General features: G+C 44.3%; 1 protein-coding gene across 1 annotated transcript; it reads right to left on the bottom strand.

Moving 5' to 3' along the window:
• Positions 1–11,741: 11,741 nt before the first annotated feature.
• Fndc1 (fibronectin type III domain containing 1) lies at positions 11,742–69,676 on the bottom strand. Its single transcript, XM_035439108.1, has 20 exons — positions 69,490–69,676; positions 53,720–53,926; positions 50,071–50,169; positions 47,795–47,912; positions 45,107–45,294; positions 44,075–44,182; positions 40,817–41,005; positions 36,817–39,270; positions 34,912–35,012; positions 32,655–32,766; positions 31,254–31,727; positions 25,749–25,817; positions 23,936–24,079; positions 21,431–21,661; positions 19,251–19,359; positions 16,659–16,738; positions 16,315–16,344; positions 15,004–15,165; positions 14,055–14,177; positions 11,742–11,857 (listed from the first exon to the last, which is right to left on the bottom strand). Exons 1-20 carry the CDS (start codon positions 69,635–69,637, stop codon positions 11,742–11,744), a joined length of 5,262 nt encoding a protein of 1,753 aa, XP_035294999.1. The 5' UTR covers positions 69,638–69,676.
• Between the last annotated feature and the right edge of the window lie 2,413 nt (positions 69,677–72,089).

The following is a 72,089-nucleotide window of genomic DNA, read 5'->3' as shown; positions in this document are numbered from 1 at the left end:
AAGGTAACTGTAGTGCTCAGAGCTCACTGCATGCTGTTTACTGTGCTAAAAGGTTGTGTAAGAAACTCTTAGGAAGGAAGAGGCACCCAGGAAGGGCACCCTCAGATGCCACTCAACAGCCCATTCTGCTTTTCCACAGAGACACCAGAAAGGTTTGTAATTTCTATCTTAAATGCATAGGTTTTATTTTGGTAAATAGGTCAAATTTTCAGAAAATTATATAGCAGGAAATTGGGGAGTTTAAATATTTAAACAGAGTGACATCTGTTCATATGTTTAGAAATCTTTGATGGCATAGGTGGCCTTTCAGGGGAAACTGATGGACATATTTGTTTGTATAGGTTATCATAGCCAGAAACTAGTACAAAGAACTCTAAATATAGATCACTCATAGCTGGGGACCACTCCCATTGTCCAAATTGACCAAACTAGTAAGGTTAGAATTTCAGACTGAATTAAGATTCTTGTTAGTCCCATATTTAAAAAAAAGTATGACCACCATTTTGTTTTGTTGAGACACTTTCTCTCTCTGTGTAACCCTGGTTGGCCTTTGACTCACTATGTAACTCCAGTTGACCTTTGTGGCAATCTTCCTGCCTCTGCTTCCCAAATGCTGGAAGGACAAGGAAGAGCCATCCAGCTGTCTCCCCTTCCCCCAGGAAGTGACTGGAATCAACAAGGTTGATTCCAGAACTTAAGTTAATGAATCCCAGATGGCTGCCAACATATTAACGAATTTCTGTTGACATATGGATGATATTCAAAATGGAGGAACAGAGGCAGTACAAACGCATTGATTGGGGTTTAATTATATCCAAACATATGAGCAAAGCTTCTGTGTGATTAATGAGCCCATAATAGTGTTAGGATGTCTGCCACCATGATGCACAAGGTGTGAGGGGGGATGAGAAATACACTTGAAAGCAAATGTATGAGTGGATTTCAGAGCCTAGAAAAAAAAAGCTATTCATCAAACAAAAATCTCTGCAATTAACGGAACACTTTCCATAGACAAAACATACTTCTAAGCACTCTGAGGGCTTCTTCTTCAGCTGACGTGATGGTCTCGCAGGGAACTGTCAAGAGTTCAACACCTGGTACTGCAGAACCCCCTGAGTTACAGATGGTTGTGAGTCGCCATGTGGATGTTAGAAATTAAACCCTAGGTCTTTAGAAAAATGTCTAGTGCTCTTAACCACTGAGCCATCTCTCCAGATCCTCTAAGGTGTATAAGAGTGGAGAAATTGAGCTAAAGACAGATAAGCAAGCAGATAAGCGTGAATTTATCTCTGCTCTTGACGGCGGAAGTGACATGAGCATCTATATCAAGCTCCTGCTGCCGTGACTGCCCTGCAACTGAGCTAAGTACAGCCTTTCTTCCCTAAGCTGCATTTCATCAAGGTATTTTATCACAATCATCACAATGAAAATAGGACAGATATTGGTGTCATGTAGCATGGACCATTGCTACAATACACCCAGTTTGGCTTTTAGGCTTTTTAGACTCATGTGGAAGAATTTGGAACATTGGTCTGGGAAAGTCACTCGATGCTACAAGCTCTTATTGTGGGAGCTTGGAAGACAGCCATGCAGCATGGGTTAAAGCTTTCTACTGCCACCTCCCCTGGCCACTTCCACCATGTCCTGTTGTCATCCTCTCAAGAATGCTCATCATGTGTGTGCCCTGTGTGAGTGAGCCTAGATTGCTCATGTGTGTTTACCCTGTGTGAGTTAGCCTAGAATGCTCATGTGTGTGCCCTGTGTGAGTGAGCTTAGAATGCTCATGTGTTTATCCTATGTGAGTTAGCCTAGAATGCTCATGTGTTTATCCTGTGTGAGTTAGCCTAGAATGCTCATGTGTGTGCCCTGTGTGAGTTAGCCTGGTTAGGCTAAGATTGTGTCTCATCTCTCCCTTGTCCATGGGCAATGGCTCGAATCTTAAACTAAGTTTCTCAAATCTTTGCTCTGCTGTTGTGATTCTGTCTTGTGCAAGTAAAGCCTGGTGCTGATCCTGACCTTTGCTGTGTGGCACTATTCCTGGGGAGATGTGAACAAGTCCACCCCAAACATAGAACTGATGACAGACCACAGTAATGATGCCACCAAAGTGCATCTTGGTTAACCAGTGAGTTTATCCAAGCAAATGCTCAGACACATAAAAATAGTAAGTTTTGCAATATGAAACTTTATCCTCTATCTGCTCATATGCTTATTGGCCATCAAAGTATCATTAGTGAAATGTCTTTTTAAAAGTATTTTAGAGCCTAGAGACATGGCTCAACTGTGAAAGGCACTGACTGCTCTTCCAGAGGACCTGGGTTCAATTCCCAGCACCAAGATGGCTGCTCACAGCTATGTGTAACTCCAGTCCCATGGGATCCAACACCTTCGTCTTCTGGCCTCAATGGTCATTGCATGAATGTGGCATGCAGATAGACAAAACACCCATACACATAAAATAATAAATCTTTAAAAATATTTTACCTACTTATTTTAACTGGATACTTGTTTTCTTATAATTAAGTTGACCAATGGTATGGAAATACATTTTTTTTTTGCCAGACATATGATTATCATGTATTTTTCTCCCAGTGCGCAGCTTGGTTGTTTTATTTTATTCTTAATGATATCTTCTATACAGAAGGATCCTGTGCACGGATACTTATAGCATTTCTATTCATAATTTAAAAGAACAAATTTCTGGAGTTTGGAACAACACATAGGACTCTCAGGCACATTGAATGTCTGATTTCTCTTCTACAACGTCCTAAAAAAAGATGAGTTATAGAGAACAGATTGGTGGTTGAAGGGCAGGAGGTGGAGGAAAGGGGTTATTTGGGGCAACAGCATTGCTCTGCTGTGAGTGGTTACATGGCCTTGTGCATTTGTTAAAACTTACAGAAGTGTGTACTAAAGTGTGCACAACACTTATGGCGCATAAGTTTCCAAACAGTACATGAAAACAAGCGATACATCTGTGCTTCAAAGGGACTCTGGCACTCAGTAAGCAATTTCTGAAATGTACTGTTACTGATATATGGACAGATATATTAATAATATTCTCATCATTTTCAAACTGTGAACAGGGCACAAACCATTTCAACTCAATTATAATTGAGCCTAGAAATAGCCTGACTATAGATAAAGCAAGGCCAAGAAAACCCTCTGGACTGACTGTCAAGGTTTTGTGCCTCTCAGACCACAATTTGTTTCCCATTAACTACAGAATTCCCAGGGGATAAGCAGCATTTTTCGGAAGGGAATCACCAAATAAATATTTCCTATATGATAAGGAAGCCTGGAAACATTCTAAGTGAGATCCAGAGAGCATCAAACAGTTGTGCCTTCCACCAGATCATACCATTTGGGGTTGTAGTGCACAGAAAATATTTTAAATCTCACATTTAGCCCTCATTTTTCCAATCTAGTATGAAAAAAGTGAAGCTTTTCCACTTCTGCTAGTTTAATTTATCGAATGTTGTGACTGCAGACTATGTACTTGCCTGGCTGTGTTTATTTTCCCTCATGCTCCCAACACACATGGCAATCCCAGTGCTTAAAGACAGGTGAACTGAATTAAAGACAGGTTGGATAAATGCTGAACCAAAGAAAGCCTGACAATTTCTAGAAGCCAGGCATCTGTGGGTCAGTGTCACCCTACAGGTGACCTGTGCTCCAGGCAAAGGCTGCTATTGTCACTGTAAACTAGAGACATTCTCACCCCCACCTGCATTCCCCAGTGATCCTCACTCCACTGATTATTCACTTGTCTGGTCTGTTTCCTTAGCTATGAATGTGAAGCCAGTGAAATGCCTACCAAAAGTTTCTACTCTTTCCAAGAAGAGTCTGAAGACACTTCAAACATTTTCCTGGCCATCTGACTTTCAGATGCTCTTGGCCATTGAGAAACATTAGCAGGAAGTAGGAGTGTGTGTGGAAGAGAAGAAAGGGAAGAGAGCAGGAGTGAGGCAGCCCAGGTGTCCACCCTGCAAGGATGCCCCTTGCTGGCATAGTTCCTTGAGCAACGTCACTGTTTCTCTAAAACTTATCTTCAAGACTCTTCTAGATTCTTCCCGCCACTCCTTCCTCTGGTCTTTTTGGCTTTAAATAATAACAGCTCACTGATGTGGTACTCACCCACACCTATACAAATGGTCTCTCTGTTAAGCCTACTTAGAATGTGTTGTGCATTTATTGTTGGGATGTGGTTTCAGTATCACCATACATTATGAAATGAGTGTTTGCCCGATGCATGAAATGCATTCATGATCTGTGTCTGTTAGCTTAATATGGTCCTAGAATATTTGCAGGAGCCTGACCAAGGTTGTGGAGATCAAGGCCAGGAAGGAACAAGGCAAAACCTGAGACTTCCATAGGACAGCGAACACCCCTGGATCAAATGGGGATGGACACTTACGTGCTTGATAGAGTCTCCCCTGCTGTCTGACCCTGTGTCTTGTAGTCATTGTGAAAATCCTGGTGGCTATTACTATTCCATAGATGAATGACTGGATGGATGGATGGATGGATGGATGGATGGATGGATGGATGGATGGATGGGTGAGTGGAAGGATGGCTGGCTGGCTGGGTGGGTAGATGCATAGGTGAAAAGATGGGTAGATGGGTAGAAGAATAGATGTATGTATAGATAGATAGATAGATAGATAGATAGATAGATAGATAGATAGATAGATAGATCGGTAATAAGCCACACAACAATTCTCTTCCTTTTCCTCTCTTTCTTTGTATCACTCTATAGAGGCGACCTGGTAGACCCATCTAGAGTGTCCCTACAGTGGCCATCTAGTCCTGGCATCATCTTATCTGGATAAGGGGAACTACCTGCTTTTACTTCTTAACAAAATAGCTCTCTCAGAAGACTAGGTGGAAGAGTAACTATCTGGCACCCCACAGGGTTCTGGGCTGTCTAAGACAAGTACCACAAAGATTAGAGGCACCCCATTTTACAAACTGAGCACCCCAGGCTCAGTACAAAGTGACTCATTGGTACTTTCAATAATTGTCTATCCTTGCCATCCTGTGCTGTCTATGAAGTTTATTCTATTCTACTCTACTCTCTACTCTACACTACTCTACTCTACTCCACTCCACTCCACTCCACTCTACTCTACTCTACTCTACTCTCTACTCTACTCTGCACTCTATCTCTACTCTACTCTACACTCTACTCTCTACTCTCTACTCTCTACCATACTCAGCTCTACCCTAACCCTATCTTATTTGTTTGCCTAATAACAGAATGTTGTAGAAAGACTGTTTTTGGTTGTCATGTCACTGTCAGGAGACATTGTCTTGGGAACATCTCAGTTACAAAGAAAGGCAGAACTTGTTGAAAACACAAGTGCAGTGGAGTGAAGGTAACCTGTCGTTTCACTGTGGATTAGGGAGTGTTTCTCAAACTTCCTTCTCTAACTCCTCTATGAAGTAGAAATATTGGAGCCATTTAGCAAAGCCTGGAATTCTCAACACATCCACAGTGAAGTCATTTTACAATGAACACAGTCCTAATAAGACAACTCACTTTATTTCACTTTCATTCACCTGATTATCCACTCTAGAGAGGCCAGGTATCACCTTCTGTTCTCTAGGCAGCCTACAGCTGCCAGTTTATACCAGTGACAACCCTTATGTAGGAGCAGCTGATTGGATCATCACACTGAGCCAGAACCTCATTCCATACCTCTGAGTGTGGATCTGAGAGACCTGGGCAGGAAGTTAAGAACAGTTGAGTTTCCTGAGGTCTGATGGACACAGAATCAGGGGAGGGCACAGTGTGACTAAGGATAAATGGAAATAGTGGTCATTCATGTCATAAACACTCAGTTGATGCTGGTCTCCAGGAGAAAACTGTGTGTGTACACACAGAGCAAGAGTAGGAGTTATCCAAGACCCAGGACAGTCCCAAGAGACATGGCAACACATTACACAGCATCTCCTGTCCCGAGACTGTGGCTCTGCTCTTGCCTGAGTCATTTACTTACCCTCTATGACAGTGGGCTCTATTTTCCCACAGCACCCCAAGCTCAGCCTAATCTGAGACTGGGGAATGATCTAGATTCTGAGTGAAATGTTTGGAAAGGTACTTTACATTATTTTAAAGAGTAAATAAAAAAAGTAAATCATCCAACCATGACACCTTACCAAAAAAGATATCTATCTGTCTGTCTGTCTGTCTGTCTGTCTGTCTGTCTGTCTGTCTGTCTATCTATGTGTATGGCTGTATGCCTGAGTGAGTTTATGTTCATCAAATATGTGCAGTATCTGCAGAGACCAGAAGAGGGAGTCAGAGCCTCTAGAACTGGAGTTACAAGTAGTTGTGAGCTGACAGATGTGGGTACAGGAATTGAACCCAGTCCTCTGAGAAATAGTTGCTTTTTTTCTTCTTCTTTTTTCTCTGCATAGCTCTGGCTGTCCAGGAACTTGCTCTGAAGACCAGCTGGCCTCAAACTCAGAGATCCTCCTGCCTCTGCCTCCCAAGTGTTGGGGTTAAAGGTGTCTGGACCACCACCCAGCAATAGTTACACCTTAAGGAGGTGGTTGGAGGCACTGTATGAGAAGTCACAGGTCTGGGAACTGGAGAGATGCTCATTGGTTAAGCACACTGGGTGCTCTTGCCAAGGCTCCCAGCACCCACATGGCAGCTCATAACTATCTGTAACTCCAGTTCCAGGGGATCCAATGCCCTCCAAAGACATGGACATATACTCAAGCAAAACACCCATTTACACAAAGTAAAATAATCACAGTGATAAAAAAAAAAAGAAGTTACAGGTCACAGACTGGCTCTTGCAGTGGAATTGTTTTGTAATTACTCATAATGACTAAGAGAGTTGTTTTCCATGCTGAGAGAGGCTAACCCACCCTAATGCCATCTCAGATTCCTTGCCCTACCACCAACTAACCCAGATATGTGGCTTGAATAGGTCAAAAGGGAAAAAACAAACGAACACTCATTTGGAAAATGCTGCAAATTATGTCTTAAGTAAATGACCATGTTAAATGCATGAAGCTGCCTAAAGGGCATAATAGTTCCCAATATCACAACACAAGCAAAGAGCTTTCCAAGCCAGAAGCATGGGAACCCAGGACCCAGCCACAAAACACAGAACTCATGGCACAGGGAGACGGTCAAAAAATAAACCTATTTTAAGACAGAAGAGCACAAATATATGGAACACTATATGCTAGTGTATGTGTGCATGTTAATATATGTGCAAGAGTGTGTATAAGTGTGTCCATGTATGGTATTGTTCCTCAAGAGGTATCCATGTTGGAATGTGTGTGTGTGTGTGTGTGTGTGTGTGTGTGTGTGTGTGTGTGTGCTGTTTGAGGGTGGTATTCTTGTTTGTGTGAGTGTGAATGCTTGTGTGTATGGCCTCTCCCTTAAGTAAATGCTTATTGATTCAGGCTATGCCCAGATTTTCATAATGGTGCTTAGGATTCTAGCTCATCTTCATGCTTGCCCTTTACCAAGCGAGCTTGAGACCTACCTTCAAAGAGACAGGGTCATACAATTCATCTGAAACTCACTAGTTCTGTGAGGCTGGCTGGCCAGTGAGGTCCCAGGTTCCATTAGCCTCTGTGTAGGATTAAAAGAGCATTCCATGACTCACAGGCTTTTTAAAAAAAATGTGTTGTTGTTGTTGTTTGGCTGTTTGTTTGTTCTGCTTTTGTTTTATGTGGGATCAAACTCAAATCCCAGAAAGCACTTTACTAAGCTCTCTCCCCAAACTAGTACACATTAGTTTTAAATTAGGGCTTTAAACCCTGAGGGCTCAAGCTCATGTCTATACAAACTTTTCCCCAAAAGACCACCAGATCATAAATTTTTTCAGACCTCACACTGTTTGAGGTCTCTGCCCCAGGCTACTGGTTGTTTGTTTACCTCTTCTGTATCATTTACAGCACTTCAGTTGTGTACAGACAACTGGATTTACAGGCTACATACAGCACAGTGGGCATCAAGCCCAGGGATCATAATCCTTGGTTGTGTTTAAAGTTTCCTCTGTGGAAAGGCAGCTCACCGTTTTACAGAGACACTCACTCACTCATGGTTAGACTCCTCTAAAATTTATTGTCCCTTCAGAGAGCCAGTTTCCTTTTCCCTGTAACCCCTTGGGTATCTGCTCTGACATCTGAATTGACAAGTGTTCTTTCTCATCACAGCCTTCTGGGGAGGTAAAGTTTTTTCTTTAGGCAAAGCATCTCATGGAAATCATTGCAATATGGTTCCATGTTTTCATATCTTCCTCTGTCTTCAATGTCACCTTGCTGTCAATGGCCTTTCTAAAGTGTCAGACCCAGAATTTGCACTTCTAAAAAATTAAAAATGACCACCAGAGATTTATTCAATGTGTTCTTTGATTTAATCAGAATGGAATGTCACTGACAGCACTGCTCAGGATGTTTCATTTTAGGTATCTACTTGACTAGATCACAGAATGCCTATAGAACCAATGACATGCTAGAGAGATTATCTGCAATGGTGTTCCCCTTGGAAGCTGGTCTGTTACACAGTGGACTAATGGAGAAAAGGCACCCTTGGTGTGGGTAGACATTGTTCAGTCAGTGGAGTCTCCAGGAAAACAGAGACAGAGGAAAGATAGCATGCATTCATTCTCCTGGAGCTGGGCATGCCCCTTCTGCAAAGAGAAATCTGGGGTCACTAGCTCTGGATGTCATTGGCCCAGCCAGGTTCTCAGGCCTTTGGTCTTGCCCTGACAGTAACACCCTTGATGTCCTTAGATCTAGATCCTTCAGCCCTAAGTGCAGGTATACTGCCAGCATTTCAGGCTCTCTAGCTTTCAGACAGTGTGTTGTGGGACTTGTCATCTTCCATAACCATGTGAGCTAATTGCCCCAGTCAAGACCTTTGATAGTATCTATCTATCTATCTATCTATCTATCTATCTATCTATCTATCTCTCTATCATCTATCTATCCATCTATCCATCTATCTATCATCTATTTATCTATCTTCTATCATCTATCACCTACCATCTATTATCTTTCTATCATATCTACTTATCTTTCTTTTTAAAAATTTCATGTGTCTTTGTGTATAAGTTCATGTGTGGCTGGTCCCATGGAGGTCAGGAGAGGATGTAAGATCCCCAGGATCTGGAGTTATAGCTGTGAACCATCATATGTGGGTGCTGGGAACAAAACTTCAGTCCTCTGCAAGAGCATCAAGTGCTCACAACTGCTGAGCCATCTCTCCAGCACCCCTGTCTGTGTCTGTCTCTCTGTCCATCTGTCTATCCATCTGTCTGTCTTATTGGTTAGATCACTCTGGAGATCGCTCTTGATTTGCTGCCTATGCACTAGCCTTCTACTGAGAGCAGAGAGAGATGCCAGATGGCAGTCTCCATACTTTCTGAAAATGGTTTTTGGGTTACTCTCAATCTAGCACCATGAAGCACATTTGGATGCTGGCCAGTGTGGAGATTAAGGCATCTTCTTTAATAATCTCCCTATTATGTGTGAGAGCCTCCCAAAATTACTTAAAGATCCCTATGTGGTTAGCAAACTCAATTTGGATAAACATATGATTTGTCTCTCTAAAGTAGGTGTGCATGACCTTTTGACATTGTAGTGTGATTTTTATCATCCACAAAGTTCACACTTGAGAAGTGTACAAAAGACCTACAGAAAATGCAAAAAAACTTTCACAATGTTATATCTAAATGCACATTTTGGGGGGTTTGGGCCCCAATCATAGCTTCTTGGCAACATGTATCCCTGAAGCTACAGGCTGTTTTGAGAAGTTCTAGCATCTTCTTTGCTGTTGCCACTGTGTAGCGGTCATGGTGGAATGTCAGGATGGTACCTGACATCACAAGCTGGTCTCAAAGTTGCAAAAAGGCAGCTGTGTCCTCATAGTTTTTACCTTCAGAACTGCCAGATACTCGAGGTTTTACCTCAGCCCAGTGCAGGGTCTGAAAGCCACCAGCCCCTGCACTCCTGCACCCATGGTTTGTGTCAGGAATGGCCCTTCAGCCCAGCAGCACTTCCTTCCAGCTCATGTTCTCTAATGCTGACACTTTGATGCAAGAAGACAAGCCCTTCACTCACAGGGCTAGCTGGGGCACATAAGAAAGACAAACATGTTTACACAATGGAAACAAAGGGTCCAAATGAACCCTCTGTGTCACAATCCAGGAAGATGCTTCCATTTCAGGAATAGATGTAGAAACTGACAGAAAGGAAGATTGAACTTTTAAAGGCATGACTTTAAAACCACAGTGAACTTAAACACATTAGATAAAGAGGCTGGTGAGAAAGAACCCAGTCAGGAAGGCACTCTCACTGTGTAGACAGGGGGACCTGAGTTCAATACCCAGCACACACACACACACACACACACACACACACACACACACACACACACACACACACACACACCAAACCAACCAACCAAAACAAACAAAAACAAAACAAAACAAAACAAAAATGGGTGTGGTGGCCCATCCTTGCAATACTAGCACTGGGAGGTGGCAGGGGTCAGAGATGGCAGATCCCTAGGGTTTCCTAGCCAGTCAACCTAGACTAATTTGTAAACCCCAGAGTGGTCAGAGCCAGCAGATCCCTAGGGCTCACTGGCTAGCCCAGCTTTCAGTGAGAAACCTTGTCTCAGCAAAAAGAGGGGGGATGATGTCTGAGCTGTCCCTGGCTACTACACACACATCCACATCCACACACAAATATGCACACAAGCCAACACACACACACACACACACACACACACACACACACACACAGAGAGAGAGAGAGAGAGAGAGGAGAGAGAGAGAGAGAGAGAGAGAGAGAGAGAGAGAGAGAGAGAGATGCTTCAGCAAAGGCAACAAAGTCATCTACTCCATGATATTCAAAGACCGGAAGAAGGCACTTTGGTTGCTGGTAACAGCATTTTTCATCAACACCTCCACCTCCATCATGGCCTGAGTCCAGCAGAAACTTCTGGAAGCATGCATATCTTTTCACAGAATCCATATTCTGCAGAGAACCTGCTCCCTGGATACCTCAGAAAGATATTAACCAACAGAACCTTTGTCCACAAAGTCTTCACACATTCATCTAAAGAACCAATATAAATTTAGCAGGTTTAATCAATATTCTTGATGAGTGTAGGTATGTATATGCATATATATATGTATATACACACACATATATCAAAATTGAGAATTTACAAATAAGATTTGATGCACTTAGCCCAATGGTAGATAAGTCTTTTGTATAAATTTCAAAGAGAATGTGTTTCCTTTGGCAATGTCAGTGATTAGATTCTACTTCATACGGATAGGTGTGAGGCTTAAACTCAGCTGACTGAAAGACAAGAAAAACAGAAAGCGTTCTGTGAAGTAAACACAGCATGCCAGTGCTGTTCCCTGGAGATCCCAGAGTGTCCAAATTTTGTGCCGGAAGAGTCTTGAAGTCACACTGGATCCGATGCTAGGTTGACGTCTCTGGAATGTGTGATTACAAATAAACAAAGCACAGAGAAATGAAGTTTCAGCAAAACTGAATTCTATTTATAGTCCAGGCCAAGAAATGTGGCCAAATTCCAACTGGAGAGGACCAAATGCCCTGTGTCTACCCTGTGGCCTCCTGATACCCTGGGGCAGCAGGCTTGGAACATTGTCTTTCTCTTGCCCACAGTCCCTAGTGCAAGTTAGTCAAGCAGGCCAGGATGGTGGAGTTGCAGCAAGTTGACCCTGTGGTCACCACTTTCCTGGGATGGAGACTCCACACTCGTACCAGCCCACATAGTAGTAGGGGGTTCCAAAACCAATGTTGCCAAAGCTGACAGGCTCCTGGCGGTATTGGCGATGGTAGCCTGGAAAGGCAATGGAAAAGAAAGGGAAAGAAGATAGGTCAAAGTCACTGACAGGAAAACATCTCATCCTACATCCTTCTTTCAGAAAGAATGCTCTGGCAAACATTTCCTGGATGTTATTTGAGAATACACTGGGTCAGTTCTATGTGTCATCTTCATAATAATAGGTCTACCCCCACCCAGCATGTTTCATGGTGCTTATTCCCGCCTTCCTCCACACAGAAGAATGTGATTTTAGCCAGTCACTAGTGAGCACTCGCTGAGGAGTGTAGCCTGATCTGGGGAAACTGTACAGCGCTCACTCCCATCTTGCCCTCTGAGTTCAGAACTTCCAGCTTCCCAGAGTTGCCCAGCTCCAAGATTTAAGCTACAGAACCTAGAGAAGTCTTGTAGATCTTTCCAGAAAAGAAAATCCACACGATGCCAACTTCTTGATGTAGATGCTCCAGTAGCCTCAAAATATTTGGGGGCACTTGATTGCTTTCACATTAATCCTTATTTACTTTACTCTTGTCAAATAATGGCTAGCTGCCACTTGACCAGTGAGCACATGGTTAACCAGTCATGGTCAGTGTCAAAACCGTAGCACACAGACACAGAAGAACATAGGTAACACAGGACTGTAACAGAAGCTAGGGCACTACAAGAGCTGAAAAGACATGGATTGTATAGATGTTGTATGTTTATTGTGATGAGCTGAGCTGGCTTACATATTTGACCCAATGGTGCTCTAGAAGATCCCACTGGAGCACTGTTAGATTAAGTAGGTTATCTCTATAATGTGGCCCCACCCAATCGGGTGAAAGTATCAACCAAAATGACTATTAAGTCCTAATAGAAAGACTAGAGAGGAAGTGGAGGGAATTGGGCCTCAGTCAGACTTGAAGAATAGCATGAAATCTTCCCTGCATCTTAGTTGGCTTGAAAATGCTCCACCCCCACCATCTACAGTCACCTGAAGCATTTCTCTATAATACATCTAAATAGTAGATAAATACAATTGGTTCTTTATTCTAGATGAAAAATTCTAAATATGCTTATTTTACTGCCTGTGTATTTTAATTATTAGGAAATGGTAACTCATTTTGTTAGTGTTTTTGTCAACTTGACACAGCTAGGGTCATCTGTTGAGGAAGGAACTTCAATTGAAAAAGTTTTTCCATCAGACTGGCCTGTGGGGCATTTTCTTTATTAATGATTGATGTGGGAGGGCCCAGCTCATTGCAGGAGGTGTTACTCCTGGGTAGGTGGTCCTAGGTGTGTAAGAAAGCAAACTGAGCAAGCCAACAAGCAGCACTCTTCCATGGCCACTGCTTCAGCACCTGCCTCCAGGTTCCTGCCCTGCTGGACTTCCTGCCTTGGCTTTCTTCAACGATAGTCTATGATCAGGATGTATAAGCCAAATAAACCCCTTCACCTCTACATTGTATCTTATCACAGCAATATAAACTAAATCATGGCATTCATGTAAAGCACACACATATTTTTCCACAAATAAGAAACTTGATAGATCAGCACATGTCATACCCTGACTGTACCACATCATCCATAGCTGAGTGTATGATGGAAAGATGCTGGACCACTTCCAGCGACTGTTGGTTTGCATGGAAGATGGGGCTCTGTGACATACCATAGCTGCTAGCTTTTGTGTTCCCACCTCGTAAAGCATCCTCAGAGGGCTGATGCCCTGGCCCTGAAGCCACTCCTGATGAGTGTTATGCTTACTCTTTGCTCAAGCTGGGTCCTCTGGAAGGACTTCAGTGTGCGCTGTTGATGTTCATCCATATTATAAGACCCAACTCATATTGCCTCTCCTGGAAACCTTGAATTCATATGATCACAAAGAACACAATTCCTTGACAATAGGACAACCAGGTGGCATAATCCGTTGTTATTTACACACCACAGTGCCTACCGTTATTTGCCTTTCACAGTTGTTTTCTCTTCTGGGGACAGAGCTTGTTTCTGAGAACAGGGATGGGGTCTTATATACTCCTCTGTATTCCCAGCTTCTCGAGGACAGCATATGGTGGAAGTACTTTAATTCCTCAATTCTTTATTTTTACCCTTTATGATCCAAAGTGCTCCCAACATTAATCTCTAAATTTTAGATCAAAGGCAGAGCTTCCATGCATTTTTCTCATAACAAATTTCCTCTCCCACCCACTCACAGCATAAAATACTAGCTTTGTCTTACCTTGAATGGTGGGGAGGGCTTCTACATAAGATTGAGGCCCTGTTCTTCCATCCAGGTGTGAATCCACAAACTGACAGTGGTCTTCCCCTCTTCCCCAGCTGTCTCCGATGCTGTAGAATGTGTCTGCATAAGGGCATATCACAGGTCAGTGACTACGGGAGAGTGTCACAGTTGGATTACAAGTTATAACAAGCTTTGGAAACTGGATTGGGAAGGTTATTTAAATTATGTGTTCCATAGTTTCCATGTCTGAAAAAATGTTGGTAATGGCACAAATGTCATTAAGTCTTGTAAGAAGCCAGCAAGATCACAAGATCTTTGGTATACAAATACCAAAATCCTAACATATGTTCAGTAGGAGAGGACTTTGGACAGTACAGGAAGCTCTACTGTGGAAGTGATAGACATTTTAATCCCAGGCTTTAAAGACAGAACAGAGAAAAACATGACAGAGATAAGAAGCCAAGCAGGCCTGTATAAAGAAACTATTTCCACACCATAGCTTCGGGCGTGAGGCGCTGTCCATGGTGCTGAAGCATAACTGCAAGGTGGAACAATATTGCGAAGATGCGAAGATGATTGTACAATCTCTCCCAGAGATTTGAAGAGAGAATAAAGTTAGTGGAAAAGATGGAAAGAGATGAGTGTAGACACACAAAGATGGAGCTGGGGCGGGGCTAACTATCTAGTGATGAGATGAAGCAGATAAATCTCCAGAGATGGGTGTGGGAAGGAAGACTTTGTTTTGACAAATTTATCCTTTCTGGCAAGAAAAATAAGTAAATTAAAAGCTGACTTTAGCTTTCATTCATAAAATGCAGTGGAAAGGTGTATATAAAGCTAGTAATTCCAAAAAAGAGTCTACAATACTGGTTTGCACCTACAGTTCCAGGCCTCAGATATGCCCCGAGGCACCCAATTTTCAAGTTACTACCCAACAGAAGCCTACCTTTGAGGTTGTCACTGAGGTAGATCTTATACCTTAGTGAGTTACAAAGAACGACTCCCACAAACTTTTTGTACCATGTCCGCTTCACATACTGCCGCCCATGGCAGTCAGTATAGCCAGGGTCATGCTTGAAAGCAAATGGGATCCAGATGGGCTCACCACCTTGAGGACACAAAGCACATGCTCTAAGATACAGTAGTTACAATAACATCTATACAAACCATCAGAAAACTGGGCATTTCACTTGGCCTTTCTTCCTCTTCGGGCTTCTCTGAGCAAATGTGCACGCATTTGTATTCCCTTTCTTTTTAAATACTAGAATAGAATTGAAGTATTGTGGGTTGGATCTAAAAACATCCCCCAAAGGCTCATGTGTTAGAGGATTGGTCTTCTTCTCATGGGCTTGGAGAGATTATTGGATCAAGAAGGTTCTAGGGTCAATCATGGGTTAACTGACTGATAGACTCATGCCTGAGTGAAGGAGGGGTCTGGGGAAGGAAACAGGTAACAGCATAGCTTGGAAGGGATCCCCCTTCTCCCTCCCACCCTCCTGCCTGCTGTGAAGAACAGCTTTGCTGCTCATGTCCTTCCTATATAATGTTGTACCTTACCTCAGGCCTAGGATTGAGGGAGCCAAGTGACTGCTCCAAAATCTCCAAAACTATAAATCAAGATAAACCCTTCTCCCTTGGTTTTCCCAGGTTTTTGTCATGGCAACAAAAAGCTAACTCCCATATTTGAAGGGCACTGTGCTTTTTACCTTAGAATATTTAAAATCTTGGTCTTTCAACAAAGGGTTCTCAAAGCTAATGAAAAATGTAAGTCTCAAGGGAAAATAACTGTATTAGCATATTTGATCCTTGGGACAGCCACAGCACTCCAAGTCCCTACACCTAGAGTCCTTCCCTTTTGGTCACTCTTTGTTCCTGTCTTAAACTTGAAACACAGGGCTTGTTCAGTTAGTTGATGTGGGGGGGCAGTAAAATACCCTTGCACACTTGCTGCATTTTACCATCTTTTCATCACATTAAAATGCTCACAAGCCATGTAAACAAAGTACCTATTGTATAGGTATTGGATAGTCTCCATCATGGTTTTCCATTGATACCAACAGCCATATTCCTACTAAAGCAATTTCAAGTCATTCTCTTCTTCCACAAAGAGAATGGAGGATGGATAAATCAAAGCTGTCACAGAAAATCATGCATATGTAAAATGCCCCACCATTTCTTCTTGTGGGTTGTCATAGTGACCATGCATATTACATTCACATCAACCAGAGCATTAGAATCCTCAAGATGAGAAACTCACCTGGTGGCCTCACAACAAGCAGAGGATTGTCTGTGGACAAAAAATAAATAAATGACTTTGTAGCATACATTGCAGTTGTGAAAATGCTGAAATGCCAACTGTAGCTAAAAGAGCCAGCCAAATTGGAATAGAGATAAATTGTTAGTTTTCTCCTAAACTAGCAGGGGTGGGGGATGGGTGGGGGTTGAGGGTTGGGGGATGCTCACTTTATAAAGAGAAACCTGAACTCACCCAAACAGAAGAGAAGACTTTTCTTGCCTTAATTTTCACTATGTCAATAGCTGTCATTCTAATAATTTATTTCACTTCTCAAAAAAGCAAAACAGAGATGAGTGAACTCATACCTGATTCCGTAACAAATGAGACTGAAGGACTGACAGGTCCATAGCCATGAGGGTTTTTGGCTTGAACTTTGAAGTAATATCTGAAATCGAAAGAAAATGTCTTTTAAAAGAGAAATTGATTTGACCTCTGAGTAATGAGACCGATGAGACAGATTCCCAAACTCCCAAGCATGCCTCTGTAGTATCTCTGGAGTCGTGTTCATCTGTTTTTACATGTACACCCCCCCACCCCCCCACACTTACTTAGTCATCCTCATTTTTTCCCCTGAACTTTTTCATTTTTGATAATCTATTGAAATGGCACAATTATAGCCAGGCAATGGTGTGGCATGCCTTTAATCCCCGAACTCAGAAGGCAGAGGCAGGCGGATCTCTGTGAGTTCCAGACCAGCCTGGTCTACAAGAGCTAGTTCCAGGACAGCCTCCAAAACCACAGAGAAACCCTGTCTTGGAAAAAAGAAAGAAAAGAAAGAAATGGCACAATTAACACAGCACAGACACACGGCTGACAGCTGCCCAGAGTGCTTTTCCTGGAGCATACAGGCTGGCACTAGGTAACTCTCCCAGTCCATCCTTTAAAAGTCTGATTAAGACTTAGATGCCAGCATAAACTCCAAGAGAGAGGAGCTGGTACAACAAAACACAGAGTAGAGCTCAAATGTTAACTTAATCAACATCTCAGCCCCCATGGTGGATTCAACCATAATGTAACTTGTGACTAGCAGGAAAGGCAGGCTGGGGGTGGCCTTTTCGGTGGCACTAACAAGACAACCATGTCTCGAGCTTCTGGACCTCTGGGAAAGAGAATCATGTTCAGGAATAGCAGGTGGGGAAAACCTGAGGAGAGAGGCTCTCCTGCGGGGCCACACTTTGTCTCAGAACAGAGCGTATTCTGGAAAACAGAGTTTGAGTGGACTAGCCCATCGAGAAGGATACGGAGTCCCCAAGCATCTTACTTTGCCAACGCTGGATATGGAAGTCTATTTCTGTATTGTTTTTCCTTTTTAGCATCTGCCGCCCCCCACAACCACCACAAAATAAACTCCATGAGGACAGCACTGCCCACTTTATGAGAGCAGCATATAGTTTACCCCCACCCCTGGTTCAAAATAAACAGGAAGAGGCACTTGAATGAAGTTTGGACCCAGAGCTATGGACCATCACCTGACAGTCAAAATGGTAGAAATCCAATATGGCAGCAAGAGCTGTGGAAAGAACATAGGACACTGACAGGGGAGGTAGGGCAGGGAGAGGTCAGGAGAGTAAGATTCAACTTTCGTTGCAAGTGGTTATGTGGCAAGCCCACAGGAAGGTGCCATCTGGAGTTTTGATATGTATGGTGGCTGTGCTGTGGACATAAGCAGCAGGGGCACATAGTGAAAAAGGATGCTGACCCCATTTCACCTGATTCTGTTGTGTTTATTTCTTCTGGTTAATTTTCATGCCTAGTCAGCATTCATTTCTCCACTCCCTGACTTATTGCTTCCTTTCATTTGCCAAATTCTGCAATTTGTAACATTGTATGGAAGCTTGGTTCCAGCGAGCCTGAGTGGCATGTTAAAATGTCACAGGAAGTGCTCCCAGCTTTGGGGAAGTCTTCTGGTAACAGGGCTCTGGCCAGATTCGGTCTGTCACCTGGCCCACAGCACATATTTGTGTGTCCAGTCATTTGTTCCCACTTTTCTCTGCTCTTCTGCCTATGGTAGAGCTTTGAGCTCTCCACTGCAAGCCTGGGTCTATACAACAGTGTGATACTGTGGCTATGTGGACAAGCTGCAGAAGACAGTTGTGAGCTATTCAGGGATCCTACAGGCCCACTGATACTGTGCAATTGGTTATAGTAGGAGTACCTGAACCACAGCCATTGAAAATGCTATAAACCAGGGGTTCCTCCTCCCCCATGCCTAGCTACTCAGATGGTCAATCTACCAGTACACCACTGGCTGGCCAAGACATGCTCAGTGGCTCACTCATGTTTATCCACCAGATTTCTTTCTGATAGTGATACCTCCCGAATCAGGTGATACAACTAAAGAATATATAGCCAAGTAATCCCGTGTGAACCAGTTTTGCCAATCTCTCACTGAGTGCCATAAACTTTGGCTTCCAGAACAGTTCTCTGTCAGCCAGCCACTGCTCAGTGATGAAGACACACTGTAACCTTTACTAATATGTGCAACACTCCTTTCTAGAATGTTCTGAACATCTGCATCACAAAGATTAAATGTCAGCTAATTAGTATGTTTGACAAAATACTGTCCCACTGGTATTACACAGCAAGGTTGTATTAAAAACTGAATCAATTCTCTTCCAATATACAGAACAATTTCCCTTCCCTTATGGAAGGTAATGTTTCTTGTTTTCCTAAACAAGGAACAAACACAATTGTTAAGTAACAACTGCAACACATGCAGTGATTTCTCTTAAGCAAAAGACATGGTACATGGTAAGCCTTCATTGGTATCCCATGAGCTAAGCCAAGAACTCAAGGAAATGGTGAGACTTTGATTAATCCTTTCTTCCCAACCAAATGATACTGTGACCAAGCTTGCAGGTCCGACTGTTTGTTTGTAAGTGACCGCTGTGTCATACCTTGTGTTTGGCTTCAAGTTCTCAATGGGCAGGTGGGTTACTGAGGAAGTCTGAGTTGACCACTTGTTCCTGATGAAGTCCTCGTAGGAGGCACTGTAGACCAAGTATCCTGGAAACAAGAAGAGGGGAGACCATGGTGAGCATCAAGGAACCTGTTCTAGTTGTTTTCCTGATGCTTCAATAAACATCATGACCAACAGCAGCTTGGGACAGGAAAGCGTTTATTTCACCTTGCACTTCCAGGTCACACTCCATCATTAAGAGAAGCCAGGGAAGAAACTCAAGCAGGAACTTAGGGCAGAAACCATAGAGGAATACTTCTTACTGGCTTGCTTCCTCCTCTGGCTTGCTCAGCTACCTATCATATACAGCACACACCCTAGGAACTGTACCACCCACAGTGGACTGGGCTCTCTCACATCAGTTGTCAATCAAGCTGTCTCTATAGGCCAATCTGATAGAGGCAAAGCCCCAGTAGAGACTCCCTCAGCATCTTTCTGGGCTGTGTCAAGTTGACAGCTGAAGCTAAGGAAGAAGAGAGAGACAGATCACAAGGAGCTATGATTGGGAGGGAGTAATGCATGCATACAGTTCTGTGAGACCCTCAAGGAGAGCAAGTTCCACTTGAGACAGGATAGTAGAATTCAGTAACTTCTGGTGAATTCAGGCAGGGACAGAAAACTAAAATGCTTTCTGATGTCTCAATGGTTCCCTTCTTCTCTACCACCCTCATTCCCTGGCCTCACTCAGATCATCAGGGCTAATTACATCTAATAATGACTTCCAGAGAAGAAAGAAGTGGGAGAAAGAAGAACAGTGCTCTGAACTTTGTGTTTGCTAAGCCAGACTCAGACAAATGTCCTGTTTTTCCTATTAGATGTGGAAGATAGATGATAGATAGATAATAGATAGATAGATAGATAGATAGAGATAGATAGATAGATGGATAGATAGATAGATAGATAGATAGATAGATAGATAGATAGATAGATAGATAGATAGATAGAGACCATATATATGACATGAAAGTAGCAGAAAGGGAGATTAAGGGGTGAAGGGTGAATATGATACATGACACACTGGAATGAAAATGTAATTCTGAAAACTGTCACTTTACAATGAATGCATAAGTAAGAACTCAAAAGATAGTCAAAACCCAACTTTCCTGGTCTCGACAAAACCCAAGTGGTCCTGTACATGAAATGAAGAGTATTGGCAGTGACTCTGAGGCATGCAGGTGTGACTAAAGGACTCATAGTGACCCTCACTCATTTGTCATAGCTCACTTATGACTTCCAGTTGCTGACCTTGACCTAGCTGTTTAGAGACAACAATTATATGAGGGATCTGAAGCCAAACAGCTTAAGATGAGATTTTTGATACACTTTGTCCTATGTGCTCACCCATTCACCAGTCACGGCAGAGGGGGGTGGTGCAGAGGAAAGAGCATTTGTCATGCAAGCACAAGGACCTGAGTTCAAATTCTCAGATATACTTAAAGAGCCCAGTGTGGGCACATGCCTTCCTATGACCCCATTGCTGTGGCGGGGAATAGAGGCCTTCCTATAACCCCACTGTTCGCAGAACACATCGATTCCCTTTCTGTAAGAATTCATTTCAACAGCCTCACTTTCCATTGTCATCTTGGCAGGGTCACAGAAACTCACAAGCATCTCATAGGCCAAGACCCTTAGGGTTGTTCCATTTGTCTCAATGCCCACATAAGGAATTGGGAAGCACACAGGCTGCCATGGGAGTGCCAGCAGGCACACAGGCTGCCATGGGAGTGCCAGCAGGCACGGAAGAAGGAAATACACAGTAACAGTTCAGTAGAAACCTTTTCAGCATCCTCTCCTCCAGAATTTCAGCTGACAAGTGGTTGCCTGGCGATTTTCACGATAATAGAAGGTTAAAGATATGATGATATTTTTACAATAAAGCAAGGTGATGTATTATTAGCTTAAGGTCATAAAAACCAATCTGGAATTATAATTCAGGACTCTGGCTTCCATCCGGTGTTCTTTAACTACTCGAAAGGCTCCTGCAGTAACCTGTGTTCCCCATGCCACTGAAAACGATGTCCACCTTCTCCACCTTACCTGTCCATCTGTGCATCCACCCACTCACTTTCCTCCCTCTAACAGACCCCTGGGAATGCTGAGCATCTGCCTAGGACACACCTGTTACCACGTCTCCAGGGATGGCTTTGTTCCAGTCCACAATGACAAATGAGTGACAGCCTTCCATGGCGACCACGGTGATGTTTCGGGGAGCATGCTGAGGAGGCAATTCATTCTTCGTCAGGTCATTTGGAATGAGTTCATCCAGGCTCTCCACTTGGAAGTGATCCAGAGCATCAGTCAGGGAACACGGGGCCGATGGGTCTTTACTGAGGTATGTCACATAAGGAGCTAGGAAGAACAGAGATGCCTGGTTGGAGCTGGTTTGATGTTGCTGTTTTTTGAAGGGTGGGGGGAGCAGAATCATAGCATGTGCTCCATGGAATCAGATCCACAATTTAGCCTGTCCCTGCCAAGACTTCAGAGACACCTGATGCTAATTCCAGAGCAACAGAGACAGCTCTGTGAATAGAGCACACACTGCACCAGAGTAAGGGCCTAAATGCAATCCGTAGCACCCATGGAGCAGGCGTGACAGCCACCTATAAACCTGATACTTGAGAGGCTAAGACAAGGGACCCCTGTGGTAAGCTGGCTAGCTAAACTATGATAATTGGCAAGCTTTGGGTTCAACAAATGACAATGCCTTAGTAAATAGTGAAGAATGAGCAAGGAAGATACCCAACACCAATCTCTGGTCTCTACACACATGCGTGCCCACACATGCACAAATATGCACACATACAAACACTGCACACTTATAAGCATAATCAAAGGGCAATCCCTGCCTCTCATTTACGGATCATGTACATATAGCTTGAATTCTGCTGGTTGCAACATGTCTCATGGCCTCACCAAAGCTGATGACTATAACCTCAAAGTGATTTAGAAAGATCCTGACTGCAATTTGATGTAATGTGAGCCACCAGCATTCTTCCATTCCTGTGCCCTCAGATTTGGGAAACTGTGAGTCAGTTAGCTAGCAAACCCTCATCACATTTCATTCCCTCAGCCATCTTAAGATCAGATAAACAGATGGCAGCCTCCAGCTTTCCCTAGGTGGCCTCCTGTCGAGCTTTAAACCTCACAGCCCTCTTGGAAGTTTGGAAGTAATGCCAAGGTCCAAGTTGCCCTCGGCAACACTGCTGCTGAGTTTCTCATTCGCACGTTTATGACATGCTGGAGCCCTTCCTATCCACATGACTTCAGGGGCTACAGGAGACTGGGAATATGCAGGTCATGGCCTGGTCCCCCATTCCAGCTGAGCCTCCCTGGAGGAGAATGGGCTCGCTATCCAGGGACAAACAGTAGGCTCTCTGCTACCAGCCCACAGCTCTTGCAACTGCATTCCATTCTGAGAGAAGTTAAGAATGCCAAGGAATTGATGTTAAGGCTTTATATACCCAAGACCCTCAAGTGTTCTCAATTGAAGCAACTAGAAATTTCTGAAGGTCTCTTGGTCTTTAGAAGTAATCTGTGGAAAGGCTAATGGTACCACTAAATGCCTCTTTCTCCTTTAGTTGTGGTGTAGCAGGGAGACTCTCCAGGCTACTGAACACCAGGCTAACACTGGCTCTAGCCCCAGGAATGCTGCCTCAGACTAATGGGTTTGCTCTTTAACTTGTATGGTGAGACGCCCAGTTACTGCCTCTTGGCTAGCAAGACTTCTTCTCTGCTCATGGCAAGACATTTGTTTTGGAAACCGAAAAGTGTGATGTTAATTTAAGCTGTAGCTTGTCTCCACTTAGTAACATATTAATCCAACTGTCTCATTAATGCAGTTCATCAAGGGCATGGGAAAAGAAGGCTTGGGAAGGGAATAGAGCATAGTTCAGCTGCATAGAATTTTCAATTGAAACTGTTTTAATCACTGAGAAAAAAAAGGGGGGGGAAATGAATTTCTAGAACCCGACTCTTTGAGGCTAATGAAGTCGGAGAAGATAACTGCAGAGAGCTTTGGTTCTGCAACATTGCCATGACTAGTGACAGCTTTTACCAAGCTGCCCTGTTCAGAATTTAGGAAACTGTGCAAGCCAAGGTCCAACCACCAAATGTCTGCAAAAGATTAACCACAGGACTGGGAAGATGGCTCAGTGGGTAAGAAGGCCTCCTTGCAAGCATGAGGACCTGTGTTTGCATCCCCCAAAGCCATGTAAAGAGCTTGGCATAGCTGGGCATTCTGTAACCCAGGTATTGGAGTCTGGAGACAGACAAATCCTGCAGCCTCCCTGGCCAGCCAGCTCTACTGAAATACCGAGCTTCTGATACACTGAGAGACAGGGGAACAAAGTAGAGAATGATGGAGGAAGACACCAGATGTCCTCTGGCCTCACACGGCGCACTTGCTGAAGTCCTCTGTTGAACACCAACAGTTCTCTGGCTAGTTCGGACTTTTGCAAATTAATGTGTATCTAACGTGGCTCACTCAATTGCTCCAAATGGAAATTTCACCCCAGAGAAGTGTTTTCTTAAAATGCACCACCTTAGCCAGACCAAGGCTCAGTTACACTGTCTTCAAAGGCAAAAACTAAAACCAACTTCTCTGATTAAGCATGTGACATTCACCGATAAATCGTTTCTTTCCAGCCAGATCAAATTCTTCCTCTGGGAAGGAGCTGACAGTGCCTTGCTCTGGGATGACTTTTGGTGTGGTAGCAGTGGTGGAGGGCATAATGGTGGTCGGTGGTCTCGTGGCCTCAAATCCATAATCTAGAAAAACAGAAAGTCTTTGTAATTGGGTGCTATCAAAAGGGGCACTGGATACTTAAGATTCAACTATAAACACACAAATACTCATACCCGCATACAGAAACACCCCACACACCATACCAGACTCACCCCCTACACAATAACCAACACACACACATACTTAATTATACTTATACACATGCATATATACATATCACACCATACGTGAACTATAACACACACACACACACACACACACACACACACACACACACACACAGATATACACACAACACATGCAAATATGCAGATGTTACATGCAGGCATCCACAACTATACCATATATCACGCACACCACACCCAGACATCCTTACACACAACACACACAGATACACTCACATACACACACATATCCCCCTCCTGCATACACACACACATGCTGAACAACTGCTATATGCAGCTGCATTATTAATAAAGAGAGAGAAAAACAAAGAAACACATATACCCACAAAAATGAAGTCTACGGAACAGAAAATGGGAGACCCTCAGAAATTTCCAGACCATGTTTGTGCCCAAAGTTAGTCCTTACTTGAATTTCTTTTCCTTTTTAAGCCATATAAGATCACACCAGGGTGAGAGAGATGTCTCAGTGGTTAAAAGCACTTATTGCTCAAGCAAGGGACCTGGATTCAGTTCCCAGCACCCACATCAGGCAGCTCACAACTGCCTATAACTCCAGCTTCAGGAGAACCAGCACCCTCTTCTGGCCTCCAGAGGCACTGCACTCATGTGGTATATATACACACGTTCAGACATGACACATACACCTAAAATTTAAAAAATGAAAAATCTTTTTTAAAAAATCTAGGTACAGACTTCTTTTTGGGAGGAGACTGGGATTAATGCCCTAAAAAGAACCAACCTTTTAATATTTAAGAGAGAAAATAAAACTGATCCCCTCCAATTGCTCAGAGATAGACTGTTTTTTCAAGGTACTGAGAAATATTTCTGGGCTTCCTAACACCTAAAGTTTCTCTTTAAGATCACTTAATTATGAATAAAAAAGCATCAAAGACAACATTATTCATTCACAGGATTATGGCTCGAGACACCTGACAGCAGCGGATAAGAGGAAGCATAGCATGAGCTTGGATGGCAAAGGTCCACACCAGGTGGGCACATCTCCAAGGTGAACTTCTCAACTGTAGAGGCAATTACAGAGGAGACAAGACAACCCCAGGGCCCTAAGGGTAAAGACCAAGAGCAGGTGCCACTTCTTAAGGGCTGCTGTAGCTGGGTCAGGGGCATTTTGCAATATTGATCTTAACCATTTGAAAAGTTTCTGTGATGAGAAATCAAAACATCTGTGTTATTTAGTTAGAAAAGGAAAGAGTGAGGAAGAACAGAGCCCAACTAAGAGGCTCCAAGCTAATTTAAACTGTGTGGTTTTGCCAATAGAGATGCTGGTAAGGGAAGTCTGGGCAGTGGCAGCACCAGGACACTTCAGCAGCAAGGGGATTGGAAGGGACTTGCTGTTTTCCTTTTGGTCAAATATGAATTTGAGAGTGACTCAGGGGAGGGGGTAGTTACCACCTGGTCCCTGAGAAAAATGCTTAAATCAAGCACTTAAAATGGAAATGGGATCTTGAGATCAGAAAACAAAATGTGTGTTTTGGGATCATCTCCATACCGCCGTCATACACGACATAGTCCTCTTCCATGGGTGCTGCTGTGTCAGTCTCCAGCCCTGAGAACTCATCTAGGGAGGAAGAGAGATGAGGACAGGTCATCACAGGCCCATGGCTCTTCCCAGTGCCATCTCAGAATCCTGGCGACTCATTTATCCTGAGTGGCTCCCAGAAATCAGCTGCTGATTCCAGTGTCTCCTCACTTTAGCACAGGGAGTATCAGCAGAGCCAGAGAACTCTCTGGACACAATGCCCCTTGAAAGGTGTGGCAGGACGACAGGAGGAAGAAGTGGTGGCTACCAGATGCTTCATGGGCTCTGGGTGTTCTCTGGGTGTGCTGTGTGAGTTATCTACACAGCACATCCTTTGGATAACGGTGTTTATCACACCCACTTCTCAGGCTCCACACTGAGGCTCTGAGAGGATATCTTGTGGCCCGAAGCTACAAGGTGGTGAACAGAGAACTTGAGCTTCTCTCTTTGCCTCAAAGACCACATACTTTATACTCCATCAAACTGCCTCTACTTTTTAGATGCTGAACTAGCCAATCCAACCGTCTCTAAACCTGTGTTGTTTGACTCAACATTTCTCAGTGAAATGAAAGGGGAACAAGTATATAAACTCCCATCTCCATGAAACTATATGCATCAATTTGGCATTTATTTTTAGCATTAGATCTAATTTACATAGCAATGTTTCATTATATAACATACAGTGCCAAGGTGAGCTCCCACAGTGAAGGGCAGGGGCAATCTGCTGTTGCCTGCTCATCTCTTCTGAACATAGCAGCAGGACACTCACAGCTACCCTCAGCTGCTCAAGACAGGCTCCAGCATCCTTGCACACCACCTAAGGGTGACAACCTGTACTGACAGTGACCCTAATAAGGCCAATTCCAGATCATCCACCCTTCAGGGACAGGATTATCATCTTGTGAAAAAAATCCCAAACATGGCTATTAATACATATCATTATTATATACTATGATCACCCAGAGCCTAGGGCAACCTCAATATGCCTGTATCTAAGATAGAATTATTTCTAAGTCAATTCAATCTTTTCCTGGGTTCACAATGCCTTAACTTTGGGTTTATCTTGCTGACACTGCTTGTTTTTCTTTCCTCTGAGTGTTTAGCTGTTTAGGAGCACAGTGTGACTTTCCTACCAATCATTTCCATTCTGTTCTCATTATGTCTCCAGGTTTCAAAAGAAATAAACAAAGATGCGCAGTTTTTCACTATCCCAGGACAGCATGAGCAGGGAGAAGCAGAGCTGTCTTTGTGGATTCCCGTGTCTATGGTCGCTCCTTCAGCGGCTGAAATAGCTGGTGCCTTGCAGGAGGTCACACATGCTAACTTAGATCACCCCTTGTGATGACCAACACAAGGCATCTGGCATAAGTGAACATCCCACCAAGTAATTTAACCCATCTCTAGAACCAAATAAAATCGATTGGTTTCTGAGTTACCACCATCTTCTCCCCAAGGAAATGTCTCTGCTGTGTGTAATGACTGCACATCCACATATGGTCAGAACTGATGACCACCTGACTGCCATGCAAGATCATCTATAGAACTCTGTAAAACTGGATGTCCTATAACCCAACCCAACCCCCCTCCCTCTGTCAAAAGTTTGATCTTCATATAAAAGCGGCTTCCAGTCATTGACATGTTGGTGTAGGCAAGGCTTTTCAATACCTCACCTGTGGTCATGTAAAAAGCAAGCAAGCAAACAAACAAACAAAAAATGAATGCATGATGTCTCCAAGGAATTAGGGCCTCAGCTCCAGAGACATTGACAGTTTTTTTTTTTTTTTAAGTTTGTTCTCCGTAGAAATTTAGAGAAAGGGAGAAAACACCAGCCGTGGGGACTTGGACACATTCTCACATGGTATGACGGGTTCACTGCAAGTGCATTTTGATTTTCTCTTGGTAATTTCTGCCAAAGGGTGAACGTGGAAGGCTGGAACTGTTTTCTATAATGATGAATGTGTTTCTCCAAAATGCAATGAGGTCACATTTCAAATTCTTGAATGTTCAGTTGGCTCAGGGCACTTCCAAATATATGCAATTGCACCCAATCTACTGCAGAAAGAGCCTGGAAAACAAAGATCACTGGCTTTTACTTCCCAGCTAGAAAACCCAGAATCCCTGTGTCTTAAGATATTTAGATGCCTAAAGACGATAACGTGGTACCCTGAAAAATCAGAGCCTACTATCTCTTGACTCTTCTGGTGTTCATTCTGAGCAGAGAAGTCAATTCTAGCTAAAAAAAATTAAAAATAAAACCCATTGCACTTGTGTGTGTGTGTGTGTGTACACACATGGATATGTATGTGTGTGCATGTGTGTATATATATTGATGTGTGTATGTCTGAATACATGTGTGTGTATGTGTGTGGATGGATGCACAATGGTGTGTGTGTGTAAAAAGAGAGGAACCAATTCAATAATATACAGGAAACAAGCATGTAATGCACATCTATGGCTTCGGGGAAGTACGGCATCCATAACAAATGAGGAAGTATCCACAAATAACAGAGTTGCTGGCATGACTGAATGGCCCAAGGTTATTCTTAGAATGTTTCTTGAGGAGGAGGCATGATTTAACCAAGCCAAGACTTGGATGTTTGAAAAGATGCTTTGAAAGCTGGAGAGCTAAAACAAAACACCAGGACTTTATAGAAGGAATGGAACGTCCAGTGGTCATCTGAAGCGGGGTGAGGAGAGGGGTTTGGAAAAGCTCCTCACTGGTATTCTTCACTACCACCAGTGCAGGTTCCAAGTCATAACCACAGCAGCAGTAAACACTCAGGTACTTGGGCTTGGGAGTACAGCAGCCAGGATGGTGTCTGGCTGATTTTAGCTGTGTAAAGAGGGAACCACAGTGTATGCACAAGGAGTGCACGTTCAAAATGGAACACTACTTAGCACGACAAAGAAGGTGGTGTGAAGGGAGCATGACCCTGAAAGGCAAAGCCAGGGCATTGGTGAGGCCCAGGTGTTCCAGTGGCTTTTGTCGGGGAGCCAAGGAACAGACCTTCTTCCTCTGGTGCTGGGGCCTGACTGGGACCACCTCTGCTCCAAGTGTCATTACAATGATTACAGCACATTCACAATTGAGATCATTACAGGTGCTCAGTCAACAAAGAAAGTGTGTGTTATGTAGTTGGTGAGCAGGCTTTCTAGAGCAATCTGACTCTGCTATTTTCAAATCTCCAGCCATCTTTGGAACTAAATTCCTCCACAAGAGGCAAGCAAGCATTGTGACTGGCTTGTGGGCATTTTTGATAACATCTTTCTAAACCAGAAACCAGTGGACAGAAAGCCTTTGGAGTCCACTGTAAGTAACTCAGGAAGTAATAACCTGTGAGTGCTAGGTCAGTGGACCAGCTTAGTAACACAGAACAAAAGCAACTCTAGGACATGAGATAGAGGGAAAAAATAAAAAGAATAACAATAAGGGAGAGGACTCGAGGGGTGATGAACATGCCTGTGGTCTTGATGACCCGATGTGTGCACAAGCCTTCTCACCCAAACTCCTCAGACGGCGATAACATGCACGGCTCTTTATATGCCAACCACACCTCAGTGAGAGGGCTTTAAACTACGATATTAAGTAACTACGATTATAATAAAAGCAGGGAAGAGAACCTTCAAGTTCTAGAAACAGCTGATATAGAATGCAGAGTTCACTGGAGGGTTTTGAAAATAAGGCACAGTCCATAAAAAATGGCAAGGAGACACGCCACTCTCGCCGAATTTAACTTTTTTTTTCATCAGACTTTGTGTTTATTTGTAGTTGATTTTAAAATGCTGCCTAGAGGTCCATTAGCCTTTGGGTTGAGCCAAAGAGTTAGAAGAGGGGTTGCAAGTGACATGAGCACTGTGCATTGTGACTGGCAAAGAAAAGCGTGAACACAAATGCTAAGAAAATCTACTGGATTTTACGTCAAATTAAAGTCTGGAATAGAACAATGTAAATGGAATAACATGCTACAGGGCTTTTAAGATGCAGACAAAGTAAAAATGCAAACCAGCAGTGATGAAAGCCAAATCCTAGGCAATCATTCCTTTGTTTACAACCCTAATTAATTACTAAGCAATTTATCTATAGTTACAGTACTACTTTCAGAAACAAACATATTGATGTATGCAGAAGGAAGAAGTTACTTTAATACTAAAATGTTAAAAGCAAATCCAGGGACCAAGTGACAGTTCAGCAGGTTAAGTCACTTGCGCTGAAGCCTGATGACCTGAGTCCCCTCTCTGGAGCACACATGGTGAAGGAGAGAACTGACTCTCACAAGTTGTCTTCTGACCTCCACATACAAACTATGGTACACGCGTACCCAACACCACCACCCCACATAAATAAGTAAGTAAGTAAAGAAATGTTTTTTAAAAAAGGAAATTCAGATTTGTACTCACCAAGGGAATGTTACAAGGGTTCTCTTCCCAGGGGCTCTCTCCCCTGGTTTGCGTTTCTTTGCTCTCCACTGTGGACTTTGAAGATGTGTCCCGTTTTCCCATTAATTTTACACCTTTCTGTGCAAACAATGCTCTGGAAGTGGATCCTCAATCTTAACACGGTGTCCATGCTCAGGTTCCTCGGGGCTCATCAAGGGCAGCAACGCTCTGTGAGAATTCCTGGCTGGCAAATGTGTCCTAGGAGGAAGGGTCTTCACTGCCTTAGACTAAAAAAAGATCCAGGCTTTAAAGCCTAAATGTGTCATTCCGACCCAAGGGAAGAGCGTGTATCTGTCCCCTCTGCGTCAGAGGAGAGCTTCATCCAGGATAATCTGAACAGAAGCCTGAGAAGAGAGCTCTTCCACCATGACCTGGACCTTCTTGGTTTCCGTTCTTCAGTGGAAAGACAGGCAGATGTCAGTAGTGACTGGAGAGCCCAGATCAGCCATGGCAAAGCAGAAATGGTGTGTTCTTCAGATGGAAACCCCATACTCTCAGGAGAAGCCTCCTCCTTTGACATGGGCATTCTCCAAAAGGAAGGCTGATCACCAGGCTTTGATGCTCGGTGAATTGCTGGCTTTCTTGACAACCTACCAATATGTCTCCCCCACCTCTCTCTCTCTCTCTCTCTCTCTCTCTCTCTCTCTCTCTCTCTCTCTCTCTCTCTCTCTCTCACACACACACACACACACACACACACACACACACACACACACACCAACTCACAGTAGAAAGCACCTAGGGAAACACAGCCCAAACCAATAATACTAAGTTTCAGTTGTTAGGTAAACAAAAGACACCTTGAACTTTTAGATGAACAACAAATGTATATATGCACACACCTACACCGTATATGCATCTCACACTGTATTTCTTAGTTACGGAACCTGACAACCTTGACTGTATCCCAAGATTCCTCTGCCTGACTGCCATTCTGCCCTGCCCAGCACTCACCCCATTTGTCAAGCTCTGAGACCCGCCTCTGACTTGCAGTGTACTAGTCAAGTAAGCTGTCTACATTAGAACAAAGCTGGTTACCTTCCTCAGGGTAGCACTCTGGGATCCCATTTGAGCCCATTATAAGGTTGCCGGCTTCATCCTGATGTTCCAGGGTCCCTGGGGGACAGGTAGGAGAGGGGGTGGTAGGTTCCGGGGTGGTGGTAGTGGTAGTTGTCCTCCGGGTAGCTCGGGTTGTAGTTGTGGGACGCCTGGTGGTGGTTGTGCGGCGGGTGGTGGTGGTGGTGGTCCGGCGGGTGGTGGTGGTCCGGCGAGTGGTAGTGGTTTGGGGTTGAAGGGTGGTGGTGGTGGTAGGCACAGTGGATGTTGTTGTGGTTGGTGGCATGGTTGTGGTAGGAAGATGAGTGGTTGTTTTGATGACCTCCAAACCCACCAAGGGCTTCCCTCCAAGACTCAAGATGGGTTTATCCTGGGCACTGGCCAGAGGTTTGCCATGTCTCCCCTGCCCAAAGAGGGGGAGGCCATCGGGACTCACCATAGGAGTTCCTCCCAGATCTGAAATAAAATCAAGCAAGAGATACACAACAAGGTGAACCGATCTAGGGACAAAAAACACAATGAGAAAGTGCCTTCTCAAGGCTTATGTATGCCTATGCATTACCAGCAAAAGGCAGAGGAGCAGCGGTGTATGTCTGAGGTGGTGATATCTGGTGCTATCCAGAGAGATAGGCTTAGGAGACTGTCCATCACACCCACTATAGAACTATATAAACTCCTAAAGCAGTGTGCACCATTACCAGAGAAAGCTGTGTCTGCTAAGAGAAGTGGTCCTTTGCTCTTTATTTCTACTCCTAGGGGAGGAAACATGTCAGGTTGGGCCAGCGGCCGCAAACATTTCCACTAAAGTCCAGAGAGTAAGTATTTTAAACTTTGCAGGCCAGATGGAGCTATTCAACTCAGCCCTTGTAGTGCAAAACACACAGCAGACAATGCATAAACAACACATACGTCATGGGGCAGATGACACATAAGTGAGTGGTCCTGTATTCCAATGAAGCTTTTGCATATAGACAAGGAAACGTGAATTTCATAAAATTTCATATTTTCTTAACCATATGTCACAAGACATTTTTCTTTGGGAGAAAGGGGAAGAATCATTTCAAAATGTAAGAACTGCTCTCACAGCCTTCCAAATCAGGCAGTCCAGGGGTTGGTCTGTGGGCTATATTTTTCTGACCTGAGCTCTAACTAGCTAAGTTCAAGAACAAACTACAGGACATTTCCAGAGGGGGAGTGGGAAGAAATAACAGTAACTAAAACCATAAGGAAAATGCTGTGTTCTGGCGCCATTTGAGGGCCTTCTTCCCACATAGCTAAGAGTGACAAGACCATGGGCAACCATTAGAAACAAGGAGTGTGGTGAAGACCACAGCTATCCCACAGCGCCCTCAGCTTTTGTTCCTACGAGTCAGTCTCACTCACCCACAATGGTGCGACCATCTCCCCCGAGTCTCACCCGGAGAGGATTGCCATGTGAGTCTTGGAGATATCTCCCTTCAGCATTGAAGACCAACCCACGATCCAGGTCCACAACCTAAACCAAGACAACACAGATGGAAAGAGGTACTGGGGACCCCCAAATGTTCACATCTCCAACTAGGTGTACAGACATGTGAGCATCCATAGACCACTATCATTTGCAAAGTTGGCAAAATCAGGTGCAATTATAACTTGTATTGTATTGCTTGCCTTGCATCACTGCTTACCTACACGATACATAAACTGTTTTGCTTCCCAAGTATGCAAAAGACATTCCAAGTACCTATTTTTAACCATGTGGTACATTGCAAACAGGAACGAACCTCAGGGTCCACCAACTCATGGAAGAGCTTAAATAAAGGCCCATCAGCAGCCAGGAGAGGAATGTGAGAGTCATGTATACACTGACCTAACTTTATGCACACCCAGGTAACAGGACTGATTATTCTGCAAAGAAACCAATGTGCTTTATATATAAGCTTGAAAATGTCAAAGACATGTGTTCTGGAAGAATATCTACCAAGATGTCCCCAAGGGGTCACTTCTGGGAAGCAGTTTGGAGTTAAGAATGTTTCCTTTTCTTGTATTTAATGATTGAATGAACAGATATCACCAGTTGCTTAAACATATGAAATGTTTTCATTGTGCTACTTATGTTTAAAATAAGGTAAAATTTTGGTTATTGAACTAAAAATATTTAATTTATAGAAATACTATAAAATATAGAATAAATACAGGAATTTCTTATTCTAAGAAATGATAAATCTTGCAAATGTATTATTTTCCCTCTAAGGAAGAATGTCATGCTCTTCACTGATAGTCCCTTAAGTGTGGTCCTGGACCAGCAGCATCCTCATCTGTTAGTGACTCTTCAGATGCACAATGACCTGGCAGGGCCACAGTGATCCCATTCTGGAAAAGCATCTGAAACCCATCTCTATGTAACCACGATGCAAGAAATGTCCTGCCCTGACAGTAAAAATGAGACGTTTATTGTAGATCCTACTTTCCAAGTCAGCTCTGATGGCCTCTCAGTCTTAGCTAGGATGGAGTGTAGTCTCAAGACCTTTTCAGTTCACAAGTATTTATAAGGCAATTCTGTTCTGATTGGCATGGCTTTCATCTTTAGTGCATCTCTGATGAAATTTTCAAAAACTCTCAGTATATTTTTTTAAACCTTTTCATTATAAAGATTGGTAATTCCACAGTGAGATTTTTTTATTCTTTCAAAGAATATTTTCAGTCCTTGAATATTGTTTTCTATTCACTGTACTCAACCCACAAAAATCCCCTAAACATTTATCTTAGCCCCAGGCAGGAGTTTAGCGTATTGGTCTAAACAAAAAGCACTATCACATATTTTCAATTTCAGTCAGACAAAGATCAGATCCAAGGGATTAACTGATAAAACTGTCTATTGGTTTAGAGATTTTTGTTTGGATTTAGTATTTCTTTTACAAAAGATTTGAGACAACTAACAATACATGGTAATATCTAATTATATACTAAGCAGAAAAAAAATACAGGGAGGAACATAGGAAAAGCCATTTTTAGACTCTAGGTAAGTGCTGCGGTGGAACCACGAATTTCTCATATCTTCCTGACAATCAAAAAAGATTGACATCCTCACACAGTGAGGTTTTCCAAGGCCAAGCCTCACTGATCAACAAAGACTTTCCAGACATTGAAAGCAATTATATTTAAGGTAGTTAAAACTAAAGATGAAAAAGAAAAAAAGAGAAAGTTTCTAATGTGAGTGGCTATCATATTTCCTGAACACGAGACATATCCTCAATTTACCAATGACTTTTCCTTTCTTAAGCTGTTAAATTCTTAGGTAGACAGGATGGGGCACCTCTACAACCCCATTGCAAGAGAGTCTATGGAGCAGGAGGAGCTCAAGTTTGAGGCCCAGCTGGAGTACACAGAAAATTTATCAGTAAGAGAGGGGAAGGAATGGGAGAGAAGGAGAAGGGAGAGGGAAGAAGAGAAGAGGGGAAGGGAAGAGAGAAAAGGAGAGGTGAGGAGAGGGGAGAGGAGGAGAGGGAAGAAGAGGAGGGGAAGAGGAAGAGAGATGAGAGGAGGGGGAGGGGAGGGAAAGGAAGGGGCAGACCGCTTGGTTTATTGGCACACAGTATCAATGGTTTTCTCTTCCCGACAGCATGGGAACACCTTGTGTGTGTAAAGAAGTTTACCTTACCCACTTTGTTCCTTGAGGACCATTGATGACTCTCTGTCCGTTCGGTTTTCCAATACCACCAGGAGGTATGTGCTCTTCTATATTTGGTCTTCCATTATAGCCTACACAGCAGGGAAAAGAAAGAAAAAGTTCCTAGTAAATTCAACCTTCCTAGACCATTGACTTCATCAAACTGTAAGTGCACACACATCACCTCCAACAAATACAAAACAAAAACAAATTCCAACCAAAAGCATCTGTGTTTTAGCTAATCAGATGTTGGCTACAGAAGGACAGTCAAGTGACAGTCTGACAATGCTGGGGACTGAGAATGTGTCTCAGAAGTACCTTAGTAGTTCTAGTTTCATTTTCAGCTGGAATAATGGAGATGATGTCTAAAGAGTTTTAAATGCCATCAAACAGGACAGCTATTTCCAGCTGACTCATGTCCCAGGGGTCAGTCGTCATGCGGTATTGTCCCAGCATGCTGCTCTCTGCAGTACAGCTTAAGAAGTACTTACTAAGTTGTTTCCAGACAACTCTAGGGGATAGGTGGCCTTTATTCTCAACTGAGAGCCTCTGTGGCCCAGCCTGACTTCAGAAGAGGTGTCATGGCTTCTGACAATGCTGCTGGTCAGAATTACTTCATGCCTTCCCTTGTATAACAAGCTTGTCCAGTTACATTGGGTTCTATTACATGCATTGGTAAACTCTACATCTATTAATATGGTTGTCACTTAAAACAGTCATAGTAGAAAAACTATACCCATATGGGAAAACACATCAAGCAAATTAACATGCTGCCAGGTATGGTGACTCTTGCCTGCAAGCTCAGCACTCAGGGAGCTAAAACAAGAGAAATGCTATAAGTTTTGAAGGCAACTTCAGCTATTCAGTAAGTGCCAGGCCAGTCTGGACTACAGAGTGAGGCACTGCCTCAAGCAAATGAATTAATGAATCAATAAATAATACCACCAGATTCTAACACATTTGCTAAAGATGTTCTAAGAAACTCCAGGTACACGTGAGAGAAGTACAAGGTTCAACTGAATGCAAATTTATCATAAATGCCTTGGACCCTGCCCTGCTGGTTCACATGGACCCTAGTTCATAGCTGTTTACATTCCATTGTCTGTTACACAATTCAGGGCATATGTTAGCCTGATGCAACTCTGTGATGGCTTTACATGTACTTTCTACATGTTGTAGATAGCATTTGGTGAAACAAATGTCTAAGCAATTCCTACATAAGACATTTGAAATTGAGCTAGGGTTTATCTGGTTGAGTTTTATATGCAAAGGATAAGGATGAAACAAGCAGAAGACAAGCCAGTACACACACACACACACACACACACACACACACACACACACACACACACAATACATACATATACACCACATACACACACATATATACACACATACATACATACACATATACATACATATACACACATATATACAAACACACACATACATATATACACACATACACACAAACACACATATACATGCATATAAGCACATGCATACACACAAACATATATACACACATATTACTGTTGGTTCCTTAAATATGTTCTGCCAAGTGAATAACTGAAAATAACACCTGGCTAATACACATTTTCACAGATGAAGGGGCAGTTTGGAGAGTGACAGGATACTGGGCTTCATGTTAGGAGCCCAACTGCCACTCAGACATCTCCGGTCAAACCCATTTAAAAGCCAAGACCGCAGTGCAAACCAATTCCCTCCCCCAATACACAACTGAACAAAGACGTGGGAGCGATGCCTGCTTGGTTATTGTGGATGCTTAGTAATACAAAATAAGCTTTAAAACAGACAAAAACCCACCTTCAACCAATAAGCACATTTTAGAAAGAAATGGAAAAGATTCGGTGACTATAGCTGAGAACAAGTTACCTTGTGCAAGCACGGGTCTCGAGGGGGGCTGGCGCGAGACCGGGGTCCGGAATCTCCGCTGCATCCGCTGGCGCAAGGAAAGCATGGGAGTTGTGGAGGAGTAGCTGGGAGGGGCGCGGGTGGTATACCTTGGCCAGGAGTGGGTGCTGGAGGCGGGACTTGCAGTGGCAGGGTTTCGAGACTGGTACTGGGGAGGTGGGTGTGAGGCTACTAAACGACTTCCTGGGGGTCGCCTTCCAGGAATGGTATTCTCTTCCTGCACAAGGCTCCCTCCTTGGGGAGCCAGCCCAGTGGCAGCCCTGTCCTTCTCAAAGTTTCTGTCTGCATACTTGTTATTCCTGTGGGGGGAGGAAGAAGGCCACTTTGAAACTGAGGTAGTCAGAGCATCTTCCTTGCCTTTTACAATTCCTTCCTTTTCTTCTTCCTCTTCCTCCTCCTCCTCAATGAAGACTGACTGCTGAGATTCAGGCAGTAGGGGACCCTTAGAAGGTGAGATCTTTTTCACTGGTGTGGCCTGGACCCCAGCCCTGCTGGAAACCTGGGCCCGGTGATAGGGGCTGCCAGGCCGGCTGGGTCTCACATGGCTGGGCTGAGGACTGCTATCACTGTTCCCTGGCTGGGAGCCGGCCTGACGATGTCTGAACGTGGAAGGACGGGCATCCTTGGCACGAACAGAGTGAGCCAGAGCCGGGACAACCGGGGCCTCTATTTCGGTGCTGTTGTCCTCATAGCTGCTCTGGGAATCCTCATCCTGACTCTGGGAAGCCGAGGGGAGCATCCCACGCGAGTTGAGTGTGTGTGAGCGGTCACGCCCTGTGTGATCAGGCATCAGCTTGGGCTGGGAAAGTGACCTGTCACTATCCTTACTCTGAGAACTAGAAATCTCTGAGCTACGGCTAGGTGCCAGTCTTCTGGGAACAGTGGATCCAGGGAAGGGCTGCGATCTCGATGCTGGAAGCCGAGCAGGGGGCAACTGGCGGCTGGTAGATCCTGGGGATGTTCGGCGAGCATCCTCATGGGTACTCTGTTGCAAGTCCTGTGCCTTGGAGGACAGAGGGGATTTGCCCCCAGGATGTACATCTGCTCCAGCAGTTTTGGGGTTTTCTGGGATGGGCTCCTTCCTGTACAAGCTGGCTCCTCTCTGGGGGCCTCTTCTTAGGGTGTCCCAGCCCCCAGAGGCTGGATGCCTGGAGGAGGAAGGTGAACGATCATTGACCACAGTGGCTGGAAGCGGCTCTTCATCCTCCCCACCTCCGTAGACATCCGGGCTAGGCCTGGTGTGGGATGTGGGCTGTGAAGGAGCCCTGGTAAGGACTTTTGAAGCTGAAGTAGACTGAGGAGACACAGAGGGATGCAGCCTTAGTCCCCGGAATCTGGGGAATCTGTTTGGATTTCTGCTGTGGGTAGCGAAGGGCTTATTCCGTGTCAAGCTGAAGTGTCCCAAGGCAGGCCGGGTCTGTTGGGTCTGAGCAGTGGCCTCAGCCTGCCTTCTGGTGTCTCCTGCATCTCGGTCACCATCTCCCCAACCATCAGAAGTGTCCTCCTCCTCAGAGCCTTCTGTCTGAGAAAAGGGGTGAGAAGAGCCAGAGGGTGACACGGCAGTCCGGGAAGGCGTGTGGGAACCAGAGGCAGGGGCATCCTGGCGGTCCTTCAGGCCCCTAGAAAGCTGGGATCTGGAGTGTGGTCGGGAGGACCCTCTGTGCAGTGGGAAATGCCCTGAGGGTTGGGCTGCGGCACTGGAATCTTCCTCACTGGTGGAGGAATGGGAATTTCGCGATGCAGATGACTCTGCTTTTGCACCTGGGAGCATGCGACTTTTGTCCCTGAGCATGTTAGAAGCCACATGGCGGCTAGGGGTCGGGGTGGGCTTAGACCCGACTGGATTATTAGGTGACTGGGAAGAAGCAGCTTTAGGATCAGGTGAGCCTTCTTGATCATGTTCATTTTGGCTCACAGAGTCATTGTCTGTGATGGGGTGGGTAGAAGAGGCCGTCACTGAAGGCTCAGCCCCTGACCGAGGATAGGGAACCAGTGAGGGGCCACCCCTATCCATCCCTTCCTTGCGGGGCAGCACTGGCAGGCCAGCCCTTGCTGGAGTCCTGCCGGGAGCTAGAACCCGATGACCAGGTCTACTTGGTATCCTCAGGGGTCGTCTCTGGTCTAGGGTCTCCGACTGTGCTGGACGAGGATCTTCAAGAGAATCCAGTTCCTCTTCACCAGTGACTTCCTGAGGATCCAGCGCTCCCATTTTAGAGTGAAGATGGGTTTTCCTGGGAGGCCCGCCATTAGCCAGGATTTTGTTCTTTAAATCAAGGAGGACATCCTTGGCATTTTTGGCTGGGGGAGTGTGTTCTGAAGAAGTGGCGGCTTTGGGAGCCGGGGATGAAGGCTGAGATTGCTCCGGTTTCCAGCTGTTTCCCCCATTCTGGTGTGCACTGGCCTCCGTGGAACTGGCTGGAACAGATTTTTAAGGGTGTCAGAGGAGGTTTAGGAGTCACCACCATCCTGTGTGGAGGAGTTCCAAATGTCTCACTGTAATTGATCACTTCTAATCTCTTACAACACTAAACATGCACATCCCAGCTAGAACATTCTTTTTGTTGTCGTTCTATTTTACTTTACACAGCAGAGTTTTAGAACCTATGTGTGGACTGAATCAGGGCATGCAACAATTTATCATTTGAAGAAATTCTGGGATGAGTGCTTAGATGTATAGTCAGCCCTCTGCATCCATGGAGCCTGCAGCCTCAGATTCGGCCAATCTTGCCTCAAAAATGTTTGTGGAAAAAAATGTGTCTGTACTGATCAGGTATAGATTCATTTTTCCCCTAAATAACGTGTGTTCACACAGCATTTCCACTAAATTGTAGTGTGAGTAAGCTAGGGGGAAATGTGTGTGCAGGTTCTGTGCAAAGACTTCCATTTCAGAAAAAGGGCTTAATGTCTGCAGAGTTGGTATCATTGGGGGTGTTGGAACCCAACCCAGAATACTGAGGGATGACTATGAGTCACTGGTTTTTGTAAGTGCAAGATCTGAAGTAGGACTTTCTTAAGCTAATCATTAGTGTGTTACCAATGTAGCATAGCTGTTCTTAATGTCAAGTGACCTACACTCAGTTACAGTGGAATGATATATGCAAGTTGCAAATGACTGGAGTGAGCACTAAGCTTGTTCACTCCAAAGCACCAAAGGGGACCCCTGCTTCCCCTCAGCACATTTTCCCTTGCTCCCTCTCTGACTTAAAGTTTCTTTCATAACAGGTGAAGTTGTATCCCTCAAATAAGGCTTAAACTTATAAGACAAAAATAGTATCTTAAACATGTCCTATGATTCATTCTGTGTTGACAGAAGAACTGAGGGAAGGGAGGTTGTATTGGAAATGAATTTATATACCAACAGGGGACCTAGAGGGGACAAACTTTTTCTCAGTGTCTCCCAGCATGAAACTGTGGGCCTTCACAGTGTACAGTGGAGAGAGCTGTACATTGTCCAGAATAAATGTCAAGAAGCAACAAAGTAATCATGGTCCACAAACAGTCCACCCCATCTCCGGATCTTTGTGAACTTGTTGCTTCTAATACTGATCAGACAAACCAGGCAACTGAAAGTCTTCTGAGAAATGCTGCACCCCAAAATAGAGGACAAAGCAAACACTTTAATCCTTCCAGCAGAAGGCTAATAATTAAAATACCAGATTAAGTTTACAAACATGTTATTTCCATCCCAATATAAGCCCCAATACTAATACTAAAGTAATCATATGACTAATATATTGATAATACTATAAATAAATTATTAGTATCAGTAGTAACATTTTAGCCTTTGGAAAGATATATTTCAAAGGGGACTACAAAATATTTTAGAAACAGCTGTGCAGACAGACAACCCTGAAAAAAAATCGACTGAACATCTCTAAACCCAAAAGCATGATTCAAAGTAACACAAAACAAAAGGCAGGAATGAAAGGAGAGAGGAAAAGCGCAAACACACAATGCTTACTTGTTGGTATAGTGACAATGAAGGCTTTGGAGTGCGGCCCCGGGCCTCTCCTGTTTGTGGCCCGGATTTTGAACAGATAGCGTTCCCCAGGCTGCAGACCGTCCACCATGGCAGAAGTAGTGTGTCCAGAGAAGGTGAGGGACTTTGCTCCAAATGGCTTGAGAGCCGGGGCATATGAAAGAATGTATTCTGAAATGATTTGGCAGACGGTTGGAAGGAAGAAAATGAAAACAGTCCTGTAACCAGCAGACAGACCGAGTGGGCAGAATGGATTAGAACACACATTGCTGAAGCTAACATCCTGGCATTGCACACCTGGTCAACAGTTGCAGCAGAAGGATGGGGTGCAAGGGAAGCTCACACTCATTAAAGCCCTAGGAAGTTGCAAGCAGGCAACTTGCTATTTTAAGAAATGAAGCACACGGTTCTTTATACACTTGATCATATATATATATATATATATATATATATATATATATATATAGTTTAGGGAGGTTCTGTCTATTTATAAACTTTCTATACTGGAGTTAACATACCCCAATGTAAGAAACCAAGGGGCCCCCAAAGTGCCAACTCCCAGAAACTGATTCTGAGTAACTGCTCACCTCAAATCTCATTTACCAAGTGGAGTGACTTTGAGTACATTAACTCAGAAAAATGCCATATTTGGCATAAACCTTCCCTCTTATAAGAATTATAAAAGTTCTTATTCACTCCATGCTGCTGAGACTATTTCATAGTATTTAAAACTGTGAGGAAAAAGTCAGTCATGGAGCTGTGTAGTCCCTAATGTTTCCATTTCTATTGGCTTGTCTATAGGCACAGAATGCCTTTGGAGTTTGAAAAACATGGATGGTCCAGCATAAGGGACTGTTTCTTTTACTACATGTGAATTTTGCTTGTATTTATTCATATTTTTAAACTTGTTCTTTATTTTGTATTTTTGAAATTTAAAATATACCCTTCCCTCCTACCCTTCCCAAGTGGCCAGCCCTGAAATCGTGTACATACATATAACATTAGATAGGCTGAGAAGTTTGTATCTATATATTTTGAAATATGTATATATATATATATATATATATATACATATATATATGCAACAATAAAGGCAACAGCATATTTCACAGTATAATTTTAATGTTCAACAAAGAATTATCCTTGCCTATTCTCTCAGTGATTTAAAATTCAAATACCTTACATGAGAATCACCTCAGAAAAATAATGCGAATCACAGGAAAATCAAGCAATTACTTGAGTGTGGGGGAATCTTGACCTTTCTGTAAGGTTTGAGCTTTAAAAAAATAAAGAAGTCTTTCAACCAGGAATATCTTTGCACTGTCTGTCAGGGGAAACACAGCATTCTTTTCTCAAGAACTAGGCATTTGTAGTGACAAAGAGTGAGATATAGGAGAGCCCCATGATACAAAACCTCATAACTGTGATTCATTAGTGGATTAAGTACATCTAGAAAAACGCTTAACCATGTCAGAATGTGTACTGTCTTACTATGCTTTATGTTTCCCAGACACAGAAAATGCCCCCCAATTAATTATGAATTTGAATCTCACAATTATACCATCATGGAAACTAAAACAGGGCTAAGAAACACAAATCTTCCATCTTTAAGAACTCAGTAGCTATCATTTTTGGCAAGATTTTGCTGGCGACAGGTGACTTCCTTCGCCATTAGTTTCGATACACACTAAGACGTGAGACAGAAAAAGCATGACTCAGGGTTACAAAAATAAATCCACTAGATGGGCAGTAACTGCTGTTGTCAAAAACTGAACATCTAATCAGCCGAAAAGGTGACTTTACTTCCTTTTGAAAGGCCTGTTCTAGCATTGCAGTCCTTATAGACAGGGGGTCGGGGCTTATGGCTTCCTAAAAATCACCACTTAAAGGGACCAGCTAAATATGTGTTCTCTCTATTTGTTCCTGTGGGGGATAGGGACAAACTAAAAGAAGAATAAAATGTCATTCTTTCTAAAAGGTGAAAAGGAGATAAGTATAGAAAAATGTCATGCTAGTTATCTTCCTCGAGCCCCATTGTCCTATAAAAAGGCACACTGCTTGTAAGCCAAGTCATCTTATGATTGAATGGGGAAAAAATGAACTGTTCAATAGTTTCCATGAGGAAATTCTCAAAGGAGACTAGTCATGGTTTTCAGTGTTTCTCTAAACCTGAACAAACTGCTCAGAGCTTTTGGGTGTATCAGAACTAAATTTGCCTCTCCCAAATCTAATGTTTGATTGTAATTGGCTCCCATAATCTCATAGGGAGTGGCACTATTAGGAGGTGGCACTATTGTGGGAGTAGGTGTGGCCTTGTTGGAAGAAGTGTGTCACTATGGTGGCAGGCTTTGAGATCTTCTATACCCAAGATACTGTCCAGTGTCTTAGTTCACTTCCTGTTGCCTGCACAAGATGTAGAGCTCTCAGCTCCATGTCTGCCTCCTTGTCCCACCATGAAGATAACGGACTGAACCTCTGAAACTGTAAGCCAGCCCCAAACAAATGTTTCCTTTATAAGAGTTGCCAAGGTCATGATATCTCTTCACAGCAACAGAAACCCTAACTAAGCCACCTAGTAATGATAAAAAAGATTCCTTTCACTAAACAAAGATTCCATCTTTCCTATTATGAGGCAAAATCCAATGTGAGTCTTTAAAATGTCTCTGGATTTCTGAAACTTTTACACTGTAATGAAAAGATGTCTGCGTTTCCTTAACAGTCCCAACAGACTACTTTAAAACTTCACTAGCTGTACATATCTCATTCTATTTTTATTCTTTTAAAACACCAATAATCTTTTTCTCTATTTTTTAAAAATCCTTTCCTTGACCCAAATAAATCAATACAGACTGAAATTTAGGGAACAAATCCACTTACTGGAAGTCATGACTTAAGGTTTTCAGCCCCATTAAAACAATTTATGATCTCATTAAAGATCTTTATGGTTTCAGTACACCCCTGGGTCTCTCAGGCATGATGGAAAACTCTAGATTTAGCACAGGGTGTAAAGGTTATGACAGCACGTACTATAGACAAAAACATCTCCAGCGTGGCTATCCTGAAATGCCTCCCTACCGGAAGATGAGAAGACTAACTGACAGGTGATGACGTACACCTGTACGAAGCCTCCAAGTCCCCCTGGTTAGCACCTCACTAGACATGTTGTTTGCCTAGTTTTCTGTCAGTCACCACAGGAGCTTTGCTCAGAAAGGCCACTCAGAGCCAGGAGGAGACACTTACCTTTAACTTTCCCCTCAGTCTCTGGCAGTGCGTCCCAGGACACAGTAACAGCTGTGGGCTTGCCGCTGACTGGCCAGACATTCAGGTTCTCAGGGGCTATGGTGGGAGCTAGAAGATGATGACAAGAAATCAAACATTTCACAAGGCTCTCATGGACCTTCTGAATGGAAGTAGGGACAGGCCCCTCCCGCTCTACTTACTGAAGAGATAGTGTGTTCACAATTGATGACACACAAGAGATGATTCTACACTAGCTTTTCGTAAAGTGACTTAATGTCACTTCCACAAACTCATGCAGTGAGTTTAGAGACATCTAGATACAGGCTTTTAGGAATTTCAATTTTCTCTTCTGGATCAATATTACAGCATTAGAAATTAAAAACCTGCAACATCCTTTTGGTACAACTTTTGTTTTTCTGACAGGGACTCATTACGTTGCCCTGGCTGGCCTGGAACTTGTTATGTAGACCAGGCTAGCCTTGGATTCACATAGAATCACCTGCTTCTACATCCCAAGTGCTAGGATAAAATCCATGCCACCATATCCAGCCTAGTATACCCTTTAAAGACGTAGTTCTAGCTGTTGTTGAACTATAGCCTTAGCTATAGAAAAGATTTTTCCCCAAACTCAAATATAACCCAGGGACATCAGTGGCCACAACAGCAACTTATATGTGCTACACACTGGAGCTTGGTAGGTTCAACATGCCAGAAGAACATTTTGGTGGAAATCAGCTATCAGAGTATAAAGCATGGACCCAACAAAACTGTTCCTTAACCTCTTTCACCTCTCTCTCTCTCTCTCTCTCTCTCTCTCTCTCTCTCTCTCTCTCTCTCAATTTAATAGTTCTAAACCCAAACTCTAAATTGAATTCTAACTATACATACAAACTCTACTAGGAAGATTTATAGTTATTGAGACTTAAAAGCTGCCGGTGCTGCCCTGTGTCACTGATGACTTCTTGAACTGTGCTAGGTCTCAGTTCAGGAGTGACCCTCGGTTGAAATGCCAAGGCCATTTCAGATACAAACCAGATTCCGGCGTTCTCTGGAAGATGGATGCACTCCACTTGCCATCTCGTTCGCCTTGTGAAATCCGGACTGCGAATTCATATACCGTGTCAGGGAGCAGACCGTCCACCAGTGCACGCCTGTTAGACACTTGCTTGTAATCCCACCTGGCCGACTCCCCCTTCTCTCGGTAGCGCACAGTGTACTGTCTACGAGACAAGAACACAACCATCATGCTGGGGCCCAGAGTCTTCGAAGCTGAGCTCTAGCCTCCTTCCTGTTTGTTTCTCCCCAGTGACTTTTGGAAGTAAGAAGGGAGGGAGATATGAGAAGAAAAATCTAAGCTTTCAACTGTCACTGACTCTTATCTGTAGACGGAGTCCCCAGAAAGATGTGTAGAACAGACCAAGAAATACAGTGTATTGTTGTCCAAGACTAAAAACATCCCAGCATTCCAAAGATCAAACAGAGAAGACAACAGGGATGGATAAAGGGAGGAGGCAGGCAGAATTTATGAGAAACTAATTTCTAGGTGATGTGTGTGCATATGCACTGAAGACTGTGACATGTGTCAATCCCAGGAACCAGAACTGACTCCAGATAGCCAGATACACACACACACACACACACACACACACACACACACACACACACACACACACACGCACACACACATGCACACATGCATATGCATGAGCACAAAAAAGCCTCATTGAGCCTCATGCTCAATTGTACATGTTCTACAGACTCGGAAGAACAGGGACATGTGGTCTTGAATAGACTTGCTGCTGTGAAATGGAACAAAGAGTTATGCTTAGAGAGGTTATGTATGATCTTAGAGATGTATGTGTGATCTTAAAGAGGTTATGTATGATCTTAGAGAGGTTATGTGTGATCTTAGAGAGGTTATGTATGATCTTAGAGATGAGTGTGTGATCTTAGAGAGATCCAGTATGATCTGCAGGGGGAGAAATACCAAATGTACTGATTCTCAAAAACCCCAGACAGCAGACATCCATGACACTCTAGGGGCAGCAAACCCTGAAGACTGGACCTCTTTTAATGGAGCTTTTCTTCTTGGCTTCTTCCCAGTAGAAAGCCTTTGAGGCACTAAGAATGTTCTATTGAGGGATCAGGAGAGATAGCTCAGTTGGTAAAGTGCTTGCCAGTCAAGTGCAAAGCCCAGAGTCTGAGTCACAAAAGCAATGTTAAAAAAGGCCAGGCACAGGGGTACATGCTTGCAATACCAGTTGTGGGGAGGCAGAGACAGGGGGAGCCCCAGGGGCTTACTGACCAGCCAGCCTAGCCTACTTGGAAAGCTTCATGCCAGTGATAGACCCTTTCTCAAGACCATAAGTAAAAATAAAAAGACAAAGGACACCTGAGGAACAACACCCAAGGTTGACCTCTGGCTTCTGCATGCATGTTACATGGGCTCACACACAAGTGTTATTGATTATATGTAGAAGGCAAGAGAAGGCACCAGCTGAAGACATGGAGCAACGATGAACAAAGTAGTCTTTCTAAGGAGTCTAGCTTCCTCTGTTTTTCAGCAAGATGTTGGGAACCACAGCCCAGAGGCAGTCATGAGCACTTCCTGTTGGGGGAGAGTACATGCATAGAGAAACACAGTGGTTCTTCTGAGTCCCTCAATAGAAACATGTGTCATTCTACTAGCAGACAGTCAAGGCCATACTGTACCTACTATGGATCACAGTGTAAACACGAAATCTGAGCATTATGTTTCTTTTATTTCAAAGTACATCCCACTTTCCTGCTGTGGATAGCCTCAAAACTCAGTACATAAACAAGGCCATAAATCTTTGGCTTCTTCGTGGTTGTATAAACTATCAAGTCTTGGAACACAGAAAAAAAACTTTTAACCATATTCAGAAGGTTTTTCTGCAGTGCCGCAAACCATAAAGCTCACATAGAGGTTATTCTAACTTGATAAAATTGTTTTTGTCTGTTGCTACTACAGATGTGTCTAAAAGACAGAGCAGTACAACATCATAAGCTAAGAGAAAAGGATATCTTTGTTACACACAACAAGCAAGACATGACACACTTCAGAGATCAGCGAATGTCTACAGAGGAGTCACGTGTTAGCATTAGACAAACATCCACCACTCTACATGAAAATCCATCCTGCCTTGACTCTTCAAGAAGACTCTTGTCACAGTGATTACTGCACAAAGGGAAACTGAGGCAGAGGAACAACAAACATAGGAAATTTCCACACATAAGACAAAATGGAGCCCGTGAAATGTGAATTCTGTCCTGTGATTTACACACCCAGGCCCTGCTTGTTATGCAGGAAATAGATTGCCACAGAGTACTTCACCATTTAACAGCAAAAGAGAGGTCATTACCCACACAGAAAAGAAAATAAAATCAGGCAGGAGAGATGGGTCAGTGGTTAAGAGCACTGGGCTCTTCCACTGGATCCGGGTTTGGCTCTCAGAACCTTCATGGTGGCTCACAACCATCTATAACCCCAGTTCTAGAATATTTGATGCCCTCTTCCACCTCTGTGGGCACCAATCATGAACACATGGTACACATACATACATACAAGCAAAACATTCAGGCAAAAAAAGTAGAAATAAATACATCTTTACAAAGCTAAAAAAGAAAATTACTGAATTCCTTCAAAGGCCAGAGAAGCTGTATTTCTTGTCCATCAAGATAAGAAAGAAGCATGTGTACCTGGATGTGACAACTCTCTTCTGTTTTTCCACAAGAGGATCCACCCAGGCTACGAGGACAGACTGGGATGACATGACCCGGACACTGATATCTTCAGGTAGATCCAGCTCACTGTCTTCTGAAATGACAGTGGGCACACAAAAAGGCTCCTCTTACCATAGGTTCTGTACTGACTTCCTCTGGCCAAGCACTGCCTAACTTTTAGTTGCTCGTGCTTCATTTAGGTAAAACGAGATGAGTAGAAAGTTAAGTGATTGATTTGTCTGTATAAAGGGGATGTGACGGTTTGAAAGAAAATGGCCACCAAAGGGAGTGGCACTATTAGGAGGTATAGCCTTGTGGCCTTGTTGGGGGAAGTGTGTCACTGTGGGGGCGGGCATTTGAGATCTCTTTTGCACAAGCTACACTCACTCGTGACACACACACACAGTCTCCTTCCTGTTGATGGAAAGATGTAGGACTCTCAGCTACTTCTCCAGTACAGTGTCACACCACACCATGATGATAATGGACCAAGGCTCTGAACTGTAAGTCACCACCCCAGTTAAATGTTTCCTTTATAAGAGTTGCTGTGGTTATGGTGTCTCTCCACAGCAATAGACACCTTAACTAAGACGGGGAGAAAAATCTCCACTCTTGCTTTTCCTAACCATTGTCTGGGAAGCAAGTAATTCACTACAAAAGCTGCCGAACCAATCACAGGGCAGGTGAGGTAAAGGGGCTTCTACACATTGGTAGAAAACTGCAGGAATTCAGCTCGTTACATGCTGTAAATTTCTCAGAAACAATAAAACATGCATGAGCGCACGCATGTGGGGGGAGGAGAAGTTCACTTTGTTATTCCTTAGAGATCATGATGTGAAGTAAAAGTTCTGCTTTAAACGGGGTTATGAATTTCATGGGAGACCACGGTGTTCGTGTTTTAGGTTAAGTGGTTGCGAGGCAGATTGAACGCTATATCAGATATAAGATAGAGGTGTGTTTGCCAATTTCTTACTGGCACTTATTTTTGTCACCAAAAATATAGTCACAATGCTCACTCTCTTAGTTTGGTCTCTAACTAAGATGCACAAGGTGCCTTCAACTATGCTTGTAACTCTCTTTTGTTTTGGTTTTCTTTATATGGGTCATTTTTTTTCAAAAGAATACAGATTTTACCTAAGTTGGGGCACTTGGAATGGACTGTTAGGAAATCTGTCCATTCTCTATGAGAGTAATCAAGGAATGACACAAATGAATCAGGATTTAGGTGGGACAACTCTATGCAACGTGTAAAAGCATAATAGTTCCATTTTACCCTGTGACCTCACTAAAGGATTGGGCTGGAGTTTCCCCTTTCCTGCTTAGTTTTTGTCAACCTGACACAACCTAGAATCACCTGAAAGAGAGAGCCTCAACTGAAGAACTGCCCTGATCCGACTGGCCTGTGGCCATGTCGATAAGAGATTATCTTGGATCCAGCTGGGATCCATCCCTAGGGAGGTGGACCTAGGCTGTGTAAGAAAGCTAGCAGTACGTGGGCCACTGGGTGGACCAGAACCAGTAGACCTCCATGGCTTCTGCTTCAGTTCCTGTGTCACTGTTTGCCCTGACTTCCCTCAACGATTGACTGTCACCGGAAGGGTAGTAGGACATTAACCCTTTCCTCTCCTAAGCTGCTTCTGGTCATGGTGTTTATCACAGCAACAGAAAGGGACCAGAACACCTTAAATTGGGGTTCATGGCCAGAAAATGTATGCGTGTGATTTGTTAATGTTATGGTGATGTAACAAATACTCATCAGTGGATGTGAGAAAAAAATATACTTCAATAAGTGCACAATGATTGGGCTATCAGGGAGCCACAATTATGTATTTTCAGACTACTCTCAATGCCATGGCTTCTACATAAAGCGAGCTACGATGGTGTGTGTGTGCCTCCATGCTGCCCCAATAAACCAGCCCTTTCTCCTCCTTTGTTTGGGGTCTCAACAGGGGCAACTAAGAGAAGGACTAGACTGTGTCTTTCCATGGAATGATGTCTCACTCCCTCTAGCACTGCAAAGCAACTGTGCTAGGAAGCTACCCATACTCCTCAGTGAAATAGGCTTTATCAAAAGAATTAGCCTGTCTCTACACATGAAAGAAACATGTTTGTTCCTTTGACAGTCTGACCTGTAGATCCCTTCATTCCCTTTGAAATCCACCAATCCCATCATCCCATCACAACCAGCACCGTGTGGAAAACAGCATTCACACCAGACCATGGTTTCACCAATTGCATCCTTGAAAACATACCTGAATTCTTGCGTTTTGTGAGGGCAGCCCTATAGACTGGCTGACTCTGCCCCTGGGAGTTGGTGGACTGCAGGGAGACCACATACACCGACTCAGAGGCTGTGGACCAAAGAGCAGGACATGGGACAGTGCCCTTATTCCTCAGGAACCTATCTGCCCAACAGCCTATAGCCCCTCCCCTCACCTGCCCCTACCACAACCATGCTAAACATTTCATGTCAGTCTTCATTTAGTCCTTATTATGCCCTGGAAAGAGGCCCCTATCAATGTCTTTATTTCACAGGGAAGGAAAGGATCAGAGGCCATCACTGCCAAAGTCATAGAGTAGTTGGGCCTTCCAACCAGCTCTCCATGACTTTGGGGCCCCTGTTCTTATTAACTTCAGCTGAGGTAGAAGCAGGCCCTGAGTAGCTGCCACAGAGATACAGCAGAAAGTATCCAGCACTAGATGTGCACATCTCTCTGTGCCTTGGCCATTGACTACTGGGTGGAAATACAGCCTCCACACTGACACTAGCATCACCACCCAATGGCTCCAGGGCACCCCACATTGACCCCATCAGTGCAATCCTTGGCTGGCTCATTTCTCAGCCTCTGTTGCATGAGAGCAAGTGTCTCCTGTCTGGCATTTTCCTGAAGGTCTCCAAACTTGCTTGTTTTCCATCATTTACCACTCCTAGGGCCTGATATTGTCATCCTCTCCCTTCTGTGGTCCTGAGGCCCTCCACCAGCACGGCTTATCCATCTGCTTCTGTGTGGGGCCTCCTTTGACTCTCACTTTGGCATTGCTGCATCTCCCAGGGATTTCACTGACACAGAAGACCACCGATAAAATGTGTTTAATGATTGTCTAGGGGTGAGATGCATCGCTGATGTGACTTCGAGTCAGTCTCTAAGGTTCCTCAGTGAGCGCTCACGTCCTGTCATGCCCCCTGGCCGGTGGCATCTCTGTGGCGAACAGTGTCAAAGTGCTACGTAGAATCAATCACAAAGACGGGCACAGCAGACCCTGGAGAATTCACTTCACCGTCTCCCCGGCTTGTCTCAAAGCAAGCTTCTGTTAAGGCCTTTGTCTTCACAAAAACCCACCACGAGAAATCCAATCTGTTGATGAGATGATGATTCAAAAACTGACACATTGTAGAACGCTTAGAGGGGCCTATCCTGTGAGATCACACTGGGCTTAGAGCTTGTGTCTACCTTAGGTCCAAACTTGCCCAAGTTGAGGCAGCAAAAGAACAAGTTCATATCAACTTCAGATGAGCAGGGGTGCACTGAAGAGAAGAAAAATTAGCAGGGCCAGCCATGAAGAACAGGGTGATGCCAAATTACGTTTGAGTGTTTGATGGGAGTGAGATTAGCGTTCCCATGAAACGCTCATGGGAGCAACACTCTCCCACAGTATTAGACGTGCAGAGTGTCTCTCCTCTTTGGCTGGATAGCTGGGTAGAGTTTGGTCCATGTCATCAAGCCAGGGCTGAACAACGTGCATCACGAAACCCTCCAACGGCAAAGGAAAAATGGTCGTGATCCCAGATTATTCTGTGGTTTCACACCAAGTCTGTTTTTCCACATCTGCTAATCACAGAGCACACCCAGCCTGGATTCTCCTGCTTCCTTGGCTCTCTTGACATTTCTTGCAGCATTGGAGAAGAGAGCTGGCCGGTGTCTTTTTGCTGGAGTCTGTGCTTTGAGATGGCTCAGAGGTTCTGTGTGGCTCAGAAGGGCTTTGTGCCTCCTTGTGGGGACCATGTGGACACAAAGAATACCACACAATTGTCTCATGCTGGGAGCACCCATTCAAGAGGCTTGATAGACACTCTCCTGGAGTGTCCAGCAGGAGGCTGAACACAGCACCTGATAAAACAGAGATTTCTGGAATGCTTCAGAAAGAGGAGCATAGGCATCTGCCCAGGGTCTTCATAAGTTCAAATCTGAGCTGCTCACACTGCAGCATGGTCCAGGGAGCCAGCACTGGGGGTCCTGGGGACTAGCAGACTGTCTGCCTAGGCTCTCTAAGGATCTATACTTATGCCATTAGCAGATGAGCTCTCAGAGCAAACCAGCCGTGCAGGCCAGGGGCTTTCTTTCCAGAACTCTGTGTCCAGGAAGCTGCTCTCAGCCAGGGCTGTTCCCTGAGCTCAAATCATTGTGCACCATGGTCTGGCTGTGAGTCTCTCTCTTCTACACGTCCTGACTCCACTCCCTCTTCCTATCGTCTACATGTTCCTCACCTATCTTGGAGAAGAACTTACCCTTTATGACGGAGGTGCCAAGCAAGACACATCCTACTCCCTTCCTGGTGTTACATCTGTGCTCCACAGGCCTGTGGGTGCCTCTTTTTCTCCTTCCCACCCCAGCCTCTGTTTCCAATGCTGCTACCTTCCACCTCCAGCCTACACGCCCCTGAGTGATGTGAGCCTCCATCTCCACCATCTACACCATCAAGTTTGCAAGAGCCTGAGAGGCACCTGACTACACTTGAGTGAAGAAACCAGATGTTTTTTCTAGAATCTTCTGAGTGGGCCCAGGAAGCCATAGCCTCTTTCTTGCTTGAGTCTTGGCCCCTTGAGAAATAAAAGAAGCATGAACCATGGGGACTAAAATATTTATCACCAGTAAAAGAGCAAGTGGGAGAGCATGAGCTGAGGGCCTTTCCAACTTGAGTTCTAGCACAAGACGGATGTGCTGCCAGGGCCCCCTGCACCCAAGAGTCTCTGTAGCCTGGCTTCCTCCGGGAGGGTATATAAAGGAGCCCAGGTAGGAAAGGGGGCAAGAGCAAGGGCAAGAGTGCATTGGTACTTTCTCCACATGTAGCAGCCTCAGGGGCTACAGCACCTGTCTAGCTTGCTAATAAAGGTTCCGAGCTATTAAGATGGACCACCCAGTATCTCCTGATCCCAGCAAATGTGCCCACCAGCACTCCTGGCAGGCTTCACTCAGCTGTCCTACTGTCCAATCTCAATAGGACTTGGGGTTCAGGGTCTCAGGATTTGAAGAAAAAGCTGCCAAGAACACAGTGATAAAAACAGGACCATATTTTCTCTCCCCACCACACTTCACTGCTAGCAAAGTGTCCAGGCTCAAGGCATCTGCATGTAGAAACAACTTAGACAGTCCTGCCACTGAAAAAAAGGTTACTATGATGGAGGACACTACAGGATGGGACAAAGAGGTGTTGTGGTTTGAGTGAGAACTGTTCCCATGGGCTTATGAGTTTTGGCACTTGGCCGAAAGCCGGTGGCACTGTCTCTGGGGTGGTGGACCTTTCACAGGGTGAGGCCTGCTGGAGGATTGTGTTACCAGAGACAAGCCTTGTAAGTTTTGTAGCTGGCCTCTACTTCCTGTTCTCTCTGCTCCTTGTTCTGCCAAGATTTGAGAAGTTCCAGTTGCACACTCCTGCTCCCAGAGAGCCACCTGCCACCATGCCTTCTCCTCTGTGTTGGGTTCCATCCCCTCAGCTGTGAACCAAAGTAACCCTAAAGTTGCCTTAGCCAGGCATCTTGTCACAGCAGGGGGGAAGTAACTAATACAGATAATCTTGGATAATCATCATGGCGGGAGATGCACCCCACAACTGAGATGGTGTTCTGTCTTGAACGAGCTTCTGAACACTGAAGTGATGGGAGTACTGGAATTTCAAACTCACCGAGCTTTTTAATTTCATGTGACCTCTCATCTCTGGTCAGTGGGACATAATTCATCTTCCGGCCACTCTCCCCATAGCCCAGAAGAAAGCCCCGAGATCTGCGTGGACTCTTGGCTCCAGACAGGCGTGGCGCCTTCCATGCAACGGACAGCCTGTCATCTGAGGCTCGGACGCGCAGACGCACAGGCTTGTTGGGCACTTCCTTTTCTTGAAAAGGATATGAGATAAAAACAATTAAATGATGCGTCGAGTGGGGTTCACGTATGTGAAATCTCTGCACACATTGAGCCTCATCTATTAATTGCTGGGCTTAAAACACTCATTTTGGATGACCTGTTCTGTTAGGTTCAAGGGTGTACTCTCTCCACATGGACTTCTGTTTTCTTGCCAGGAGGTCTCCTGAACTTTAAATGAAAACATTCCATGTGGTGCAGCTGCCAGCAACAGATCTTGGAGACTTTATGACACCCCTTTTCCTCTACTTCCTTTCACCCCCTTTAGGCCAGACCGGCTATATACTCTTTGGTGAGGGCTATGGGTAGATGCTAAAATATAGCAGTCATTAGATGCTATTTATTTAAGTCTCCAGGAGGCCTTTTCTCTGTCATGCTAACAAACTAGATTAGCCAATTTTTGACCTGCAGTCTCTATTCCCACCCCCAAGTAAGCCCGTGACAAATCTTGGCTCTGCCCAACCACTGCCGATATCCTCGGGGTCTCTGGATTTCTTATGAACAAATTAGCCAGTTTCCAAAAATCTTGAAATGTTCCCATTGTTAATGTTCGAAAAGTAATGTGTCCTGGGAACACTAGTGAGTATTGAGAGCTTTGTATTGGCATTGATCGAGAACTAGTATATTGAGAAACAAGAGTTTGTGGGTCATGTGACAACCATGTCTGCCCATCTCTAAGTGTGGATTACCTTGTGGCCCTCATCTGAAGATGCTGCTAAGCAAAGGAGAACCTCTCTGATCGTATAAGGCAGTGCTCCTGAGCATCCTCCCTTAGCCATCTACATTAGCTCCAGCACCAATTCTGACTAATTCTATTAGACTAGGAATTCCAAGCTCAGATATCTGAAGACGGTCATATATTAGCTGTGATGGTTAGCGTGCTACATCAACACATGTGAACAGCCATTTTGGGCAGTTACTCTGAAATGACCATCCCCAGTGTTGTCCCTTTAAGCAGAAGACCATGCTTTTGTGAGGTACCTGGAGCTGCTTCATGAGCCACTGGGTACCCCTCTTTAAAGGCATCTGAGAACGGTATATAACTTGTAACCAAAGTTTTCCCCAGTATGCAAAAGCTTAAACTTTTTGTAATGCAGAATGATCCAGCAAAATAGGATGAACATGGGACCTCTGTAAGCCCAGGGGAGGCACTCGCTGCTATGTAGGTCCCACATTCTCAGCCTGCACTTGTTTTTCCTCCAAGTCCTCTCTAGTCAAGCAACTTGAAAGGAGGCCTGGTGCCCCCTGGACTATTCTATTAGCAGAATGCTGAGCAGTGATAAGCCAAAAACCCTTGGATTCTGTAGTGATGGGATCAACAAAGAGGAAAGAATGAACTTCCCAGAGCAGTGGGCTTCGTCACATAAGTTTGTTGGCCGTGGCGTGCATCCTGGAACCCATAGTATGGTAGTGCATATCAGACATTAACCACACAACCCTATGGCAGAGACAAAAGCTGTCCTAATGTACTGTGAGGCTCCTGCTACCGGCAGTTGCCAATCTTCCTACCAGGGCCCTAGAATTTGGCCAGGCCCACAGAACAGCTGATAACCCAACACAACAACCTATGTTAAATAGAACCTTAAAGTCAGCAACAACCTCTCCCGTCTGCATCCTGGTTGTTGACATCATGCCTCGGGGTTAGGAGGGAAGTCATTCATGTCCAGAAACAAGCAGATAAAGTCACAGGGCCATTTAGTGTCAACCAGAGGTGTGAATCAGCACATTCAGACCCCGAGTGCTCCATCTGTTTAAGCTCGTGACTCACTCCACACACCTTTCCACTAGCCACCAGGTCTCTACTGCTCACAAGCATGAAATAGGAGTTTGGTCTAAACGGCTCCCTGAAGAATGGGCACACTATGCTCTGCCCAGCTGACTCTAAACAAATCAAACTGCAGTCTCCCTGCGGAGAAGACAAGAGAGAGTTTGGCCAGAGGCTGTTCTCAGGACAACGAGAGTGTGGGTAAAAGTTACAAAGCAAAGAGAGGGCCTACCCCTCTGAACACAGCCACTTCTTCAAGGGTTTGACTCGATTCTCAAGCACTTTGAAGCTTTCTTTTCCTTAGTGTTCTGGTGTCTGTGTACTGTCAACCATCTTTCTCAGGCCATCCTCAGAGCCTGTTTCCTAAAGCAGATGCCAGCACCAGGGAAACATTCCATATGGTCAGAACTCATTTTCAATTAAATTATTTGTTATTTTCTCTACTCTATGGTGTGATAGGCTCACAAAAACCCTCTGAAATTTTCTAATAAATTCTGTAGATCTTTTTATCTCGAAAACAAGAAGTCACAACTGCCAAGAGCAATCAGGCTCACACCCACCAGGGCAGAGCGTATTTATTTCAGAGTTGGCAGGGCATATTCCCCCATCGGCCTTAGTGAAACAGGACCAGGTAAGTCACAGTTAGAGCTGGTGGGTCACAGAAGATCCATGACAGCTACATACTGTCCCCCTGCCAGGCACAGAATGAAACAAGAACCCCCTGGCTGTAGACCAAGAGGCCAGGCAAGGCTGGGCTATTCCCTCCTGATTTGTGTCTCCGGCTTTGCAAGTCAGACCATTTCTGAAGTTGCAGGGACTCAAACTTTTTTCACCATGACAGGAAAGAACAAAGGCAAACATTCCATCTGGTGCTTTTCCAGGTATAACTCTATGCCAGTTAAATGTGGCAGGTTTTTAATTAGGCTTCCTAGACTCAGAGTCTACATCAAATCTACTACTTAAGAGGGACTCCAAGAACACTCCAATACATCAGTCTCTTGTTCTGTGAGACTTTATATAGCAGCAGGGTATAGAGCTTATATCTGTAATCCCAGCACTTGGGAGCTGAAGTGAACTGAAGGCCAGCCTGGGTTATGGAATGGGTTCTGGGATAGCTTTGTCTACAGCAATTGCCTCCCCAGCTGATATCCATCATGAAGCCATTCTTCCTGGGCAAATTCTGACACACAGACTCCTAAACTATCTCTGAGTGGATTCACAAAACTCAATACATCCAAGTATTTACAATTCAGTCATGTGTCACTAACAACAGAAACACTCGGGGAAATGCTTTATCAGGTGATTCCGCTGTGTCTATGCTGTATGCTCACTTAGGTGACCATGACATCACTGAGTGACATAATCTCCAGAATCTTGGTTGTATACGCAACCCCCTGTGATGCAGTGCCTGACTGTACATACTTGAAAATCTCTTTAATGCCAGTGTCCTCTCCAATAAATAACCTTCATATGTTTAATTCTTTACTAAATGAGTTTTGGAGTGATACTTAAATAAAGCCAACTACTTAATAATTACAAAGAAGGACTCTTAATTTCTTTATTTTGGGGGAAGGAACTATGGGGATACCACACACCAGGAATACATCCCTCCAACAACCACAAATGGAGAAACGGAGAAACAAACGTGGGTGGAACCTTGCAGAGCCAGATGGCATCAGGCACTGAGCAGGAATTGGAGCCCTAGCTCACTGTGCTATAGCACATACCCAGAACCTCCTGGCTGCTGCAGTGTGAACTTCCCTGTAGCCATACTGGTTTAAACTCAGCAACCACTCTGGGAGAAGACTGTGGTGCCTCCTGAATGCTTCAGGTACAGCGGGAGTCCCTGCCCATTGTATACACACACACACACACACACACACACACACACACACACACACACACACACACACACACTGTTTGTGAGATTCGCAAGGCATAGGTCTCTATCAGGAAGTCAGTCAGTGACATTCTGTCCACTGAGGTCTACTCATTGCCCTATTCCTTTCTGATTTAGAGGTGTACCCAGTGATCCAAGTAAGGACCACTGGATGAAGAGCCAATTTCTTAGTCAACTATGTCAATGGATCCATTGGCTGACTTGTCCAGGAATCACTCAGAACCTGAAGTAGAGAAATACAGCATACAGACATCCTGGCAGCCTCAGAGACACCAGAACAGTGCCTCTTGGCCTGTGCCCGGAGTCAGGAAAGCATTTCAGGAGGGAAAGGAAGATAATAGTCTAAAAATTGGGGGGGTTGGGGTTAAAAAAGAGAAAGGGGCAGAGAAGAACCATGACATTCCCCAGGCTCACTGACGCCAGGTAAACCATTATAGGTTACAGAAGATGAAGAGCCTTCATGAAGGACATAAAACTAACTTCAAACACCCCAGGGCCCTTCATTCAGGTCCCCCTTACTGGGCTTGTGGAATATGTCAGAGACTCTGCCTTCCTGCTTCCTCAAATGAGGAAGCTACCAGAAGCTTGCCCATCACAAGGACAGAAAGCTATGACCCCACAGGCCACCACCAAGCTGCCAGCATCTACACCCTACAACTGGCTCTTGAAATCCAGTAAGCCACCAACCAGAATAAAGGCAAACAACTTGCGCTGTCCTGGGGCCACTCAGAGTACAGCACTTGACCACTTAAATTTTTTCCTCAAGGTTTCTACAGGACAGCAAAGAAAACTATCCCAGTCCCCCAAAGCCTGGAGTGCTGCTGCGTATGCACAATCTGTTTTATCTCAAAATTCTCAAGATCACATTCAAATTTTGTAGACCACACCGCCAAATGTTGGTGTTCACTTTACAATCAAAAACAACATTTTTAGTGTTTGATCATTGACAGGCCACTTCCTCTGGAGGTGGTCAGTTTTCCTCATGCCTCTGATGGTTCTGATCCTTAGGTCCTGGAGGCCACAGTTTGAGTGACTCCATAAATCACAGTCAGGATGGCATTCTGTCAGTCAGCAGGTGGCTTTGTCACTGACCCCACCAGAGTTGACCATCAGAAGCTCTATCAATGCCAGCGTCTATTTCACCATGTAGAAGTGAGGCCCTGCAAGATGCCAACTCAGCCACAGGTTACAGTGCATTGACAGCAGACCGCTCTACACAGGTCAGCGGAGAAGCCCTTGATACGGCGGCAAGAATCAGGGGCTTCTACAGCTGCCTGTGCAGATGTGTCTGCATTTTCATGGGTCACAGATCTTCCCTGGGACATCCACTAAGTAGACAAGGCTAATGTCTACGGACCTTCAGTGACAGTGCTTATCTATACACCCAGGAAATCAATGCCAGATGCTAATGTCCATGTAATTCTGATAGCATCTCACTTGTAAAAGGAGCTCAGGGTTAGCTCTTGCCAAGGCCAGCCTACTGGATCCTGTTTCTGGCCTGATGGCCTCCTAACACAGATAAAGGGATGATCTAGAATCACAGTGTAACCAGCTGTGAAGGCTCCCTGTGCTCCTAATAGGTGAGTCAGATCCCACACCTGCACTGGATCCATCCGGCAGTATGTTAGTTTCCAGGCACACTTCCTGACAGCTCACAGGGGCCACCAAAAGCAGAGAGAGCAATAATTCTTTCCTGACTTTAGTAGTTATGCTTCTGGGCCCCTCAGGACAGTGCAGGGCAGCCTCCTAGACTTTGGGATCTAAGAGGGACCCCTGTGAAAAATTCTAGGGAAAACCGTGTCTCCTTTCAAAGGTTTGGTTTGCTCTGGATTGGTTTTTTTGTTTTGTTTTGGTTTGGGTTTTGGTTTCTTGTTTGTTTGTTTGTTTGTTTGTTTGTTTTTTGTTTTCTGAGACAGGGTTTCTCTGTGGCTTTGGAGGCTGTCCTGAAACTAGCTCTTGTAGACCAGGATGGTCTCGAATTCACAGAGATCCGCCTGCTTCTGCCTCCAGAGTGCTGGGATTAAAGGCATGCACCACCAACGCCCGGCTCTAGAATGGTTTTAATGAAAGTCTTCTTGCATTTGCTTAATCTAGGGGTCGAATGGAGAACAAGGAGTGTGTTTTCTGAAAATGAGAGGCCTGGTCTTGTTGAATAAATGGATGCTTGGTTTCTTCAGCTTGTTGCCTTTAGCTGGCCCACCCTTTGTAATAAAGTCCAACTGCAATTTATAAACAGCTTAGTAAGGAGGGGGCATGTCTTTCCAGACCAACATAGTTTTCAGGGTCCTAGAAAATATACACCAGGCTACCTCTCCTTGGAACACGGAGGTCCCAAACTTGAATTTCTTTTTTCACATCCAGACTTTGAAAGTAGAGCCTTTAGTAGACACAGGTCAGATAACAGCACATGGCCTCACAGATGTTGACTTCCGAACAAAGGTTGACTTTTATTAAACTATGAGATCCTTCTAGAACATCCATTTAAGGCTGCATGAGCAAAGACAACACAGTCTCTCCAGCTTCCAGGCATGCTGGCCCTGGCCTAGGTATAGCCACTCGCATGGCAAGAACCTCGAGTCAAAACAGACCTCTTTTCTTCATAACTTTTCTAGCCTCAGACATTCCGCTGTAACCACAAAAGAAACAACCAAGTAAGCAAGACAGCAAGAAGAGAAGTTAAACTGGCTTTTCATGATTTCATGGTTAAGTTATTTCAGTATCAATGTGTTTGTGTAACAGTGTGTGTCAACCTTTTGTGCCAGGCGTTGGGGAGGCTGCTTGAGGGAAGGCTCCAAAGAGGAATCCAACCCCAGATTGGCCCTGGAGTCTCATTTTGGTTTAAAGACACTCTGTGAAGGAAGCCAGTCTTCAAGAAAAGGAGTGACCCAGCTTTTCCCAAAGAAGGGAGGAGATAGAAGTTACCTAAGGAAGATAAGGAATGTCGCCTAATCACCTTTACCCACAGGGGAACAGAAGCAAGAGCACCTGGCAGAAGGGAGGAGAACACAGGCCAGGAAGAGAAGCTGATGAAAATGGCTACCTTTTGCAACAGCCATCTTGGAAGAACAAAAAGTAACTGCTGAAGGACAGACAGATTCACTAAAGCAGCACTCAGGGCCCAGACTGAGAGACACAGTTGTGATGGTTGAAACAACATAGGTTGGTTAAGCTCTTTATTTCTCTCCCCTGCTCCAGCTATTAGAGGCCAAAGAGGGAGCAGCAAGCAGCTGGATGGTCCTGGTAGGACCACTGAAGGCAGTTCAGAGAGGAGAGACAGTTTGAGTGGGTATCTGGGTTGAAATAGAGACAAAACAAGCCAATGGTGTCAAGGGGAAAGGCCTGCAAAGCCGGGCCTGACAAGGTCTGGAAGCAAGTTCATGGTGTGAAAGATAGAAGAAACAAGGTATCTGGGATAGAAGAAACAAGGGAGGAGTTCAGAACTCCAGCTTCAGCAAGGACCAACGTTAGCCTAACCCTAAATCTATGACAAGACCTAGCAGTTAGAAACTAGGAGATGGGGCTAGCAAATGGGCCATCATGATGGAGATTGATATGGCCTAGAATGCCTGGTGTGTAATACATACTAGTAGATATATGCCTGCATGTTCCTGAGCTGGGGAAGCAGCTGAAAGGCTAGTGGTTACAACCAAAGGGAATGTCTGGACCACAATGCTGGTGGCAACGACCAGAAAGGAATGGTGCACCCACATCCAACTTAGATCAAGCTATCATTGAACTGCTGGAAGGGTAAACAATCTTCATAACTAAAATACAATGCAAAGACGTCATGAAGCAAAACTCAGACTTTGTTTCAGTTCTGGATCCAATTCAGCTCCACAACTTGAGGGGAAAGCACAGAGGACTGAAGTTGTCGAAACCATAAAAATTGCTAAAATAGATATAAGCATATTCTGCACTAAAATTAACTAGGATGTAACATGGTTTTCCAAGATGAAATTTGGCAAATGAAGAATTACTGCTCACTATCAGAGTTGGGACATGGCACAGCCCTGACCCCAGGGGTCTGCCTCTATGTGACCTGGTTACTCTGGAGCCATTTGGTACAGTTCTGACCCCAGAGGCCTGCCTCTATGTGACCTGGTTACTCTGGAGCCAGCTGCTGAAAGAGCTAAGACAGAAGTGAAGAATTCTGAAATAAATGATAGGCACCAGTGTTCTAGAAAACAAACCAACTGTGACATCGCTTCTCTGGGATGTGAAGAGGGGGAGACAGACTGACATCCCAGAAAGTGAATTCTGCACAAAACAGAGGACACATTCAGATGGATGGGAAGAAGCCAGGGCTACTGCCCAGGAACTGCATTTTTGCTTAGTTTATCATTTCTGAATTCAAACTTTTCATATTTATGTGAGTGACCAGACTCAGTGACTTAGGTCCCATCCAACCTCCAGGACTCTCTAGGACATTCTTCCTCCTCCTCCCCCTCCTCCTCCCCCTCCTCCTCCTTCCCCTCCTCCCCCTCCTCCTCCTGCTACTTCACCATCTCAGCTTAATGATACCATCTTATCACCAGACTTCCCCATCTGCTTATGCAAGATTACGATATAGTTTATTTCTTTAATAATTTGTGATTATTTCATCCTGTCCTCCCAAAATTCATGTATTGATGTCTTGACCCCACAACCTCAGAATGGGGCTATATGGGATATAGGGTACTTAAAGAGATTCTCAAGTTTAAATGAGGATACCAGGTGTGCCCTCATCCAACCCAACTGGTGTCCTTTCAGAAGGAAGAGGTATAGACCCACAGATGTGTGCCATCTTGGTGTGAGATAGAAGGAATTCTGGGTGAAGACAGAAAGATGAGGTGACCATCTGCAAACACAAGGAATTCTTGGGGTCCAATCCCGCTCACACTTCATGTTTTGCTGTGCAAGCCCTCCTGGCCCCCATTGGGGGCAGCCCTAGCTAACACTAGTCGATGCATTGTGGTTCTCTTAGCTTACTCCTGGTTTTATTTCCCATTAGTGTGTACATTTCATGCCAATGAGCCCTCCTTGTCTCCCTGGCTAAAGACTTCTGTGCCCTATGTCTGCAAAACCACAGGCACTGAAGGAATAGACTAACAACTAATGCTATTTTTAGGTAAAGAATATTTGCAGCTGATAGGTCTAAGCCCGAAAAAGGAGGCCTTCTGGAATTTGAATTAAAATCCTTGTTTTCAGCAGAATAAAGAATGAATTCTCCCTTGATTTCAAACAGAGCACTGGTGGAATTCCAGACACTGTCAGCCAAAGCACCAACCAACTCCTGCAAGGTCTCTTGCCGAGTGCTGATGCTGAGGTTGCGTTTATCTATTTGTGTTTTAAAGGCAAATGCCTTGTGTGCACACAGACCTGCACCATTCTGAATGCCCCCTTTATTTGTCTGAATTATCATCCACTTAACCATTGCCCTGAACAAGAAATGGCTATTTTTTTTAAGTCTCAAAAGCAAAAGATGTAGATAACATGATAATCACTCATGGATAATTTCCTATAAATCCTTACTATTTTCTTTGACAACAAAATGCAGCACTTTCTGAGTCTGTGGTCCCTGGACCCCATGGGTTATTAGTTAGTGTTTTGAGGTAGGGCCTACAACTCAAGTTCAGTCAGGGATATCTTCTAGTATCTTTTATTCATTATGAATGGCAAACAGAACTCATGTATTCTAACAGGGAGCTTTGCCAAAAGCTCCTACAGAAAGAAACTGAATAATCTCATGGTGCATACAACCAACAAGGAGTTAGAGCATGAATTTCTTTGATTCCCAAGCCCTAATCTGTAACACTCAGGAGGCCACATCACACATGTACAGACATGTACTCATCGACACTTTCAGACACACTCATACACTCCCACTAAAGGTGGCAGAAGAAAGTGGTTACCTATGAAAAAAGCAAGAAAATTCCTAGTTCTAAAACTTATGTCAGATCAAGAGTATAAAATAGACATTTAAAATACAAATATGAGGTTCAAATACAAGACACGGACACCAGTGGGTAAAATGTTTGTGTCTGATGGTTTGCATGTACGTCTTCAGGAGTAACCACATCTGACATAAACAACCTTTCCTACGTGGCTCTTATCTTACAGGTGCAGTAATCCCCTCCATTTGAAGCTTTCCCAGGTAAACAACTATATCCTCCAAAAAATTAAGTGGAAAATTCCAGGAATAAACAATTCATAATGAAAATGTGCATCGTTCCATAAAGTGTAATGAACCCTCCCATTTTCCCACTCCATCCTGTCCAAGATAGAAATGAAGCCTTCATCCAGTATATATATTGTGCACTCGCTGCCCCCTTGCTAATTACCTAGCAACTCTCTGAGTCAGCAAATTGGCCCTTACAAATATCTGGGTCCTTTTGTTCTAGTAACATCTCCTTACACATAGTATCCTACTATTCTTAGTGTCACCATGCCTAATTTGTGTTACTTTATCTAGTCACCTGCCCATTGTATCAGCTCGTATTCCTACCCGGAGAAGAACAAACACAATACAGCAGGTTATTCTAAGAGGGGGAGGAGAGGGCCGCCACATTCATGTGACATGGCTAAAACTTTTGTTTTTATTATAGTTAGTGTTAAAGTTTTATTGTACTTAATTTCCAATTTCTAAATGGCTGTAGATATGTAAATAGAGGGGAAAGCATGATGTGTATAGAACCTGGTACTATCTGTGAGTTCAATTTCTGCTTGGATCTTGGAATATGCTCCCTGTAGATAAAGGGACTTTCTGTATTGCCAGTGTGCTAAATTTGATCCTTGGTCCCTCTTCTTCTCTCTCCCAATCCTCTCCTACCCCTATACTCTCTGTGATTCAATTCTCACTCTGTAGAATGACTTCCAAAGCCATATCTAACTCTTGTTCCCTCTTCCAGCTTTCAACCCCTCATCTCTATTCAGATACAAAACTTTTCCCTTGCTACACCTCGTAGTTGCCTCCAGCCCAGCATACCTAAGGAAGAGCATATGAGTCCACCGTAGGCAGCTTCTTTAGCTCGTTATTTTGTTCTCCCACCCCCTTTTCCTGTATAAAAGACTTTGGCAACTGTCTGCACCAGAGATACTGATTTGAGAAACCTATCATGGCCATCAGCTTCAGCATATACTCACCTTTCTGGAAAAACACCACCAGGTCAATGTGCTGGGACACATGGTGCACAAAAATAACGCACAGCTCTTTGCCCTGTTGCATTTGGTCTATTGCCCAACCACATTCTGCAATAACTGCATTCTTGTGCGTTAGTATTTTTTTGCCATCAATTAAATGTCTTCTAGTAACAGCTCATAGCTACTCTTCTCTCAGTAAGTAAAACAATATGATCAGACAACATCAATGTCCACACGGCGACACACACATAGGCAAATTATGGGGCAGAGATGGAAGGCAGGGATTTGGCATGTCACAAAATATTCCAGAGTATTCCAAGAAAAGTGCAAGACTTGAGGACACAGGGTGGCCAGTGAGAACCATTGTTTTTAAGGGTCTCGGTCAATTATGCTGTCCACAGATAAAAGGCTATAAAATTTCTAGCCGGGCCAGTTCTACCATCTCAGCCACCACATTTGCTTGTTAGCAGGTGACGATCTCCAGATGTAAACGCAGACGTTGCCCACATGGGGACGGGAAGGCACAGGAAGCCACAAACAACACCAGCTGCAGTCTGGGCCACCAGCATGTGCATTAGTTTAGCGATGGGAACAAGATGAAGGCTTGTGAGGACATGTGTGTGACAGAAGCACAACCCTCTTGGGAGATGTGGCTTCAGTGAAGACATGAGCCAAGTGAGCAAGAAGTACCTGTGGCGGTCTCATTAAATGGTCCTGGTCCCTTAATGGGAAAACCATCAATCTTGATCCATTCACCTCCTAAATTGGGGAAATGCAACTGGAAAGTTAGAAACAAGGTCTGAGGGCTTCTCAGAAGTTCAGAGCATCCTTAGCGTCTAGTCAAATGGCCTTTCGGAAGGGTGTGCTCAAACTGCCTACAGCTCCACACCTAAGCTTTAGGGACAGCACAATTAGCTGTAGGGTCTGTGCATGGCTAGTAGCGCCATGGTGAAAAGCATCAGATAAAATATTTATAAACTGCACCAAAGCTATTCCCAAAATGAGGGAAGAAAACCAAAAACACACACTCAAAAGACCCCTCTCTCCTAATTTTCTGAGTTTGATCTTGCGGTACATGCCTACAGTGTGGATTGCTCAGGAATCACTTAGTCATTCTAATTTTAATTTTTAAGTTCTTTTTATGGGTTGGGGGATGTGATCCACACTGTGCACGTATGGATCGGGGCACAACTTACAGAAGCCAGTTCTCTACTCCCACTGCGTGGGCTCCAGGGATTGAACTCAGGTCATCAGTCTTGGTGGCATGTGCCTTTACCCACAGAGCCATCTCACCAGTCCCACAATTCCGCTTTTATAGGCGTGAAGAAGCGAGGAGAGCGAGCTCCCCAGTCCGATCAGCGAAGCACAGCCTCCCGTTCCAGGTCAGACTTACCGGGTGGGCTCTCGGCTCTGTAAACGGGGCGGCTCACTCCACTGTGGTTCTCTGCGGTAACCAGCACAAAATACACCACCCCAGGCTCTGAAACACACGGTTCACATCAAACCACCGTCTCCAGCCTCCAGAATCACACACTCCATTCATTAGCCATCTCACTTACACCACTTATAAGCAAATATAAAAGCCCAAAAGTACAGTAGCAAGCCCAACATTAGCTTTCTTTTTGGTTTTACTAAAAATCGCTAACATTCTCCCCAGGCAGAAGAAACATGGCTGACCCTAAGAGCATCAGCTGCATTTAGTACAAAGTGCAGGCAAGTGTAACAAACCTAGATTCCTACGCCACTGACAAAAGAAAATGTGAGGCCGGGCGTTGGTGGCCAACGCCTTTAATCCCAGCACTCGGGAGGCAGAGGCAGGCAGATTTCTGTGAATTTGAGGCCAGCCTGGTCTCCAGAGTGAGTGCCAGGATAGGCTCCAAAGCTACACAGAGAAACCCTGTCTTGAAAAAAAAAAAAAAAAACAAAACAAAAACAAAAAAGTGAGGTTTTTAATGTGAACTCAGGGGAGGAATTAGGACTCACTGACCACATGGTATCTGAACACAGTGTCACAAATTACTAGCACTGCACATGGAAGCTCCAAATTGAAAGATCCAGAAAAAAAATAATAAATAAATATCAATGAAACTCATAAAATCTTTATTGCTCTACATAAAGCCTCATGGATGTTTTTCTTTTTCACAGTAAAATGTTCCCGGGGCTATGTCGGCATGTGGTTTTTGACTACTAAAAAAAAAAAGAGTCAGAAATATTTCCTGGAATTCTGAAAATGCTAATTTTGAAATAATTAGGCTTTGCCTTTTTACTTTGGTCTCAGGGTCAAGGCAAGTAGCAGAGGTCTCCTTGGCTGAACCCCTGAAACTGCTGGGATTCAAAAGGAAACCGATAGGGCCAGAACACAAAGAAGACACACCCTGGACTTAGAGTGCTCAAAACCAAATCTAAACAACACCAGTTTTCCTCAAAATGAATAATTGTCTCATGACAGGTAAGCAGGGAGCAGTTCTTTAGAGAGGTTAAAGTCTATAAGCACAGGCAGAGATGAAGGGCTGGAGAGAGGGCCGTTTGCCCTATTGAAAATGAGTGGGAATGGCATTTCTCAAAGTCAAGAGCATTCTTCTAAACAAAACCTCATTCAGTCCTTGTGCCAGAAGATCATGGTCATCTGGGATACCTGCTGTGCTCAGACCTGCGTTTTGTCTCTCTATGGCAGGAGCTGGTGGCATTTAGGGTCTGGCACAACCTGCTAAGCCAATAGGAAAACGTTCCAGTCCCCAACAGAATACAGAATCGTGCTTTGCCAGGCTTTCTGCACTCTGGACTCATCTGAATTCCCCAGCAATGGAGGCCACATGTCTCTGACTCCCATCCAGTTAACTAGTGATTTACTTTGGAGATGTTGTTTAGTGGGTGGTATGGCTCTTTGTCATGTGTTTTTCTTCTCCACAGCAATCACAACAACTCAGCATTTAAGCAAATGTAGCCCTCCCTGCTCATGCCTTTGGTCTGATAGTATCTACACTTAACCTTACAGCTGGACTGGGGGTAGGAGCCACAGTGCTGCAGAGGACTGTGTGTTTAGCTGGAGGCAGGCAGGAGGGAAGCTGGATACCTCTATGTCTGTTTTATACATTTTCTGTTCTGTTACCCAAGAATACAGTGGTCCCCAACAGAAGGTGGAGGAGGAATAAGTCCGGAGACTTAGCCACGGGTAGTCTAGAGTTCATGCCAGGATCTAACATGGCACAAGGGATGCTGGTGTTCTCCAGCTGGCTCGGGGGCATCCTTGTGCCCAATCTCAAAGTTGTAACCTAACAGGATGGTAGGAATTTTAGCAGAAGAAAGGAGGGTTCAGAGGCAGCATCCCAAAGCCAGACCCCCTAGAGCTCTACCTGTAAGACAAGCGCTCTGAGGCAAGACTTAAAATGTTCCCATTTTCCAGAATCAACTGAAAATAAAGTTTCAGTTTCAGCAAAGGCTATACTGTCCACATGCCTGATCTTCTATGTGCCTTTGCGGGGACATGATACAGTAGATGTTGGGCAACTAAGGAGTTAGGGGCCCCAGCCCCATGCAGGTGAAAACCTGCAAATAATAACTTTGATCCTCCCAAAATCTTAGCTATTAAGAGCTTGCTGCTGGTAAGAGCTTGCTGCTGCCTGGGAGCCTCGTGGACAACAGGAGTCAAGTGATACCTATACCCGTGTTGTATGTATCATATTGAATGAATGGTAAATCCGAGTGACAATATATATATATATATATATATATATATATATATATATATATATATTCTGAGATGCATGACTTACTGTGGAGATAGACTGCTCATGGGCAAGGGTGGGTGACATCATTAGAGTTTGTTTTCTGCAGTCATGATTAAATACTGCAGCCTTTGTTTATACATCTCTCAAAGACAAGACAAGGGGTGCTGTTCTAGCATCTTTTCTGTTTCTGTGATGATACACTCTGACCCAAAGCAACCTAGAGGGTTTACTCATCTTACACTTCCATCATTGAGTCACACTCCATCATTGAGGGAAATCAGGACAGGAACTCAAGCAGGCACTCAAAGCAGAAATGCTGGGGAAATGCTGCTTGCTGGTTCACTCTCTGGCTCACTTTGCAGGGCTTAGCTTTTTTACAGGGCTCAGGATCACCTGCCTAGGGATGTTGCTGCCCTCAGCGGGTTGGACTCTCCCTTATCAATTAATACCCAAGACAGTCTCCCATAGGCATGCCTACGGGCCAACAAGTTCTTGGCAACTTCTCAGTTGAGGCTCTCCTCTAGACTGTGTCATGGCTTCTCCTCTTAAAGATTTTAGGCTGTGTCCTGCTGACAGTTAAGGCTGAGACAGTGCTATGTGTGGTTCTCAGTGTTTGCATGGGTAACTGATAAATGCTAACTATAAACAGATTTGTATATTACATTATAGTAGCAGACGATAATGCAGAATCATTTATATGTTTATAGTCAGGTTTCCACAAGACCAAAAAGATAAAGGAGCAGTGTGCTTTGCAAGGCACCTTCAAAGACTGAAACTTTCTATTTCATTTTGAGGTTAGGAAGGCTTGAGTTAAGTGTGTGGGCAAGAAGCTTGCGGTGAAAGCAAGAGACCTCATGGTGAAGCCTCAGAGAACAACCTTATGATGAGTCTCAGAATTTGGCCTCCTGTTTCCAAAGAATCTCGGTTAGTCTGGGTCACCTGCACTCTGTCTTACAGACAGTTAATCCTAAGAACATAGCTGCGAGTGTTGACACACAGTCAGCCATGAAGAGTGTGTCACTTACCCACGTCCTCAATAAGGAAGGAGTTTGTCTCCGAATTCACCTTGATGTACTTAAGACTTTTCAGTGACTTCCCATAGGCAATGTTGTAATACTCCACAGGTCTACTGGTAGCATCTTTGGGTGGGTCCCATGTGACCTTCAGGCCCATTTTAGTGGACAGCAGTTTCACATGCCTTGGCTTCAGTGGGTGGTCAACTATACAAACAGTGCAACTGTCAACTTTACAGCAATGGCAGACTGGGAGAATAATTGTTTGAATGTCCCCTGATATTGTTAGCAAGAATGTAAATGACATTTGACCTGTCTAATCCTAAAGACTTGAGTGCAGTCATGTTTGCACATCATCACAGCATGACATCGAGACCAACATGCCAATCCCACATGGGGTTCTGTATTTTAGATAACTGTGGGTGATAAATTTCAACCAAATGAGAAGAAATTCAAAATAAACCCTTGGCCTTCCTTGCCTTGATTATACAGACTGCCAGGGCAAGCAAAACAAACGCGTAATTCCACATATTCTTCAGAAACAGTTGTTCACTACATATGTCCCCGATGTCTTGTATGTTAAGTTGGACAAACTTAACATGCTTTAAGCTTTGGAACACCTCAAAGAAGGCATCATGGCCAGGGTTAGGAAGAACATCCACCATATTCAAAGTGAGGAGACAAAAGTGTTCGTTTCCACAAAGAAAACAAACCAAAGCCAAAACAAGGTGAATGGGGATGTGAGACTCTGATTTTATCTGTATATACTTTATTTTAAATTGTTCCATATTTTCCCAGAAGTAAAAATTAGTAGATCATTGAGAAGGACCATTGTGAAGATGGAATGATGGCTCAGTGCTTACGAATACTGGCTGCTCTTGCTGAGGACAAATGTAAGTTCCCAGCACCCTTATGGTACAAGACTATCTGTAGCCCCAGTTCCAAAGGATCCAACACCCAGTTGCAGCCTCCACAGGCATGGCACGAGCATGGTGCTCTTGCATAAATGCAAACAAAACGGTTATACACATAAAATAATTTTTTAAAGTACCATTGCATCTTCAACAATGAGGTCTTAAAAGTCCCTTCATTTTCAAAATTGCCAGGCTGACACGTAACATTTTATCTAACAAAAATCTCTCAGTTCGCTGCATAACTGGAACTGGAGTGAAAGATCGTGGCAACGTGTGCTAGATATTCACATAGCAATCGAAACAGCCAAACAAATTTTTAGTTAATTAGGATGTAACATGAGGCACTTTCAGAAAAGACTAAAAATAAAAAGTATAAAATAAAAAGGTGGGGGGCTTAATTTTAATAACATTAAGAAAAATGCACTTGGAATCTCATAGAGGAAGGGGAAGACATTTTCATGAGGACACACATGGGTTAGTGATTTTGATACCAGTGAAACTTCTGAACAGAACAACACAGGTGACTGTAACATTCACCACTCATCCTCCTACTGAACATTGCCCCACGGCCTCTGGAGGAAAGCATGTGGGGAGAATTCACAACACGAGTAAAGAGATGGATTTGATGTCTTTTGAATCGTTAGAGGAAGGATGTTCAGTCTGGGAACAAAAAACAAGATGTTAGATAGTGTTCATTGACGACAATCCACAGAGAACCCCTCCCAACTCCAGATATGAAGCTCCCAAAGCGCCATGGGGGAGAAGTCACGGTAAACCATCTTTGAACCATAGGAACAGAATGCCAATTACTTCCTGGGCATGAGAAACCAGCCATACTTGCTTCTCCCAATGCAGAAAACACTCATCATTGCCATCTAGAAAGGAGAGGCATCTATAAACACTCACTTTTCTTCCTTGCTGTGCCTCTGGTTAATCAACTCCTTGTTGCTCTTATAAAATATTGGAGAGAGTCCACTTAGAAACAGGAGGGCCTATCCCAGCACTTGGGAGGCAGAGGCAGGCGGATCTCTGAGAGTTCGAGGCCAGCCTGGGCTCCAGAGTGAGGGCCAGGATAGACTCCAAAGCTACACAGAGAAACCCTGTCTCAAAAAAAAAAAAAAAAAAAAAAAAACCAGGAGGGCCTTCTCTTGGTCATGGTTTTGGAAGTGTCTGTCTGTGACTGTTCGTTCCTGGTGCCCTTGGATCTGTGGTAAGGCAGTCATAGTGGTGGAATCATATGGTCTAACAAAGCAGCCTACCTCATGGTGGCCAGGAAGCAAAAGAGATGGGTCCCACTGTCCCCTCCCATTAGGTCTCACCTCCTACAGATTCCACAACCTTCCAGCATGTCCATGAGGTAGAGAGCACACCTGTAACACAGAACCTCTGGCGACTCCTCTAAGCCACAGTAGCCTTGCAACTTAGACCTCACGAAATAACCCTTTTACAAACCAAAGTTGGCCAAGGCCTCCTCTCTGCTTTCTGAGAGAGGAGCAGGAACTGACCCTTCGAGTGCTCTTGGGGACATGTGCATTCTCATGACAAAAAGCTACAGAGAAATAGCTTTCTAGGCCTTAGTGTGTCACTGGTAGAAGTCACGGTTGAGCATGAAGGCTTTGGGGGCACCCCGAAGTCATGTGTCAGGGGCAGCCCTAGGATCAGTCTGGAATTAAGGTTTTTCAAAACTCACTAGGTCGA

Source organism: Cricetulus griseus, chromosome 2, assembly GCF_003668045.3.
Source record: "Cricetulus griseus strain 17A/GY chromosome 2, alternate assembly CriGri-PICRH-1.0, whole genome shotgun sequence".
In the NCBI taxonomy this organism is placed as follows: domain Eukaryota; kingdom Metazoa; phylum Chordata; class Mammalia; order Rodentia; family Cricetidae; genus Cricetulus; species Cricetulus griseus.
The sequence above is the reverse complement of the archived record's forward strand: the minus strand, read 5'-3'. Positions and strand labels throughout refer to the sequence as shown.

Excerpts from the sequence above, each read along its gene's own strand:
- Fndc1 (XM_035439108.1), bottom strand. The coding sequence starts at position 69,637 with ATGGGCCTGAAGGTCACATGGGACCCACCCAAAGATGCTACCAGTAGA. Across the intron at positions 32,767-34,911 it reads GTCCTCAAGGAACAAAGTGG|GTTGTGGACCTGGATCGTGG; the intron begins GTAAGGTAAACT and ends GTCTTGGTTTAG. Across the intron at positions 15,166-16,314 it reads GCTTGTTGTGAGGCCACCAG|GTGGTGAGCCCATCTGGATC; the intron begins GTGAGTTTCTCA and ends TGTGTCCTCAAG.